The sequence below is a fragment of the Magnolia sinica genome, chromosome 14 (genome assembly GCF_029962835.1).
Source record: "Magnolia sinica isolate HGM2019 chromosome 14, MsV1, whole genome shotgun sequence".
In the NCBI taxonomy this organism is placed as follows: Eukaryota; Viridiplantae; Streptophyta; class Magnoliopsida; order Magnoliales; family Magnoliaceae; genus Magnolia; species Magnolia sinica.
This window is the reverse complement of record NC_080586.1, coordinates 248,547-320,635: the sequence shown is the minus strand read 5'-3', so window position 1 is coordinate 320,635 and position 72,089 is coordinate 248,547. Positions and strand designations below refer to the sequence as shown.

At 40.0% G+C, this 72,089-nt stretch overlaps 2 protein-coding genes across 2 annotated transcripts; both read right to left on the bottom strand.

Moving 5' to 3' along the window:
• Positions 1–16,463: 16,463 nt before the first annotated feature.
• LOC131225149 (protein RADIALIS-like 6) lies at positions 16,464–17,404 on the bottom strand. The gene is made up of 2 exons (XM_058220606.1): positions 16,968–17,404; positions 16,464–16,805 (listed from the first exon to the last, which is right to left on the bottom strand). The coding sequence occupies exons 1-2, from the start codon at positions 17,282–17,284 to the stop codon at positions 16,778–16,780; spliced, it is 345 nt and encodes a 114-aa protein (XP_058076589.1). The 5' UTR covers positions 17,285–17,404; the 3' UTR covers positions 16,464–16,777.
• Positions 17,405–29,122: 11,718 nt separating this feature from the next.
• On the bottom strand, positions 29,123–56,654 carry LOC131225315 (GEM-like protein 1). Its single transcript, XM_058220837.1, has 4 exons — positions 56,084–56,654; positions 55,460–55,561; positions 43,201–43,475; positions 29,123–29,499 (listed from the first exon to the last, which is right to left on the bottom strand). Exons 1-4 carry the CDS (start codon positions 56,421–56,423, stop codon positions 29,287–29,289), a joined length of 930 nt encoding a protein of 309 aa, XP_058076820.1. The 5' UTR covers positions 56,424–56,654; the 3' UTR covers positions 29,123–29,286.
• Positions 56,655–72,089: the final 15,435 nt, after the last annotated feature.

The window sequence follows — 72,089 nt, the reverse complement described above, 5'->3', positions numbered from 1 at the left end:
CGTATCGTGCACTCATGTAGGGCAACACCCCCTATTCGGGAGCCCCTAAACAATCTACCCGAAGGCATATGCGATGATCAGTCATTTCTCATATCAAGCATACGTATGATGCATATAATCATGAATCATGGAACTAAATATGTTATATGGGATGGATGATGTTCATAACGAAGATGGGCTTAGACGGCCTACACATAACACGTACGAGTCTAACAATGGGCCCTAAGGAAAGTCATAATGCGGTCATTTAACCAACACTATACTTGCAATGCGGACGTCAAACCACCATTGCTCCCAAGGCAGAGCCCGACGTAAACATCATTACATAACCCATGTTGAAATCGTACATTGCAATGGACCTTAGGTACATCCCATTGGGCCTTAAATACATCAAATGGGCCATATCATATGGGCCTTATATTCATCAAGTGGGCCACATCATTGGGCCGCACCAATGGGCCTTATGTGCATTGCAATGGGCCATAACTCGTGGGCCTTAGAATGCATCAAATGGGCTTAATCTTATGGGCCTTATATTCATCAAGTGGGCGACATCATTGGGCCTCACCAACGGCCCTTATGTACATTGCAATGAACCATAGCCCATGGGCCTTAAAATACATCACAATGGGCCTAATCACATGGGCCTTATGTGTATCAAATGGGCCACACCAATTGGGCCCCATATGTACATCAAATGGGCCTCAACCCATAGGCCCCAATACATCTTAATGGGCCTTAACCCATGGGCCCCTAATACATCAAATCGGCCTCGACCCATGGGCCTTACATATATATCAAAGTGGGCCTCAACCATGGGCCACAAGTAAACTGAGATGGGCCTCCCACCACCAGTATATTATATATAATATAATATATAATTTATATATATAGTACATACAATATTATATATAATATAATATTATATATATATATATAAATATATATACACACACGTACACACCCACACACGCACGCACATGAACACACCCACCGTCCCCTGGATGGTCGGGATAAAGCACAAATATCACAGTGGGCTCCACCGTCCGCCTGGACGGTGGCAGCAAAACACATGCCACTGTGGGCTCTATGTGGGGCCCACCTTAATGTTTACACACCATCCGATCCGTTGAAAAGGTCCTACAGACCCAACTGAATAGGGAGAACAAATCTCAACTGGATCCAAAACTTCTGTGGCCCAGAAAAGGAGTTCCAAGGGCAGACATTTATTCCCACTGTTTCATATGGTGTGGGCCACATGAGCTTTAGATCATGCTGATTTTTGGAGTGGAGCCACTTCAGAGAGTGGCCCACCCAATGAACGGCGTGGATGACAGATATACATCATGGTGGGGCCCACGGCAAGGGCCGTGGGTTGTAGTTCCCCCGCCCGCCCGTCGCACACAGCAGCAGGCGCTACCTGTGGTACTGACAACGGCATCAGCAACACTGCTGCTTATGTTATTTTATTTTATTTTTTAAAACATGTTTTCTTATGGTTTTTCGGGTGTGCGGCCCGCATCGTGCAAATCCACCCCAGCCATTGGTCTCTACAAGCTATGACAAGTCCATCGAGCCCAATATTGGACATGTCCTGGCGCGTAAGAAATTTTAAGTAAATTTGAAAGGTGAAAATCACCGTTTTTAATGCTATGGCCCACCAGATACTCGGATCAACCTCATTTCTCGGCTCAACGCCTAAAATAGTCTGAGGAAAAGGTTGGACGGCTTGGATTAACGACATTCATCAAGGTGAGGCCTGAACAAGTGGTCCACCCAAAAAGCTTGTGAATCAAGCTAATATTTTTGTTTCCCTTACACGTCCAGCGTCCCTGGACGCTGGACAATGTTGCATAGCACTTTAAGGTGGGCCCTGTTCAGGTGGGCCACCAAATGATGGATGGTGGTCACAACATATATGAAAAGTGGGCCCCCACCTACAAATGGCTTGGGATCAAATACATGTTAAATAGTGGGGTCCATTCAAGTGGGCCATACAACCATATCATGATCTTAAAAAAGAAATGAAAAAAAGTGGGAGAGAGAGAGATAGAGAGTGAGTGGGACCCGCGTGATGGAGGGACCCCGGCACTATGGGCCCTCCCTTGCACTAAATCATACATCAAGTGGGTCCCATTACATTTGGGCCCATTAAATCAAAATCCAATGGTGGAAATCCCTTCCCCACTAAATTAAACGGTCTAGATGACCCTAAATATGCAAGGAAAATAAACATCATGATGGGGTTCATGGAGAATGGCCCCATCATGGAATGATCATGATGATCCAAGTGGGCCATCGGTCACATCTTAAGGTCTAAAGTGAGATCCAAACCATTGATCGGTTGGCCTCACTTGGCCCATCTTAAAACATTAAGAACTATCCTATTAAAGCACCCACCGCTTGATCTTCTTGCTCCCTTGGCTTCCTTAGCTCCTTGTACTTCTCTTTGATGGAGGAAGATGAGAAATGGATGACTAGGATAGGAGATCTAGGGATGGAAAGGTGGACCTCACATATGCATTTTTATCTCCATGGAATGGCTTGGACGTGAGGAGCTCTTGGGTTGCTTGGGTTGTAATTTGAAAATGAAGGAGAGAGAGAGTTGTAAAGAGAGATGGGTGATGTGTGATGGAGTGATGGATGGGAGAGAGAGGGATGGGTATGTAAGAGACTTTTTGACTTTTGTGGCTAATGGTGTAAGAGAAGGTATGGGCTTGTAAGATCTTTTTGACTTTTGGGGCTTGCTTGGGAATGGGTGAAAGGTGATGTGTACTTGACATGATGGGATTGATGGGTTGATTGATTGATGTGACATCTTGTAGAGATTCTCTCAGAATTCGCACTCGCGGCGTTTTCCTCGCACCGAACGCTGGCCCACATCTCCTAACCACAATATCACCTTGGCGCGCGAGTCGCGGCATCAGAACCGCGGCGACGGCGCGGTCGCTATGGTAAAGGTCTTGGGTTGAGTCGATTCAGGTTGACGGCATGTGAATCAAGATCGCACGCAAATACCGGTTAAGGGTCGAAGGTTGCCGAAATTCGACCGGAAAGACCGCGGAAGTTTATGGAATGGTACGATCTACGATACGGTGCTTACACTCCACGCCGTCCAGCTGTTGAAAGACCCACCACGATATGTGTTTTGTATTCCACGTCGTCCATTCGTTTAATGCAGCTTTGTGGGTCCCGTATGATGTATGTGATCCACCTATCAAGCGGTATGATGTATGTGATCCACCTATCAAGTGGACCACACTGCCTACCATTGGAATCCTTTAAGGATCATAGGAGTTCTAGATCAATATGATATTTTTTTTCCTCTTGATTCAGGTCTTTGTGACCATATGAACAGATTGGATGGAAAATAAACGTTATGGTGGCCCTGTGTGGATTAAATAGCGGAAATCATTATCTTCACTGTTATTTGTTGTATGGTCCAGATGATCTTCCAATCATCATCTCCGCCGCTATTTGGAGTGTGGTCTAGATGATCTGTCGATATGATTCATTTTTTGGGAAATGCTCTTAAATGATCTTTAAAATATAGATGAATGGTGTAGATGGTGCGGCCCGTTTATGTGGCCCATTTAATGTATATTAAGCCCGTGTGAGCGGCCTATTGCGATATATATGAGGCCCATGGGTTGTGGCCCATTGTGATGTATATTAGACCCGTAAGAGAGGCCCATTGTGATGTATTCGGGGCCCATGGGTTGTGGCCCATTGTGATGTATTCGGGGCCCATGGGTTGTGGCCCATTGTGACGCATTCGAGGCCCAGGTGGTGTGGCCCATCGTGGCGTATTTGAGGCCCATGGGTTGTGGCCTATTGTGTTGTGTTGAGGCCCATGGGTTATGGCCATTATGACGCATTCGAGGATCAGGTGGTGCGGTCCATTGTGATGTATTCAAGGACCGTGGGACGTGGCCCATTGTGATATATACCCAGCCCATATGATGAGGCCCGACTTGATGTATACAAGGCCCGTTGTGATTGTATGAGGCCCATAGAGATTGTATGTGGCCCACCGTGATGCGGCCCATTGTGATTGTATGAGGCCCAATGTGTTTTGTATGAGGCCCATATGATGAGGCCCTATGTGTTGTATAAGGCCCATGTGATGCGGCCCACTTGATGTATGAGACCCTTGTGTAAGGCCCATGTCATGCGGCCCATTGTGATATATATTAGGCCCATATCATGTGGCCCATTGTGATGTGTATTAGGCTCAAGTATGTGGCCCATTATGTTATGTATGAGGCCATTGTGTGAGGCCATGGGCCCATTACATGTTTGGCTCTATGTGGACCATTCCTTGGGAGCAATGTTGGTTAAATGTCCACATTAATGGGCAATGATGGTTGAATGTCCACATCGTGACCTTTCCTTAGGCCTTGTTAGACCCATTCTCATCGAGGCTGATCATCGATGCCGATTATCGGTGCCGGTTGTCGATACCGATTATGAGTATGTGACAAAATAACATCATGATACATGCCCATACGCATCACCTGTATGTTTATTCTGAGATGTGATTGACCATTGCATATGTCATAGGACAGGTTATTTATGAGCCTCCATGATAGGCAGAGATTGTCTCACATGAGCGCACGGTATATGAAGGATTAATGTATGATTAGATTGTATGACTCGTGCATTTTGCATTGTATATTGTGATTACTGTACGCCCTAACGACATCAGGGTTGTGGCCTCCACAGGCATATCGTGGATGACCACATGGGACACCGAAAATATTTGGTTCTACCATCTAGGCACTTTGGATGTCCGTTGGTGAAATTTCCTAAACCTCAGAGGCCAGGAAACGCCCTAACGTCTAGACCAAGTGATTACATGAGCGCCCGAGTACTGAATACCAGTAGGTTGCGTCTTCCACTATGTCGTGGTCGGTTGGGAGGGGGTGTGGCCTTATCCGCCCGAGTGAGGGGGTTATAAGCTAGGCTGAGTTTGACCAGCTCCCAAATGGATCCGCTATCAACGAGCTGGATAGATATTGGTAGACTACTGGTCAGGCAGATAATGTGGTCACTTCCACTTGCTGGGCTATGCGGGTAGGGAGGCGGCAGTCAGTGTGAAGTGTACTAGACCTCGGTGATATCCCAGAGAGAAACTATATTGATATAATGTACTTGATGAGGACTAACATGCTTGCATTACATCTCGCATATGTCATTCGGCTACGTAAGCCTCGCATCGCATGGCCTTGGTATGGCCGATAGCATTCATGTCTTGCATCGCATAGCCTTGGTACGGAGTTTACCACATTGAGTCTGACTATCCAAATTTTGGTATGAGACTGGTTTGGATAGAAGTCCCTTATGGTGGACCCCGTAGCCTGCGATATTACGTACTATTATCCTGACTTTACACTCCAGCTTGGTCATTTCATTCGCATCGCATATTGCATTGCATCTTTAGCACATAACATTTGGTTTACTGTGCTTCTGTATTGCATAACCTGATTAAGGTTGACAGTATTCGTGGACTCGGTATCTGATATTTGGCTTACTATCGCTCCGCATTGCATAGCTAATCTATATTACTTCCTCAGCATATGATATTCGCCTATTATGTTTTTACATCGCATAGCCTGGATAAGGCTAATGATATTTATGGACTTACTAGTATGTTTCCGCATTACTCTGATATTGTACGATTTATGGATTGCCAGTATTTCCACTTACTCTGATATTTATATGCTTGGCACGTGCATCACATACACTTTCACCACCCTCTAAGCTTTCTATAAGCTTATGCACGATAGATGCGTGCAAGTGGCGTTAGGTCGCAACAGCGTTGAGCCTGAAGTGTGCAACGGATTTCTAGAGCATATGATTATTAATATATATATTTTCCTTTCAGCACTGTATTCAACTGTTTATATTAGTAGATATGTGATGATGATGTTGTCTTTGTTATTTAAGTAAACTTGTGGTTATACTTGTTATGAAACAAATGTACGTTGAAAATCCTCCTTGTAGGATCCCAAGATCAGAATCTAATGTATGGGCGCTAGGAGCCGAGAATGGGGTACTACGGAGGCTGTCAGTACCGGATTCGATGATCGAAAATTTTGTGAGCCCAGTTTCCGAGTTTATAGCGTGACATTACCACTCATTTACACCTGAATAAACCCACAACACCTATTTAACACTGATAGATACCCACTAACAATCAATCGCACTCACGCATAGCCACAAACATCCACTTGCACTTATAAATCAAAGAACATAGAAATTATTTAATGGATTTCTTCTTCGATTGAAGAGAATCTTTTGATTAATATGAATATATGGTTGTATGTTACATTGAATGTGGACATTAATTTCTTCAATAAGGGAATGAGTTGTACAGGATCAAAATATACAACTATAGTTGTACACAAGCCGAACCAAGTTGAGCTTGGCCTAGCTCGGCTCGGCCCACAAGCTACCCCAACTCAAACTTGGCTCGGCTCGATCCTCAAGCCTGATTGGCCAACTCGACTCGGCTCGGCTAGGTCAGCAGCTCAGGCTAGTTCGAGCCGAGTTCGAGCTTACGAGCTAAGTTTGAGTTTAGGTTTTAGGGGTTTTAATATATATATATGTATAATTTATTTAAATATATAAATATTTACAAAATATTTATCTTACGTGAACTCGATCCGAGTCGAATCAATTCAAACCGAATCAACTTCCAAGTTGAGTTGAGTCGAGCTCAGTCTAGCTCAGACTTGGCTTGAAATTTTTTCGAGCTAAAAAATCAGCTCGACTTGGCTCAAAATTTTTTCGAGCCCAATTGAGTCGAGCTTTTCTAAGTTGAGTCAAGTGAGTTAACCAAGCTAGCTTAGTTCGTGTGCAACTCTATATGCAACCAAAATACTCACAACACTTGCACTCATAAACACCTTTAACACCCACTTAACCAACTAACCTAATTAACATTAAATAAAATCTGACTATGAAAAGTGAAATTAGTGGGATACTTTTCTAAAAATTCAATTAAAATTGGTACTAGAATGCAGAGCCCGATTAGCACAATACTTATATATATATATAATCCCATGGTTAAAGTATAATGAGACAATTTCAAGAATCCATCTAAAAAGTAATTAAATTTAAAGAAATCATTGGACCAAAAATATGATCAGAACTTTTCCTCACCAATCTAACACTCGTACAGGATGAATTTTATGGTCTTCCACCTGGTTTCATGGTTGTATTGGTACAAGTCCCATCATGCATCCATAGCAATAAGAAACATGATACATATGAGTACCAATAGGCTTAAGGGAAAAAAAAATTCCAGTCATTAACATGTATGTGGATAATTATGCTATAGACATAATAGATATTCATAACTAGGGCTCAACCCATGGTTCAACGGTATACAAATTGCATTTCAACACTGAGGTCATGAGTTCAAGTGCCCTTGTCAGATGTGTGTGTGTGTGTGTGTGTGTGTGTGTGTGTGTGTGTGTGTTAATATGTGTATGAATGTGTGTGTGTGTTAATATGTGTATGCATGTGTGTGTGGAAAATATGTTGTCTAGATGTCTTCAATCTATACATAAAACAGGGGTATCGATTGATCGATCAGACGAATCAATCAATTGAATAAACCCTAAAGTATACAAATTGGTCTCTGGACAAGTTTGGTTGATTGACCTGGGAGAGCGATCAACTATTTTTGAATAACACTTATAAACACTCTAGACTCTTTTGAGCATGTTCGAGCGATCGAACATGTGGCTATCGATCGATTGAGGGTTGTTTGATCGATGCTTAGATCAATGGTGTGCGCAATTTTGCGTAATTGCATGAATTGTTTTCATATTCCAATTATTAAATTATAAATATACATAATACGGGATTAGGGTATGATTAAGAGAACGTAAATGTTTCTAAGAGGTTTTTGAAAGGAGACTAGAGCTTTCTAAAGGTTTTTGTATCAGTAAGTAACTTTATCTCTTGTAATTCGTTATTCATATTAAATTTTGTTGTTGCTTTGTGCCGTAGTTTTTTTCCCTCAAAAATTTTTCACATAAAATCATATATTCTCATACATGTTTTGTTGCATTTATCTTTTACTTGATTAATTCAAATTTGGAGTTTGCTTCCACGATCCCCCAACAAAAGATACTATAAGATCAACCTTCCCATGAGGTCAAGATGTGTGGGGCCAACTATATATGATCTATGTTGAACATCTGCACCACCAAATGAACAGTATGAATGTCTGACACACATCACGGTGGGCCCCACAAAGCTCGACCTCATAGGAAGCTCTCACAATTGAGGCAAATCCAAAATCAAGTGACAACGGAAAAAAGTGGGTAGGGAAATGACCATTAAAACCTTCCTAGAGTCCACGTTGATGTGCCTATATGACATCCATACCATTGATAAGGTCATTGCTGCTGGGATGAGCTGAAAACACAAAAAGCTTAGCCCGCTTGACACACAAGGATTTACATAGCTAGTCACCAACACACGTTAATCTAATTGGATTTGTTGGCACTTTAAAGCTGTGCCGATAAGTTTTGGGACTTGCACCAACATAGATAACAAATCCAAGGACAGCTAAAAATTTTAAGCATTAGTAAAATCCTAAAAAAGGTTTTAATTATATATATCCTGGCATTCTTGGAGTTGTCCCCAATACACTGACCAGGATTTGGAACTCAACTCCAATAGTCATGCCTTAAGATTGGATTTGAAAAGACATGAATCCACAAACTCAGAACATGTACAGCACCGCACCCTTTCGCAGTGACTCCTGTTCTATGGTCTGGTGATCCCAACCACTCTTATTCAACAAGTTTTAAAGTGTGAATGTGAACCATTATATGTTTATATATATTTTAACCCTCTACGTTATTAATCACCGCCAGTTGGATTATTAGGTTAATCAGTCCGCATGACTTTTGTACAGTGGGCCATTTTGGTGGGTCCCATCATATTGTATGTTAGGACCACCACCCAACATGCATCCATATGGGTCTTTTCGATAGAGACAAATCCTGGAAATGCGATAAGTGCAGATGCGTACTACAAGGGAAGATTGTGATCGAAGAAAGAGCCAGGATCCGGCCCAACAGCAAACAGGAATTTCAGTTTATGTGTCAAAGGTCCAAACCGTTCATCACCAGTAAACTCATCTGGTGGGCCGCGGTCGGAAGAATAATTTAGACCGTCGGATCCGGAGCTTTTATTCCAATTCTTGCACTAGTTTATGACCAGATGCCTAACCAATGGGCCGGTCCATGCATGAAATGTTCAGTGTACCATGCCTAATCAATGGACTAGTCATCTGACACGTTTGCTGTCCCCCTAAATCCCCGACATGCTGTGGCCCCCACACTTGAATCATGGGTAAATACAAATTGAGAAATCTACGACTGTGGACCCCACCTTTTATCCATCGGATATTCTTGAAACAATTCAAACTTAACATACTCACTTAGACCTCCTCGTACGGACGACAAATTCCAGGACGAAAATACCCCTCCTTTTCACAGAAACCGATCGGCTACTCCGCCTGCCAACCAGCAATGGCAGATCTTCGTGGTCTGTGGGCCCCACCATAATTTATACTTTTTATCCATGCCGTCCATATATTTTTCCGGATCATTTTATGGTATGAGACAAAAAACGAGGTATATCCAAATCTTAAGTGTACCACATTACAGGAAACAGTGTTGAATCAGCGTCAACCATTAGAAATCCTCCCCGTCTAAGTTGGGGCCCACTGTGATGTTTGTGAGAAATCCTCCCCGTATAAGTTCATTCATAGGGTCACAAAGACCTGGATGAAGATGAAAAACAAATTTCATAATGATCCAAAACTTCATTAACCCCTGAAAGGGTTTCAATGGTAGACGTTCAATTCCCCACTGCCTTTTACAGTGTGGTCCACTTGATAGTTAGATCTATCTTTTTTTTTCTCCTCAAGAGTTAATATGAGCTCACCAAATAGATGGACGGTTTGGATATAACACAGACATCATGATGGGACCCACGAAAACAACCTAACAAAAAAAAATGGCACATATGGCCGCGGTTCGGCGGCGGTGCTGCGGCTGTCTGGTAGTTTTTTTTTTTTTTTTTTAACAAAGAGAACTTTTTCTCTCCTACATTTTTCTCTAATACATAATTATGTAAATATGTATATATAAGTATATAAAAATATTTTTCTATCTTTTAATTCATTTCTTTGTCTATTTATTAAACAAGCATATCTCTTAAATTAAAATGTTTTTTTCTCTTCTTTTTTTTTAACATGCACACACACCCCCATGCACTCACACTAGTGGAATTTCACCACGTATGGATACTCTAACACTTGACCGGGTGTTGAAACTCCGAAGAGTCTACCACCCGAGTAAGAGTAAGAATTCTAAACTAGCGGGGGAAGCATGAAAATGTGTGGGGCAAGCATGTAAATGAGTGGGGCAAGCATGATAATCAGCGGGGCAAGCATGAAAATGTGTGGGGGAAACTAGAAAATCAGTGGGGCAAATTGAAATATGAGCGAGGCAAATTAAAAAACAGCGGGGTAAACTGAAATATGAGCGGGGCAAACTAGAAAAACAGCGGGGGAACATGAAAATTAGCGGGGGAAGCATGAAAAGCAGCGGGGCAAACTAGAAAATCAACGGGGCAAACTGAAATATGAGCGGGGCAAACTAAAAAAACAGCGGGGCAAACTAGAAATCAGTGGGGGAAATAAGAAAAGCAGCGGGGTAAACTAGAAAAACAGTGGGGCAAACTGAAATATGAGCGGGGCAAACTAGAAAAGCAGCGGGGGAAACATGAAAAGCAGCGGGGCAAACTAGAAAATCAGCGTCCCTTTTTCTATATTTAGAGTGGTTTATAACAGTTCCATCTATTTTGAGAGATCATTTTAGGACATGAGACCAAACATGAGGTGGATCCAAAACTCAAAGTGGGCTACACAAGAGATGAGAAATTCACATCGTCCGTTTTTCTATACTTAGAATGGTTTATAAAAGTTCTAAATTTGGAACAGCTTAAAACCAGCTCAATATATTAGTTACTTATAAATTATAACTGAGTGTGGATTATTTGTGTAGAAGGTACAGTAGTGATGTCGGGTCTCATTTGTTCACGTCATTTCCAAGGACTCAAGCTAACAAGATATGTCGGATTTCTCTCTCCCAAATAGATTGCGTGCTATGCTACATGAGTTTTTAAAGGAGTAGTCCTATATTTTAGCTTGGTTTTTTAAAGAAAAAAATGAAGTTCTTTATGATGAATAATCACGTATATAATTAATAAAATCATAGATACAAAAAATAAGTCCTATATTGAAATATAATAAACTAATGTAATAACGAAAATATTAGCCCGTATACACCCGACCAACCCAATTAACCCGTCAAGCCCTCTTGGGTTGGGCTTGGGTTGAGAATTCCCAACCCAAGATTGGGTTGGGTTGGGTCAAGGTTTAGGTATAAGAACCTTGGGTTGGGTTAGGGTTGAGCACCAACCCGAACTAACCGACCCGACTTTCAGCCCTAATTTCATGTTTGCCCTACTCAATTTCATGTTTTATCCGTTAAATTTTTAGTTTTCCCCACTCAATTTCATGTTTGTCTAGCTCAATTTCATGTTTGCTTCGCTGAATTTTCAGTTTGACCGCGAAGTGATTGAAATTGACCACGAACTGAATGAAATGGATTTTCGACCATCCACCCTATGGAATCTTAAAAAATAACTAGGTTGATTTTCTAGTTTGCCCCGCTCATATTTCAGTTTGTCTTGCTGTTTTTCTAGTTTGCCCCGCTGCTTTTCATGTTTCTCCCGCTGATTTTCTAGTTTGCCCCGCTGCTTTTCATGTTCCCCCCGCTAATTTTCATGTTTCCCCCGCTGATTTTCTAGTTTGCCCCGCTGTTTTTCTAGTTTGTCCCACTTCTTTTTATGTTTTCCCCGCTGATTTTCTAGTTTGCCCCGCTGCTTTTCATGTTTACCCCGCTGATTTTCTAGTTTGCCCCGCTGTTTTTCTAGTTTGCCCCGCTCATATTTCAGTTTGCCCCGCTGCTTTTCATGTTCCCCCCGCTGATTTTCTAGTTTGCCCCGCTGCTTTTCATATTTTCTCCGCTGATTTTCATGTTTCCCTCGCTGATTTTCTAGTTTGCCCCGCTCATATTTCAGTTTGCCCCGCTATTTTTCTACTTTGCCCCGCTGCTTTTCATATTTCCCCTGCTAATTTTCTAGTTTACCCCACTCTTTTTTATGCTTGCCTCGCTCATTTTCATGTTTGGTCCGCTCATTTTCATGTTTACCTCCTAATTTTCATGCTTGCCCTCTCATTTTCATGTTTGCCCCGTTGAATTTCATGTTTGCCCCGCTTATTTTCATGTTTGTATGAAAATCATATATGGTACGTTAAGCAAATCATTCTAGTTTAGATCCTTACTCTTGCTCGGGTGGTAGACTCTTACGAGTTTCAACACCCGATCAAGCGTTCGAGTATCCATAGGTGGTGAAATTCCACTAGTGTGAGTGTGTGGGGGTGTGTGTGCGTGTGTAAAAGAAAAACAAATCATTCTAATTTAGGAGATATGCTTGTTGAATACATGGACAAAGAAATGAATTAAAAGATAAAAAAATATTTTTATATACTTATATATACATATTTATATAATTATGTATTAGAGAAAAATACAGAAAAATATTGTTGTTCAATGCCATTAACAGTTGTTTAATGCCATCGGAAAAATACGGAAATTTCAATCAGTTCGTGGTCAAATTGGAAATTCAGCGGGGCAAACATGAAATTGAGCGAGGCAAACATGAAGTTGAGCAAGGCAAACATAGGTCTATGTTTAAAAGGACATATATCGGTAATCCCATGGATCTTAAAACATGCCAAGCTGTCCCTCAATGGGCATAAACACTACCAGGAAGACACCACCTCACTCACCAACAATACGAAGGCAAATCCGATTCATCCACTCTTTGACCTTCTTAAAATCCCACGAGCGGAAGCGACCACTCTCCCTACATACAATATTCCACTTATACAAACCAACCAGCTGCCACACCTTCCCATCTAGCCCTCCCAACTTCCGACCATAGACCATAGTCTACTGCTATGATCTCACATCCAAGACCCTAAACTAACCTTAGCGACAACACCTCCAAGGGAAGGCCCACCACAACAACACATAGGCAGCATCCACTAAAAGAAGTAGAAAAGATAGACTGAAGCATAGAATCATGAAATTGAGCAGGGGAAACTAGAAAATCAGCGGGGCAAACTAGAAAAATCAGCGGGGCAAACTAGGAAATCAGTGGAGCAAACTAGAAAATCAACGGGGCAAACTAGGAAATCAGCGGGGTAAATTAGAAAATCAGCGGGGTAAACTAGAAAATCAGCGGGGCAAACTAGGAAATCAGCAGAGGAAACATGAAAATCACATTGAATGTATGTAGTATATCCACACCGTCCATCCGTTTTTCTATCTAATTTTAGCGGTTTAGCCCCAAATTAAAGCATATCAAAAGATCAAGTGGATCACACCACGGGAAACAATGGGCATAATGATTTCCACTGTTGAAACCATAATGGGCCCAACAGTGATATTTGTTTGTTATCAAACCTATTCATAAGATCATACAGACATGGATTAATAGAAAAAACAATTACAAGCTTGATCCAAAACTTCTGTAGCCCCTAAGAAATGATCAACAATAAAAGTTCAATTCAAAATTTCATTTGGTGTGGTCCATTTGAATATTGGATAAGTTTAGATTTACCGGCTCAAGCCATGAAAATATCTGTTAAGTTCGCCCCGCTGATTGTCTAGTTTGCCCCGTTGAATTTTATGTTTGCCCTGCTCAATTTCATGTTTGCCCCACTGATTTTCTAGTTTGCCCCACTGATTTTCTAGTTTCCCCCATTGATTTTCTAGTTTGCCCCGCTGATTTTCTAATTTGTCTCGCTGATTTCATAGTTTGCCCCGCTGATTTTCTAGTTTGCCCCGCTAATTTTCATGTTTGCCTCGCTGATTTTCTAGTTCGCCCCGCTGATTTCATAGTTTGCCCTGCTGATTTCATAGTTTGCCTTGCTGATTTTCTAGTTTGCCCCGCTGATTTTTTTGTTTGCCCGCTGATTTTCTAATTTGCCTTGCTGATTTTCTAGCTTGCCTCACTGATTTTATAGTTTCCTCCCCTCAATTTCATGTTTGCCCCTCTGAATTTCTAGTTTACCCCCCTTAATTTCATGTACGACTGAAAGTTGGGCGGGTACAACCCTACCGACCTGTGACCGACCCGACATTAGGTTAGGCTCGGGCAGGATATATCAGGTCCGATCTCAAGCTTAGGTTATATAAACACCAACCCGATAAAACTTAGGTTGGGTTTGGGTTAAGGTCTCAGGTTGCCTGACCCAACCCGAACCCAATCAATATATTAGTTACTTATAAATTATAATTGAGTGTGGATTGTATGTGTAGAAGGTACACTAGTGATGTCAGGTCCCATTTGTCCACGTCATTTCCAAGGACTTAAGCTAACAAGATATGTCGAATTTCTCTCTCCCAAATAGACATGTATACACTTGACCAACCTAATCAACCCGTCGAGCCCTCTTGGGTTGGGCTTGGGTTGAGAATTCTCAACCCAAGATTGGGTTGGGTTAGGTCAAGGTTTAGGTATAGGAACCTTGGGTTGGGTTAGGGTTGAGCACCAACCCGAACCAACTGGCCCGACTTTCAGCCCTAATTTCATGTTTGCTCTGCTCAATTTCATGTTTTACCTGCTAAATTTCTAGTTTTCCCCACTCAATTTCATGTTTTCTTCGCTCAATTTCATGTTTGCCCCTCTGAATTTCCAGTTTAACCGCGAAGTGATTAAAATTGACCACGAACTGAATGAAATGGATTTTCGACCATCGACCCGATGGAATCTTGGAAAATAACTACATTGGTTGGCTTAATTAGCTTCTCCTACCCCAAAATCATATGTGGTACGTTAAGTAAATCATTCTAGTTTAGGAGATATGCTTGTTAAATAAATTTAAAGATAGAAAAATATTTTTATATACTTATATATACATATTTACTTAATTATGTATTAGAGAAAAATGTAAGGGAGAAAAAGTTCTCCATGTAAAAAAAAAAAAAGTCGGACTGCCACGGCACTACCACCGGACTTGCCGCCAAACCGGCGGTAGTGCCACCGCCTTCCGTGGCTTTTTCTTTTTTTTTTTTTATCATGTTACTTTTGTAGGTCCCATCATGAGGTCTGTGTTATATCCAAACCGTCCATCTATTTGGCGAGCTTATATTAAAGCTTGAGACGAAAAATAAGATAGATATAACTATCAAGTGGACCACACCGTAAAAGGCAGTGGGGAATTGAACGTCTACCATTGAAACCCTGTTAGGGGTTACAGAATTTTGGATCATTATGAAATTTGTTTTTACTCTTCATCCAGGCCTTTGTCACCTTATGAATAGGTTGGATGGAAAATAAATGTCATGGTGGGCCCTACAAAATTAACGGTGAAAATCAATTTCCCCGCTGCTGTTTGTGGTGTGGTCCAGTTGATCTTTGGATACGATTTCTTTTTTTTTTTTGGGATAATGCTTCGAAATGATCTCGAAATATGGATGAACGTTGTGGATATAATAAATACATAGCTGTAGGGCCATGAAACTTTGATGTCTTTTGAGCCGTTCGTACAACTCTCGGTTGGAAGAGCGTCAGCGCTCGTCTTCGAAAGGCAGGTGAGGGTATTTTCGTACTGAAATTCCGACTCCGTGCGAGGAGGTCCAGGTGCGTATTCTAAGTTTGTATTGCTTCAAAAAAAACCACTGGATAAAAGGTGGGGTCCACAGTCGTAAATTTCCCATACAAATTTCCAACAGATGAATCCCTGCCTAAATGGACGGAAGTTATGTAGTAATCAAATCACATCTTTTAAACATGTGTCTCCATTTAAAAGAGATTTAAAAAAAAAAAAAAAAAAACCCCACATCGGTGCAGACGCGGATTGCAGAGCAACAATGACATTGCTACGGGCCAGAGCAGTGTGGCCCACCATAATGTTGCATGAGCCAAAAAAATGAGATAGATCCAAATCAAAGTACGCCTTATCACAGGAATCAGTCGTGATTAAACGCCCACCATTAAAAACTTGTTGGAGCCGAAAACTTTTGAAACCAGGTTAGATGAAAAATAAACATTACAGTAGGGCCGTAGGAAGTTTTTAAAGTGGCGTTCAATCACCACTGTTTTCGTGTGGTGTGGTTGTGCCTCCATATTGGGCTCAAATGCATGGATAATTTAAAATATGCATCATCGTGGGGGCCCACAGAGCTGGCAGTGTCAGTTTGCAATCCCTGTTTCGATGAACAGGAAATTGGTGAATGTGAAAGCACTTGTGCGGTGGACGAGTGAGTAGGGAAATTTAAAAGCGCAGTGAATAATGACAAAAACGTCTACTTGTAAAATGATAAATAATTACAAACTCTTATTCAGACACATTAGCTGTAGACAGTAAAAAGGCAAGAAGAGAAACCACCCCAACCCACGTTACTCCTCCCTCCTTCCCCCTCTCCTCCCCCACATCACATATTAATAGAGATAGATGGACAGACAGAGAGACAGAGAGACAGACAGATAGACAGATAGACAGAGATAGAGAGATGTTTCTGCTCCCAGCAGCATTCTTGATTTAAGTAGGTAACAAACCCATTCCTCATACTCCAGAGAAAAAAGGTTTGTTGAAGGACTTTATTCACTGCAACTTGAGATACATCATGAGCCTGAATCATATGAATAAGAAAGATAGGAAGTCAAACCGAAATATTCAACCATTCTAACAAACAAGTAATACAAAACATATAAAACCCAGAAAAGCAGAGAGTGAGTGAGTGAGAGAGAGAGAGAGAGAGAGAGAGAGAGAGAGAGAGTTGTTCTGAAAGTACCGGTGATCGTCGTCGGTGATGAGAGAGGATGAATTTGAGTTGAACCTGGAGGAAGAGTCATTAATCTTAGGAGTGGGGTGTTTGTAATTAGGGATGGGGATCTGACCCGACTCGATGCACTTCAAGTCTTCAACCAACGCATCATAGTGCCTCTTCACTTCATCCACCGTTTTTCCACCAACCATGGAAGCTATATTCTCCCAACGGTCAGGAGTTTCCTTGTCGAATATGGCTAACCCCCTTTCAAACGCTTTGTTCTGCTTTTGGGTCCATGTTGAAGATGATGATGATGAAGAACTCAAAGAAAGAGAGGCCATTGGGTCGATACTGTCACTAATCAAACGACAAAGAGAGAGGAGAGATGATATGCTTTCATGCAAGAATGCTGGCAGTCGAGCATTTATATAGAGGGAATGTGAAAGTATCAGAGAGGGAGGTGGTGGGTCTGATTGGAATCCAGGTGCTTTTTTGCATGAGAGATAGATAACAGATGTTAAGAGAGAAAGAGAAAGAGGACAAAAGGCGAAGAAAAGGAGAAGGGCCTGAGCTTTATTTGTGATGGATTTATACTGAGAAAGGATTTTATGTCCCTATCTCTCTCAGCCGTTACTAATGCTTTTTTTACAATACGTTGTGAATAACGTTTCCATCTCAAAAATACGAAGCGATCCCGTGGGCTGTGTTTGCCCCCTGTTTCAAGCAACCTACATACATACATACATACATGACTATTACATTTTAATTCATTTTTTTATATATTTTATTTTTCCTACTGACTATTGACCTATCATGCAAACAAACAGGTTCTCTCATCTCAATAACAAGGCCATTCTTTTTATTAGCTGCAAGTCACACTGGCATCATCCATCCATCCATCCACCCTCAAACCCCACTCCGCAGATCCATGCATGATCATATCACATAACATCGTTTCAAACCTTGTTTTACAAAATTACCTATATGCCTCTCACTTTTCGTTCCCGGTCACGGAAGAGTGGATTAGGTGCGGCCCTTAATGTGGGGCCACCTTCATGTATGTATTCTATATTCTACACCGTCCATCCATTTTGGTAGGGCATTTTACTGTACGAGACCGGAAATGAAACAGATCTTAATACCAGGTGAACGAAAAATTCTGTGGGCCACAAAAGTTTTGGATCAAGCTGATATTTATTTGTTACCTTTATCCAGGTTTGTGTGACCTATGGCAAATAAAGATTACAGTAGGCCTGGGAAGTTTTTAATGGTAACGTGTTTAATCACCGTTATTTTATATAGTATAGTCCACATGAGATTTGGATCTGGTTCATTTTTAGACTCATATCATTAACAAAAAATATATATAAAATAGATAGACCGCATGGATATAGAATGCATACATCAAGGTGGGCCGCACGGTAAGGGCCACACCTTCTTGGGTGAGGCTCCCCTGCCTACAAGGAATTAGTCCAGGGAGGTGCCGTGGGCCCACTCTGATGTATGGATTTTATCCAGGCTATTCATCCGTTGTTTAGATTAGCATGAGCCAAGGAAAAAAAAAAAAAAAAAGAAGAGGTGGATCTAAAGTTCATCCATGGAAGTTTCGGATGAAGCTGAAATCTGCATTTTCTTTTCATTGATGTTTATGTGACCTTATCAATCTTATAAACAGTTTAGATGGCAAATAACTATTACGTTAAGCCCTAGGAAGGTTTCAACGGTAAGCATCATTATTATACGTGGTGTGGCCCACTTAAGCCTTGGATATACCTCATTTGTTAGCTCATACTCTAAAATGATCTGGAAAAATAATGTGGATAAAACCTATACATGACCATATATTGGCCCCCACAGAACCCTGCCTGGACCCATTTATGTGCTGGCAGACAGGAAGGAAACCGCTTCCCACATGTACCCCAGCCTTCCTTCCGTCCCATAAAAGCAGTTTATTTTAGGTCGTCAACTAATCTCCCTTTAGATAAAAGTACTCTTCTTTCTACATTTTCAATTTTATTTATTTATTTTTTTGTTAAAAAGGCAATGCAATCCAGCAAGCATATGGGCACACGTGGCACAAGGGTTGAGACTGTTGACCACATGATAAGCATGGCTTTCCTCTATGAACGACAGTAAATCTTATATATATATAATTTGCATGCAAAATGCTCCCTTCATCTAATTAACTCAAAGTGATACCATAAGAGATCATCACACATTCGAGGTGGGGGCCGACCGTTCAATGGCTTGGATCTTGCATAAACTTCTTTCTATATACGTATGTACACCCACCCACTAATTTGGACTTTGGCCATGGTTAAGCATTCCTTACGGGGGTTAACGTCTTTTTCTTTTTCATTTTCCTTTTTTTTTTAATTTTTTACCTTGAATCATGTACATGTGTGTGTCATCCTTTCGACTTTTAGAAATGAGCGGTGGCTTTTCAGTAAATATGTAAGGAAGGGTCACGAGGAATCAAAAGTCGGTTGATGTTCTCTCTTCGGGAGTGCGGACGCGGTTTGCCTACTCACCCAAACACCGGCTAGCTAGCTTGTGCCAAAGCTCCGTGGGACCCACCATGGTGTGTGGATTCCTTCTATTCATTTTTAACTCATTTTATTAAATAGTCTTAAAAATGAGGCAAATCTAAATCTTAGGTGGACCACACCACACGGAGTAGTGGGGATTGAATACTTATCACTGAAAACCTTTTGAAGGCCACAAAAGTTTTGGATCAAGCTAATATTTATGTTTCCTCTTTTTCCTAATATATGTAATCTTATTAATAAATTGGATGACAAATAAACGTTATAGTGGGCCTTATGAAGTTTTTAATGGTTGACATTTAATCAACACCATTTTCCTATGGTGTGGTCCATCTTAGATTTGGATTTAAGAAGTTAAAAAATGGATAAACAGCGGGAATGAAATACATGTATCATGGTGGGGCCAATACTAATTAGCTGGAGGGAGTTGGGTCACCAGCCAAACCATGTTCATTAGGTGCAGCCCCCGGTCTCACCCAAGACAGTACGGCCCTTACCATGGAGCCCATCTTGATGCATGTATTTTATATTCATGTTGTCTTTCTATTTTTCCAAATCATTTTAGAGTATGAGCCCAAAAATGAAGGAGATCCAAAATTCTCAAGTTGACCACACCATAGGAAATAGCTGTGATTGACCATTAGTGGGTACAAAAGTTTTGGATCAAGATGATAATTGTTTTTCCCCTTCATCCAGGTTTATGTAACCTTATCAACAGGTTGGATGGAAAATAAACATTATGGTGGGCCTTGGGAAGCTTTTAATGATAGGGTGTTCAATCACAATTGTTTCTTGTAGTATGGTCCACCCGAGAATTGGATCTGATTTAGCTTTGGGCTCTTTTGCAAAAATACATTTGACAAAATGAATGGACGGAGTGGATATAGATTACATGAATCAAGGTGGACCCCACGTTAAGGGACGAACCATCTTGGGTAAAGCTGGCTCCGCACCTGATCCCCTCCCCTTTCCATTCCGCGTAAGAGAGAGAGAGAGAGAGAGAGAGAGAGAGAGAGAGAGAGAGAGAGAGAGCTTCCAAAACCAGAAGAGGTGTCCTTCCTCAAGTCCAAGGCTACACCTGGATCTTGTCTCTTGTTACATGCTTTTTGTTTTGGGATATCGATGTATGTGGCTTTAGCGGCCTTGGTTTAGAAACGTGGAGGGCTAGCAGCAGTCCTGTCCTGACTTCACTCAGCCTAACCCTCCTTATATAGTAACATGTTTCACTGCATTTTTCTCTAGCTTTCCCTTAGTTTAAGAATCCTAGGCAACCTTGTAATTAAACTATACTACATTGCTAGATTGCGTTTGGATTCACATACATAAATTGCTAAATAATAAATTACTTTGGAATTGGAGGTATAAAGAATGGAAAATGGAGAGATGGGGACAATGAGATATACTAAATAATAATAATAATAACACCATGTTATTATATAATATATAAGTAGCCTTGTCTCCTAATGCACCAGATCCACACCCAAAAATAGGATTTGGTCGCTCAGTCAAAGCAGTTTTTATTTCAAGTGGGTTCAAATCAATGTCATTTTAAAGAATCCGAATCCAAAAGTTCAAGGGGCAGATTGAAAGCGATGCTGAAATTTGTAATGCTAGTCTACTACCACCACTAGCCCCTTTCATTGTCACACACCCTCAAGCATCACGTTATATAATCTAAACAATAATACAAGTTACCCACATCTAATGACCTTATCTACTCTACAAAAGTAATATTGAAGAGAGAGAGATTTGTTGGGAGAAGAGACCACTTCTCAACTACACAATAATATCAAACTCTAAAAAAACTATATAGAAAAAATACAAATTATAAAACAGATTTAAGTGGTTTCCTTTCGGTAGTACATCTATGGATTCACATCGATCCACTATGCTCAAAGGCAAAAGGTGAAGAAGCAGCTCTCAAACAATAATCTCTCCTTTTGTATTCTCTCTCTCTCATGACAAGTTACATATTACTTCAAAGTGAATTAGAGTTTACATAAATCACCGTCTGAAATTACAGTGCTTTTTATTATTATTTATGCACACACCACAATGGGTACTTGAACCCATGATCTTAGTGCTGAAACTCTTGTGAATCTACCACTAAGCCATGAGTAAGGACCCTCTGCGGCAGTGCTAGCTGTATGAACATTATATCCCTAACGATCAAGGTCTAGGAATCCTAGAGAGAGAGAGAGGTGCAAGTTGGTATGAGAACCAAACCAAAGGATCACATAAAACATGAATATAGCAAGGGCTCGGAATAAAGGGACCCCTATCCCTCAAGAATCATCTATTTGTCCAACCCCAAGTTGGACAGGTCAGCCTCCTAAAAGAAGAATTTCTTTTTTCTTTTCTTTTTTTTAAGAAAAAGAAAATCTATGTCCCAACTCATTGATGATAGATCCCGGATCCAGCATATAAGTAAAAGGGAAAGAGCTTTCAAAGAATGAGAGAGCAAAATTCAGAAAGTGGGTGTAAGGCTATGATCCTCCCTATCCTCAGCTCGAATATCACCAGGTTTTCAAAAGGGAACGTGACATTAAAAAGTGGCATATATGTTGTTTGCTCACCAATCATAAGGGAATCCAACAGCCCTCCCTAAAGTTGGAGATAGATAAATTCACCCACACCATTGCAGATTCTTGGTTCCAGTTCGGATAGGATTGTTCCCATCCAGTCATCATCTTTCAACTTCATAAAATTAAAGCTTTGAGAATGGGATCATGGATGAGAATTCAATGAGCTTTGAGACCCTAAGAGACTATTTGGATACAGCAAAATTTCTAGACCTAGTTTCAGAAAAATAAAGATATATGAGACCAGTTTTATTATCTCCAAAACTTCAACTTTGTTTGATAATAATAATAAAATTTAAAAATTAAATTTAAAAAAAAAAAAAAAAACTATGTTTCACCGACCGTCTTTTATTCTCAAATTGAAATTAAATATAAAAAACACTATCTATATGTCCAGAGTCTTGACATTTAAGATACTCGGGCGACAATCCATGGCCACGCATAAACATGAGGTCAGAATTTTTAGTAGCTAAATTCTTAGCCACCCATTCTACAATCTTACCTTTTCTAATATTGATTAATATGAGCCTTTTAATGACCATTGACCCGATGGCTATAATCGCTCATGATTCTTATGAGTTATTGTTAATCAAAGGTGAGAATTATATGTTAAAACATGTTAAGGAAGCGTTTGGATCGTAAGTTACTTAAGATAAGTTACTTATGCCTTAAGTAGCTAATTATCTTGATTTCTAGTTATTAAACTAAAGTGATTAAATAACTTTAAATAAAAAAGCTACTTATAATTAATCATACACCAAAACTTACTTATCTCAATAAGTTACTGATCTACTACTGTAAATAGAAAAAGTAACTTATTTGGTGATATTTGAACCGGCCATAAATCATCTAGGTCAATTATTAAAACTATTTGTATGATCAGTTCCAACCAACAATTTGTTTAGTCAATAATCGAAAGGTTATAATCACACTATCAAAGTGTTTCTTAGGAGTGGTGGTTAATCAGAGGGCCTATATGATTGACGGTATAGATCAATGACCAGACCTTTTCCTTTACAATCATTCTAGACCGGTCATTTTCCTAGCCACTGATCGGATAATTAGAAGCTCTTGATCAAAGTGATTCCTGAAAGCCATAGTCAATAAAAGTTTGCATGATAGACTTGATCGAGGTTATTCTTAACAGTCATGGTGGCTTTAATTTTACATGATAGACTGTCCAGACCAATGACCAAACTTTTTCCCACAAGTCCATTTTCCTAACCATTAATCAGAAGGTTAGAAACATCCGATCAAAATGATTCTTGAGAACTATGCTTAGTCAAGGTGGGGCCCACTTGATAGACAATTCAGATCATAATTTGATCTATTCTAGGATATTTTGATCGTCCATTTTCTTGACCATTGATCAAATGGTCATGATCACTTGATCAAAGCAGTTTTTGAAATTATGGTCAATCAAATGCAACATATACATGATAGACAGTTCAGATCAATTATTGGACATTTTGTGTAATCAATCTAGACCATCCATCTTCTTGGCTATGAATTGCATGGTAAAAAAAAACCTTATTTTAAGGTTGTACTCATATCAAAGGTGGGCCTCCATGATAAATATTCAAGACCCTTTTTTTAGTATAATTAACTTGGACCATCCTTTATCTTGGCCATTGGTTGAATGGTTAGAATCATTCAATCAAATGGTTCTTAAGACTTATATCAATCAAAGGGCAATCTAACACCTAGATCCATAGCTCAATTGGCAGACTGAGTGAAGATACCTCGTTTCAACACTTGAGGTCTTGGTATCAATCCCTAGCAGGGGTGGCTAACATGGAGTGTGAGTACTGACATGGGTGTGTACTAACAAGCTAACCCAAAAAAATAAAAATAAAAAATCAAAGGGCAATCTACTTATAAACAAATGATCTGCATCTATTATTTGATTTATTATTTTCATCAATTTGGACCATCAGTTTTCTTGGTCATTGATCGAATGCTAGCATCACTTGCTTAAAGTGGTTCTTGAGAGTTATTGTCAATCAAGGGTGGGGCCTACATAATGGGTGGTCCGGATCAGATTTTCTAGTATAATAATTTTAGACCATCCACTATCCCCTACATTGATTAGATGATTAGAATCACCTTTATCAAAGTGATTCTTGCTGGTTATAATCAACTAAAGGTGGAACATACATGATAGATTGTCTAGACAAATGATCAAACTTTCTTAGCATAATTAATTTGAACCATCCATTTTTTTCTGGCTATAGACCAGATGGTTAGAATCACCCAATCAAAGTTATTCTTAAATCTATTTCACGGCCAGATCAGATGGTAGAGGAGAATATTGCGATCTTATATATCACGTCCATCGGATGCTACTCCAACTCTATTTTAAAAAATGACAAACCAAATTTCATTTTGTATTCTACCGCCAAACAGACATGAAGACCAAATTACAATTTGATGATGTTCTAGCCAAATAGACAAAGTGTAGTTTGCAATTAATTTTCATTTGCCAAGTTGCTGAATTACATTCGAAACTCAAATAACATTTAGGGGGCATTTGGATCATAAGTTGCTTAAGATAAGTTACTTATGCCATAAGTAGCTTATCTTAGTTTCTACTTATTAACAAGATAAGTATGTTTGGTAAACAACATATTAAGCAACTTGTTCTCTCTTTCCTCTCTTATGCCTCTCTTCAGCAACTTATGAAAAGTGAAAAGACAAATAATAATAATAATAATTATTATTATTATTATTATTATTGAAATGATTAAGTACTTTTAAGTTAAAAAGTAACTTAAAACTAATAATAAACCAAACTTATTTCTCTGAAATGAGTTATTTCTCTACTATTCTAAGTAGAAAAAGTAACTTATTTGGTGGTATCCAAATAGGCCCTTGGTAAAATTATGCATCCAAATGTACCTTAGATTTACTCACCATGATGAAGGGAAGATCGGAAATCAGCCTCATCCAAAACTTAAAGCAGGCCACAATGCATGAACTTAGGGCCTGTTTGTTAACGCTGAATTTTTGTACTTAATGGTTTTGTGGTGTTTGTTAACGCAGAAAAAGAAAGCACTCTACCATTTTATGTTGAAAATTTTCCATGATGGGAATCCTTTATATTGAAATTTTTCCCGTGATGGGAGTCAAGCTTAATGGGGAATGAAGAATGCGCTCTGTAATAATCCAAAATTGTCCTTTGCGGGAGATATTTTCACCCTTGCAATTATATACCTCCCAACTTTTAACATAGAGCACTTATCTAAACCCACCATGATGTATGTGTTTCATCCCTTCCATTCATCCATTTTTAAAGATCATTTTAGTACTTAATACAAAAAATGAGAGGAATATAAATCTCAGGTGGACCACACCACAGGAAAACAATAGTGATTGGATATCCACCATTAAAATTCTCCGAAGGCCCAATGTACTATTTATTTGACATCCAATCTCTTGATTAGGTCATATAGACCCAAATGAATGGAAAAAACAAAGATCAGCTTGATCCAAAACTTTTAAGCCCCCAAAAAGTTTTTAATGGTCGACGTTCATTCAACATTGTTTTCCTGTAATGTGGTCCACTTGGGATTGGGATATATCTCATTTTTGGTCTCATCCCATAAAATGATTTAGAAACATAGATGGACGGCATGGATGAAACACATACATCATGGTGGGCCTACGTAGCACCGACTGCCACTGGGGGCAGGGGAGTAGCCAGTCCGTTTCCGCGGACGCGGACTGGATACCTACGGATCGAGTAGCTAGACTCCCTACCAAAGTGACGTCACCAAGTTCTGTGGTCCCATAATGATGTATGTTTTGTATCCATGCTGTCCATTCATTTGGAAAGATAATTTTAAGTAAAGGTCCAAAGAATGAGTCAAATCCAAAGCTACAGTGGACCTCACCACAGAAAACAATGGGGAGAGTGAAGCCCACTATTAAATACTTAAATAGGCTACAAAAGTTTTTGATCAAGCTTATATTTTTTTTTTCCCTTCTCTCATGTCTGTGTTAACTTGTGAACAGGTTGGATTTCAAATAAAAACATGAAGAGCCTTAGGAAGGTTTCAAAGGTAGGCATCAATATCCCCACTGTTTTTTGTGGTGGGTCAACTACACACTTGGATCTGCCTAATTTTTTAACTCATGCCCTAAAATTATATCTCCAAATAGATGGACGGTGTAGATAAACACATACATCATAATGGGCCCACATATATCATAGTGGGCCCATAGCGAATCTCGCTACTCGTCCTGTCAGTAGCGAAGCGGAGTAACTCACTACGCTTAGCTTACTGAGTAAACTCTGTGGGATCCACCATGATTTATGTATTTTATCCGTTCCGTCCATCCATTTTCCCAGATAATTTTAGTGTTTGAGCCCAAAAATGAAGGATATAAAATTTTCAAATGGACCACACCATAGGAAACAGTTGACTTGAACTTCTACCTTCTTGGGGCCACAGAAGTTTTGTATCAATCTTATATTTTTGTTTTCCATTCATCCATGTCTTTATGATCTTATGAATAGGTTGTATGACAAATAAACATCACTGTGGGGCTTAGCAAAGTTTCAACAGTGGAAATCATTATCCCCACTGTTTCCTTTGGTATGATCCACTAGATCTTTGGATATGCTTCAATTTTGGGCTCAACCCCTTAAATTAGATGGAAAAACCGATGAACGGTGTGGATAGACCACATACATTCAAATGGGCCCAACTGAGTTTTCTCAGTACGATAATAGCGTCCTGAGTAACTCATGCGCAATCCGATTTCGCATAAGCTAATCGGCGTCCGAGTAGTACCGCTAAAGCCTTTTGCAGGAACTTCCTGAGAAATGATGTTGGGTGGGGTATACCGAGATGTTTTTGAGAAATCCACCCCATCCATCCGTTTTGCGAGGTCATTTAAGGACGTGTGACTAAAATTGAAGTTTATCAAATACTTAAGTGTGCCATACAAGAGGAAACAGTGAGCACCGTTGAAGCATTTTTATGGCCATAAAAGTTTTGTATCGAGCTATATTTTAGGTGTTTTCACTTCATCCAATTGGAAATGACCTTGTAAACGGTTTGGATAGCATATAAACATCCGGGTGGAGCCTAAGAAGGTTTCATCTGTATGAACTTCTTTTCCTAATTTTCCCTCAACGTGATCCATTTGAGTTTTGTATCCACCTCATTTTTGGTTGAACGTCCTAAAATGAGCTCGAAAAATGAATGGACAGAATGGATTTCTCACATAGATTCTAGTGGACCCCACCCAAACATTCTTGGGCAGGAACTTCTTGAGAAAGGCCTTCACAGTAAATCCGCGACGGTAGTACCTAATCCGACGCGGATTTCAGGATTTTGCAGGAAGTTCCTGCATTAGGAACCATTGTGGGGCTCATCACGATGTTTTTGATAAATCCACAACATCAATCCACAACATCCATACGTTTTTTGAGCTCGTTTTAGGATAAAAGTCCAAAAAAGAGCTGGATCCAAGACTCAAGTGAGCCGCAGTAAAGGAAAAGGTGGTAGGGAAATTCCTAACATTGAAACCTCCGTAGAGTCGACAATGATGCTTACATTCCATCCATACTGTTTATAATGGGATGAGCTGAAAACAAAGGCCCTAGGAATATTTCAAACGTTCAATTCTTGCATGTTCAATTCTTGCATTTTTGGCCCAGTTGAGTATCGGATCCGGCTCATTTTTTGCCTATTCTCCTAAAATTAACTCAAAAAATGGATGGATTTATCAAAAACATCATGGTGGGCCCCACATAGGTTCCCATCACAAGAGCTTCCTGTGAAAGCCTTTCCCATAAAATCTGCGTCCTACCCAATCAGCATGCGTCCGGATGCACCCGAGGTGGGCACCATTGTCTCGTCAGTTCTGTAGGCCTTATTTGAAGGTTTTGTTGGTACTGGTGCTCAAGCCTAAACGACACATAGTGACAGTATTCCTGCTAAGAGGAATTGAGGGCATTATGAATAATAATATTTTAATTTTCTATTAAGTATTTTAGTTTATTTGAATTAAATATAATGATTTTTATTTTCCTTTAATAAAAAATAATTTCTTTATAATGTAAAACATTTTCCAACGTGAGATAGGGGCAAATGTGTCAAATTAACATATTTCAGACCTATTTCATATGTTTGTTAACAAACAGGTTGTTTCAAATTCAGTACTTAATTTTTAGACTTTGGCTATAATTATCAAACAAGTTTTTTGACTTCAGATTTCAGATTCTGGCTTCAGATTTCAGATTCAGGCTTTAGACTTCGGATTTAACAAAGGGAGCCTTAGAGATTTTAATCCCATTTTTACATTGTTGCCATTGGTGTGGCCCATCTATTTTTTTCTTTTTCTTTTTTCTGTCAGATTGGATCTTCGGAGTCTTATGCACTACATAAAATAGGTGTTGTAGACTATTCCAGTCCTTTCCGAGGTGGATAACAGATTTGCTCAAGCACAAACAAATCTCATCTCAACATCTCCGGATTGATGATGGCTTTGTGGTTAGACCTTTTCACAATAAAGAAAATCAAAGAAGTTGTTACTGCTTGCCATGTTCTTGAGCTGTTACGGAATTCAGAATGTTGAGTTTGGGTGCTTTATAGATTTTCTTGTTCCCACCTTTCGGAGAGTTATATCTTACCATGGAAACCATTGTTGCATGATGGTGCGCTGTGATGCATTACAGGTCACGCAGACTGCTTTCATGTGACTGCCCTAAAGGCTCTTTTTTGCTTGTTCACTACATTTCCACTCGTGCACTTGTTGTGAGCATGTCCTTGGGGTATTTTGAACCATTGGATTGACCCTTGGTGCGGCAATGGATTGTTAGATGGCTGACTGTGGTCTGGAAGCTTCAACTTTGGAGCCTATAAATAGAGGATGTCCTAAATGAATGCTTCATCAATTACTTGGTAAGATATTCATTTTGACGCCTTATTCTTCAGCATGCATGCCAGTCCTGTAAAACTTCCAATATTGTTTTCATCATCCCAACTAACATTCACGGGAATCATTTATCAGCAAATAAATCATCAATGACAGTTGCATCTTTAGGAAAGATTTGTATCACATACAAATATATGTTATGTTCAGTGCTCTCTGTTGTTCAGGCATTCATTCCCATCCCAAGAAAACTCTAAGCAGTTTAAACAGAAGCTCATGTGTAATACACAAACACAGAAAATCCACTAAAAACAAAGTTCCACAGTTTTTTTATGTATGGGGCATTGGCGTTCCAGAAGAATGGGCACTGGTGTTGTGTTGTAAAGCCTCGGTCAGGTTCTTGAGCGCTTTGTCATATGATACGAACCCCATGAACCAGAATTCATGACCATCTGCAGTGACAATCTGAATGTATTTCTCCGCAGGATTCGACCTATTTGTAGAAGGATTTACTGACCTCAACTGTTCAAGCTCTATCACTACCTGCCAATATATGTATTTTGTAGGTCAAAACTAAAATTCAAATAAGCAGTTTCTTTTCTTTTATTCTTGGAGGCAAAATTCAGTAGAAGATAATATTGTTGATACGTGAAATTGGAAATTGAAAAAAAAGAAAAACTGCAGCCAAGAGACAATAGTAGATATTTTGAATACTGGCATGTTTCGAATCGCATAAGGAAAACAAAAAACAAAATTTAAAATAAAAATAAAATAAAATAAAATAAAATAAAATAAAAAACCACCCTAGATTGCATGAGTAAATAAGACAAGGAACAGCAAAATAAGCACCACTCCATCCTAATGCCTTGCACGTTATGCTTTGCTACAGAAAAAATCATGTTACTCCAGCAAGAAGACTTGCAAATGGATCTTTATCAGTCAACACTGGAACTTCAATTTCACCTGCAACGTACAGACTTGCAGAAAGAAATGAGTGAACACCCTTGTACACAAATAAGTCAGCTGAGGTTCGCCTGTTGTGAGTTATACTTCTAAACACTCTTAAAAGTTCTCATTACTCTTTAGTTTCATAGGTCGTCCTCATCTTTGTCTTGACCGAGTGATGCTGCCAACTCATTAATTCCTATAATATTGGTTAGGCAATAAACTGTTTTGGTTGAAACAAGGCTAATCGGCCAGCTCTACAGACTGATCAGGATACATTGTTGAGTCCGAAGAATATAGGCTGGCCAACTTTTCAGTACGTTTTCATCATTAAAAATGAAAATTGTGAATCCCATCATTGAAGGCTTCTTATGGGTGATGAGATAAATTTTCAAGGGAAGGATCTTGGTTAGCCCCATACATACTTTAAACAGCCCTAGACTGTTATGCAACATGTCACTCAAACTTTCAACTCACTCAAAAAACTTTCAACAGAAAAATCCAGCAATCAGCCCCAGCAGTCCAACCATTAGTTTGCCTCCATCAACATACACCCATCCCAACTGATTCAAATTGTTTGTGCCCACAAGAAGCAGGATTTATTTTAGTACCAAGATGGCAGGGGAAACTCAAAAGTGATGTTATGAGAGCAATGAAACAATTGATGGAACAATTTGGACAATTTGTTAAGCAGATGAGTGAGATGAATTATAGGTTGTCTGCCTGGAAGGGAACAATGGGAGAACTAAATCTAACCCTCGAAAAACAGTCAGAAATATTGATATACATACATATCTATCATCCTCCAAAAACAAAAACATACATACATATCTATCGCAAAGCAGCTTAGAAATTAGGGATCAATTAATGTTAATAAATATATCATAGAAAAGAGTTATTTCACATCACTTTCAAAAAGGGGTCAACAGCTCCAGTGGGCCCTGGTGGTTTTAATGTGAAATCCACACCAACTATCAGGTATGCCACCCTATGTTAGGCCCAGGGCTCAAAAATCAGCCCCATCTGTGATTTAGGTGGAGCATACAATTGGAAACAGTGTACAAGGCAAAGCTCACCCTCCAACTGTTTCCCTTGGGGTGGCCCACCTGAATCACAGATGAGCCTAATTTTTAGGTCCCAGGCCTAAGTTTTAGTGGCATCTAATGGTTGGAGTGTATTTCATTTAATCTCTCTCCCAACTGTTTCCATTGGTGTTGCTCTCCCCCCGCGTGTGCGTCCATCTCCCACGTGTTCCTAGAAAACATTGATATACCCCAAAACGCATTTGTAAGTTCACCCGGTTGAACCACAAGCTATAGTCCACCAATATGATAACTTCCAAAGTATAAAGTCTATGTGACATCCAGTCCCTTTGATAGGTGAGCCCCACCATGAGGATTGCTTAGTGCATTGGGTCCTATCTATACATCAAGTGGGCTGCACCATATAAAACAAAGTCCAAACATTGGTAAATAGTAAACACAAGTGTGGTCCGCTTAATGAGTGGATGTTACGGAGTTTTCTAAAAGGTGATGCTCATGATCAGGCCATCCATTAGACAGGTAACAGGTTGGATGTCATACACACATGACAAGTTGGAAGTTATCTTCTGGTTGGACCTTAACCTATAGTCCAGCCTGACCCACTGTGATGTGTATGTGAGATCTACTTCGACCATTAGATGTGTAATTCCATGGTAGGCTCAGAACCAAAAATCAAGCTGACCTGTGATCCAAGTGGGCCACACCAAGGGATACAGTTGGGAGAGAGACATCCACCCTTGATTTTTATGAGGCCCATCATGGTGACGCACCAGATGGTTGGGGTGGATTTCACATAAACACCACGGTTTTATATATATATATATATCCGTTTTTCAAGCGTATTTTAATGGTTGAGACAAAAATTGAATCATTTCCAATGCTCAAGTGGACCATAGAACAGGAAACATTGGGAATAATAATTTCCACCGTTGAAACCTTTTTAGGGTCTATAGTGACGTTTATTTGTCATCCGACCTGTTTGTGAGATCACACAGATATGGTTGAAAGGAAAACACAAATATCAGATTGATCCAAAACTTGTGGACCCCAAGAAAATTTTCAACGGTTGACATTCAATTCACACTGTTTCCTGTGGTGTGGCCCACTCGAGCTTTGGATATACTTCATTTTTGGGCTTAAGACTTAAAATTATCTGTTAAAATGGATGCAAGGAGTGGATGGAATATATAAATCACAGAGGGCCCCAAAGAGTTTACTCAGTATGCAGTCTGCTTCCTCGCAAAGAGACCTGGGCGCGGATGGGCTATTGACAGGTTGAGAAGTGACGTCACCAAATTTTGTGTCCCCACCATGATATATGTTTTGTATCCACGTCGTCCATCCATCTGAAGGGATCATTTTAAGGTAATATGCAAAGAATAAGTCACATCCAAAGCTCCAGTGGACCCTACCACAAAAAACAGTGGCGAGAGTGACGCCATTGTTAAAAAATTCTAAAGGCCACAAAAGTTTTCGATCAAGCTTATATTTGTATTTTCCCTTCTTTAATGTCTTTATTAACTTTTGAACGGGTTGGATTTCGAAAAAACATCATTGTTGGCCGTAGAAAGGTTTCAACGGTGGGCATCAATCGTCCTGCTGTTTTCTGTGGTGGGGTCCACTAAAGCTTTGGATCTGCCTCATTTTCTGGCTAATGGCTTAAAATAATATCTCCAAAAGGATGGACGTTGTAGATACAACACATACATCATAGTGGGGTCTACAAAACTTGGTAGCCTGCAGTGGGAATTGGACCGCACCAAGGTAACCTGCGGGATGGTTATATATATATATATATATATGGGAAATGGTACTGTGAGGTCGACCTCATGGGAACTTCCCATGAGGTCGAGCTGTGTGGGGCTCACTGTGATGTGTATCAAACATCAACATCATGCATTTGGTGGGTCCCCTTTAGGTTATGGGATATCCCAAAAATCAGCCATATATGAAACTCAGGTGGGCCATACCATCTAAAACCATGTGAAGACATGCTTAAAACATATAAAAACACTTTGTGGGGCCCACCTGAGTTTTGGATGCGGCTGAAACTTGGTCTAACCCCTCATCCAAGTGGGAGTCACACACAATGGATGGGCTGGATTTGTGAACAAACTTGGTCTAACCCCACCATGACAATGGATGAGCTCATGTGAACAAATGCACAGTGTTGATGTTCGACACACATCTTGGTGGGGCCCACACAGCTCGACCTCATGGGAAGTTCCCATGAGCTCGACCGCATAGAACCATTTCCACACACACACACACACACACACCCGTGAAGATTCTGAATTGCACGCACACACACACACACACACCCGTGCAGATTCTGAATTGCATGCCTGGGCATTCCAAGTTGTGCCAAATGTTCAAAGACTTTAAATTGATGTTTGTAAAATTGAAACTAAAAGGGCTGGCAGAAAATTGGTGGCATTCTGTAGTAAGAGACTCGGAATTGACTGTCCTGCCATGCATCTTGACATGGGACGAGATGAAGATGGGAACGAATTGAAGGTTCTTACTGTTAGATCATGAAGCCAAGGCATCCTGAATCTTATAAGCCTGCAACAGGAGAATCTGACCATCAAAGGGTATACTCAAAAGTGATACGATTTGAAAGTGAGGTTTGATTTTATGGACACGATGGTACACCAGGTTGCCTGGTATTGCAATGGGCTAAGGGAGAACATTTAGCAGGAAGTGGTGGAAGTCAGCTCAGAGAGTATCAATGAAACCTATCATCACGTTGTGAGCACAATGGCAATAAAAAAGGATGGCAGCCAGGTGCAACACTTCAAAGCAGAGGGTATCAGCCATCTTGTACTACTTCAAGCAGAGATCTGCCTTGTAGGTTCAGAATCGCTTGCGCATCCCTATGATCACCAATGGTGAGAGTCAAAAGACCAATATAACTCCTGGCACTAACGCAATTCAAGAACTGGAGGCATCAAAAAGAGGCCGCATCCCTGTTACTTGTCTTAAATGTAGAGAAAGGAACATGTTTCAGCCATACATCTGTCTAAATTCCTTAGTTCTTTTTAAGGCTTCCTCAGCGACTGTGATGAGACTCATGAAGAAGACGAGGCAGAGAATGAGGATGCAGCCTATGATGATGGCAACAACAAAGTACTAGAAGGATTGAATGAAAAGCTATGATTCTTGAAGTCAGACAAATTGTAACAGCAACTATAGAGGAGACCAATGAAGATGGGCTATGCGCAAGTGTTTTTCATGCACAGGTGTTCTGTGCAGGAAGAATTATCCTAGTCATAATCAATCATTTTAGCATTGTGAATACAGAGTTGCAGATGATGGTTGCAAATCCATGCAGATTATGCACCGATATTTGGTCACTTACTCACTGGACCCGCGTTACAGTCTTTGGTGTGATGTTGGTCCAATGCAGATTTGCCACATGTTGATTGGATACCCATTGCATGGGTACATGTTCACAACCCCAAGTGCAGGGTCGCGATGTAGTAATAATCTCGGTGAGACCGAGGTCGAATCCACAGGGACTAATCTCGTGTGTATTTTGAATTTAACTAGAACTAGAACTAGATGAAGAACTAAAACTAAATCTGAATAATTGAAAGAGTAATTGTGATTAAAGTGATTAAAAACTAACAAATTCAAAGGTGGTAACTAGGGTTTCCAAGGATCCACTTGTAGAGATCAGGGAGCCCTCTTACTTGATTCAAATCACACAATTGGAATTGGAGTCTTATCCTATCCAATTAGAAGATATACAATTAAGATCAATCTAAACTTTCCTTGACCTAATTCTCGATGGAGGAGAATTGTGATAATTAGAAGAGATTCCATCACCAAACCATGCCCAGGAGACGATGGCTAACAACGGGATTTATCAATCCCACAATCTCAAAATTAGGAAAAGAAGATACTCAAAGTTATTGCAAATCTACTATAATTTGAGTCACAATAAACCATTAAGAACTGAAAGTATTCCTTTAAAATCAAACTAGAATCAAAGAAGGTTCAACATAAACATGAATCAAAGTAAAAGAAACATTTCATCACGCTACAAGCTTCACCTCTTAGCCCTAGCTAAGAGGTTTAGCCAACCATAGACATGATTGAACTAAAATCTCATAAGAAAAGCATAAAAACAACCAAGGAAGAAAAACTCTTGGCGACGGCTTCTCCATGCTTTTGCTCCACTCCTCAAACCCTAGAAGATGCCTAGGAACATCCTAGGGACTCCTATTTATAGTATTGCAACTCCAACTTTCGCACGAAGTTGGAAAAATCCGGAAACTGCCTCAAATTTACGCAATCCGTGTGTTGTCTGCATAACTTTAGACGAGTCGAGGAAAACCTTCGACTAGTCGAGGGCACCTTCGACTGGTCGAGGATCGCGTGAATTTAAAAGTTCATGTTGCTGGAGTTCGAGTCGAGGAATCTTCGACTAGTCAAGCAGGAGCCTTAGACTGGTCGAAGGAGGGCTTAAACTAGTCAAAGCAGACAGATTTTTAGGGTTTCTTTTCGTCACTTCAAGTATTCAATTCTCTTCATTCCTCACTTGGTTTTCTTGGATCTTTAGCATGTAAATTCTTCATTTTTAGTCTCGTAAGATCCATCCATGCTTTGGTGATTCTTGAGCATTAAATCCATACTTTTAGCATCATTTTCAATCCAAACTCTTAAATTCACCTTGCAACACAAACATGATTAAAATAGAACATTAAGCATTATCATGTTCATAAAACCAAGTAATAAATGAGGGATAATATGCAATATTTGACCCTCAACAATACACTTACAAATTCCTACATGAGGGAAAAGAGATTTTCCTCAAACCATTGAAAAGCAATCCACCACAAGACAACAATTAATGCAAGGGCATTTTCACACCGGGCCCGAGTGGGGTCGCCTATGAGATGCAGGGGCACACTCGGGGTGGGTGACCCATGTGATTTGGAGCCCACGGGGGAGGTCTCGTGTTCGAGACTCCTCACCGGGGGTGATTAATGTGCATTTCACACCGGGCTTGAGTGTGGTAGCCCGTGAGATGCAGGGACACACTCGGGGTGGGCGGCCCCTGTGATTTGGGGCCCACGAAGGGGGTTCAGCCGAGGTCCTAACCCATGCGATATAGGGCCTGGGCTATGAGATAAAGGGATTAATTCGTCATACTCTAACAATTCGAGCTTTTAGAGCAGGTGGTTAATTGTCCTACATCAACAATGGGACAAAGGTAATTTTTGAGAGATATGGGACAAAGGTAATTGTTGTAATACTAGAAAACAAGGAAGATACTGACACGACAATACCAATTACTATAGCAGCAAGCATGCTAGGTAGAAGCAGTGTTCAAATTATCGGCGATATTATCGAAATATCGCCGATATTATCGGTGTCGCCAGTGCAGCGACACCGAAACCCCATTATTTCGTTTCGCTTCCAAATATCGCCGAAATCTCGCCGATATTGTCGGTATTTTCAAAAGGGCGCCGATATTTCGTTGTTCCCACCAACCACGGGTGGGAACTGTAGCTAACAACCCCCTTTTATCGATAAAAGGGGTCGTTGTCGGCGAGAAAATCATAAAAAACATAAGAAATACCCGTTTTTTCGCCCGGATTTGGAGGAAGACGCGAATTCAACTGCTGTTGAGTGCAGATCGGCATTTCCGATAAGATTCGACCCCAAAATTTCCTCTTTTTTTTTGTCCAAAAATCCTCTGCAACGTCTTGATTCCGCCAGCGGGCCGAGATCTTGGTCGAAATTAGAGGTTTTTTTTTATTTGGGATAAGGGAGAGGGATTTTCGGGTTGAAAATCCAGAGAAATCGGTGGGAAAAGAGATAAAATTTCGAAAATTTTGAAAGGGGAGAGGGATTTTGGGGGGTTTTATCACAATTTGGGGATCGGGCGCCGTAAATGGCATTGCGTACGTGGTTAGTCAGTACGCTCTTATCGTACGAGTACACTCTGTTGGCCCACAGAGAATGTATCTCGTCTATCCATGCAGTCCATCCGTTTTTTCATATTATTTTAGTAGTTGAGACCAAAATTTAAGCGTACTAAACGATCAAGTGGACCACACCATTGGAAACAGTTTGAATAATGACTTCCACCGTTAAAACTATTCTAGGGCCCACAATGATGTTTATTTCTCATCCAACCTATTTATAAGATCACACAGACATGGATGAAGGGAAAAAACAAATAGAAGTTTGATCCAAAACTTTTGTGGCCCCCAAGATATTTTCAACGGTAAATGTCCAATTCATACTGTTTCCTATGGTGTGGTCTACTTGAGGTTTCGAGATGCTTCGTTTTTAGGCTCAAGACCTAAAATTATCTATTAAAATGGATGGACGGAGTGGATAAAATACATAAATCACGGTGGACCCCACAAGTGAGCTTTGACGGTGTAGCTCACTTTCACTCTGACGCTGTTCAAAAGACCCACGACGGGTGCAGGTCGGTGCTACGTGGGCCCCACCTTGATGCATTTGTTGTATCCATGCTATCCATTAATTTTGAAATATTATTTTAAATGTTTATCCAAAAAATGAGTTAGATCTAAAACTCAGGTGGACCACACCACGGGAAAACAGTAGTGATTGGATATCCACCATTTAAATCCTCCTAAGGCCCACTGTACTGTTTATTTGACATCCAACCTGTTAATTAGCTTATAAAGACTCAGATGAAGGGAAAAAAACAAAGATCAGCTTGATCCAAAACTTTTATCGTCCCCAAATAGCTTTTAGTGGTCTACATTCATTCAACACTATTTCTTGTAATGTGGTCCAATTGAGATTGGGATATACCTCTTTTTCTTTTTTTCATATCATAAAATTATCTATAAAAATAGATGAACGGCATGGATGAAACACATACCTCGTGGTGGGGCCCACAGAGCACGGCAGGGGAGTAGCGAAAGCCCTTTCCGCCGCAGGAAGCGGATTGCTTACTGAGTAACTCAGTACGGTAAGCGTACTGAGTAAACTACGTGGGCCCCTGTGTCATTCATGCATTATATCCACTCCGTCCATCTCTTTTAACACATAATTTTAGGGCTTTATCCCAAAAATGGAGTATACCCAACCCTCAAATGTATCACACCACCAGAAACTGTGTAAATTGAACATTTACCATTGAAAAAATTGTAAACATCACTGGGGGCTTTAGAAAATTTTCAACGGTTGAAATCAATAGTTCCACTTTTTCCAGTGGTATAGCCCACTTGAGCTTTGTATATGCATCAATTTTGGGTTGAACCCATAAAATGATCTAGAAAAACGAATGGACGGTGTGGATAAACCACATGCATTCGCGGTGGGTCCAACTGAGTTTACTCAGAACCATAAGAGCGTACTGAGTAACTCAGTACACAATCCGATTTCCTTTCCACATGGACCAGGGACGCGGATTTACTGCGGAAACCTTTCCCACTCTTCCTACGCTGCAAGCTCGGGTGGGGCCCACTGTGATGGCTGTGAGAAATCCTCTCCGTCCATCCATTTTGTGATTTCATTTTAGTACTTGTTTTAAAAAATGAACGGTATCCAAAGCTCAAGTGAGCTGTACTAAAGGAAAATGTGGTTTGGGAAATTCCTACCGTTGAAACCTTCCTGGGTTCAACAGTGATGTTTAGATGCCATCCATACCGTTGAAACCTTCCTGGGTTCACTTGAGCTTTAGATACGGTTCATCACAGTGGGCCCCAGAAATGGGGACAGTGATCCACCATTCAAAACTTCTTAGGGGCCACGGAAGTTTCCGATCAAGTTTATATTTTTGTTTTCACGTCATCTATCTCTATGTTAACTTATGATGAGGTTGGATCTAAAAAATACAAAATGGTGGGCCTTATAAATGTTACAACGGTGGGTGTGACTGATCCCACAGTTTTTTCAAATCAGTGTATCAAATCGCAGATTACATCCTGCCCTTGCAAGGCTCTATGGGTCCCACCTTAATGTATGAGTTTTATTTATGCCATCAATCCATTTTTCCATGTCATTTTAGGATATGAACCTAACAATAAGGTAGATCAAAGGCTCAAGTGAACCAAATAGTGGGGATTGAACTGCCACCATTAAAAATTTCTTGTGAGCGGCAGAAGTTTTGGATTAATCTGATATTTGTGTTTTCCCTTCATCCATGTTTATACGACCATATGAAAAAGTTGGATGGAAAATAAATATCATGGTAGTCCCTACAAAGGCTTCAACAGTGAGTTTTATTAATGCAACTGATTAGTGTGGGGCGGTCCACTTGAACAATGGAATTGCCTGACTGCCTAATTTTTAGAATCATGTCCTAAAATGATCTGAAAAAAATGATGGACGGCGTGGATTAAAATCCATGCATCACGGTGGGCCCCACAGAGCGCATCCCTACACGCATTAAATGTGGTTTGCTATACACGGATGCATGCTTTCACGTGCACATGCATAGATGATTCCATTGGCCGCGACGGAGGATGGGTCAATTTTACTCCATGTTGTATGTATAAATCACAATAGGCCCCATAGAGTTTACTCAGTATGCAATCTGTAGACTCTTTCCTCAATTGTAACTTATAAGAAATTTTGATTTGATCTAACATCTTAGCCCTTGAAACTCATTTTGATTACTATTTGAGTGATTTCTTACGACAATGCATGCCTTTTGGCCCCCATTAAATGGTAACTTATTATTTAATACATTTTTGTTACAATTTTTTCATTCCTGAATATGTAAATATGTGTATTTAGGCATGTCCTGAAGTTTCACTAAAAAATTCCACCATTTTCTCCATGTTTCCCCCTTTTTCCCTGCATTTCCGGTTATCGGCGATATTATCGGCGATAATGATATTATATCGTTATCTCCGGCCAGCGAAACTTGTAGCGACAACGACAACTCGAACACTGGGTAGAAGACAATGAACTGAACACATGACACATCCATCTCTGAGGAAAAGAGAGACATTCCAGTACACAACATTTGCGGAGGATGCAAGAAGAGAGGGCATGACCTGGTCAATATGGCATGGCACCTACAAGTTTTGGAGGCAGTCATCATCAAAGTCCTCAGAGGTAGTTGAAGCCGTGCAACACCTATCAAATACAAAGACCCGTGCCAATTTCAAACTCACAGACTAATTCTCTGAAGCAGGGGGAATTGAGGCGGCCAATCCAAAGCTTAGACATTTGGGGTGAACCAAAGTGGGACAGATCTGGTCACACAAGTCGCCAATATTATCAAGATTAAGTTTGGATGCTAAGAAGATATCTTTTTTCTTCTTCTTCTTCTTTTGAAGCGATAATTATAAAATTATTCAATGAAGGCCGAAGCCAAAAAAAATACAGAAATGGAAAATAAAAATACAACCACAGACCCCTTGTAGATCAAACCAGCTAACAAGAAATTGACCCATAACTAATACATTAGATACTTGCACCCATTCCACTACATTCAGTTTTGCCCTATTGAAAACTTCCGATATCTAGCCTCTTCAATTTTTAAAGCAATGACTGTTTCTCTCCAACCAAATACTCCATAGGCCTGCTAATAAGCACAAATGCCAAATCCGCTTCTTGAATTTGCCCTTGCCCCCTCCATGCCAAGCTACGAAAAACTTATCTATCGAACTTAGAGCAACACATGCAACTCCAAACAATTCTAAGATCTCAATCCAAATCTTTAATGCAAAAGGATCCTTGGCATGATAGCATAATAAACATGCATTTGGGATAATCATATTGCGCCTTCACAAATTGTCGACTGTGAGAAACTTATTCCTTCCCACCAACCATGCAAATGCCGCAACTTTAGATGGACCACCATAATGCTAAACATGAGCTGTATGACACTCTAACCTGCTCAAGATGGCCCCCATCAATCCTCTTATAAAAGGATTTTACCGAGAACTTTCCAGATTTTTCGATTAACCACACCAATGCTCCCTCCTCCAAACTTGACGGAAGTCGATTTGAAAGCAATTCCAACAATCTAACCAATTTTTGCACCTCTTCATCATTCAGATTTCTTCTACAAGGAGGTGCCCAAATAACTTCCTCACCAAAAAATAGAAAAATACCTATCAACCAAAATATTTGGCTCCATGGCAATACCTGCTAATCGAGGAAAGGCAATACTCAACTTTTGATCCCTAATCCACAAATCTTCCCAAAATCAAATATTCTTACCCTTTCCTAATGAGAAACCAACACACTCCCAAGCCCTATTTCTAAACAAGTCACTGACTTCCATAATGATGAGGCCCTATATAAAGAAGAAGCTTTTGCCCATCTACCCCCTTCCTCAACTCCATACTTTCTACCTAGGGATGTACACCGAGTCGAGCTGGCCTCAGCTCGACTCGGCTCAGCCACTAGCTAACCCCAGCTCGAACTCGGCTCGGCTCGGTCCTCAAGCCTGACTGGCCAACTTGGCTCGGCTTGGCTTGGGCCAGTTCAAGCCAAAATCGAGCCTCTGCGGCATTTTCACAAACACATGCAATGCACTTTCAATTTCTCACTGTGTGTAAAACAACAGTAGCTGTTTACAAATATTTCATCAAACACCTTATAGGCAACATCAAAATCAAGGAAAAATGATATTTGTTTCATATACATACCTTCCTTGCCACTAGCTGACACTTCATTGAGTCATTTCATTAAACACTTGGTGAGCAGCATCAATATCAAAGTAACCGAGTCAACGAACTAGTTTGATCCGAGTTCAATTCGAGTTGGGGTTCGATTCGAGTCGAGTCGAGCTCGGGCAAGCCCGAACTCGGTTCAAAATTTTTTCGAGCTCAAAAAATCAGCTCAACTCGGCTCGAACTCAGCTTCGAACTGAGTCGAATTGAGCTTTTTCGAGTCAAGTCAAGAGAGCTAACTGAGCTAACTCGGTTCGTGTACACCCCTAGTTCTAGCCATCTCTCCACAAACTTCCTTCCTCAACCCCAAACCTCCAAACCCATTTTCCCAACAATGCCTCATTCACTCTCCAAACTTCGCAAACCTGCACCTCCTTAATCCACTAGTTTACATCTTCTCACTATAGTAAAAGAAACTTATGATTTCCTTCCAACCCTTGCATTAGAAAATCCCGCCCAATCTTTTCTAACTTGCCTACAACTGGTTTTTGGACATTGGATTGTAGACATAAAATATATTTTATAAAAGATATCATGCATAAGAAATATACAAGATTTGTATATATGGCAGCATATGAAATTGTAAGTGTATGAGTTGTGTATACGTCCGTTATACCCCATGTGCATGGTATTTCTCAGTATTAATTTAATGGTTAGTCTCCTTTAGGAAGTTGTTTCCTTGTTTTTAGTGGTATAGCAATACAAAGAGTTACTTTTTTAGTGAGTGTTTATTATTTTTAGGAAGCAGAGTCCTCCCTTTTGGTACGCAGAAACACTATGAAATGAAATTTTGAATCAAACAGATACAATGCTGTTCTTATTTTCTGTAGAAGTTTTGAGGGGGAAGAGTTGGGGGATAGGAGGAAGCTGGGTGGTTTGTTCGATAGCAGGAAGATGGGGGAGGGGAGAGGGACAAAAAAAACATCCTTTTGAAGATTAAAGAGGAAGAAAACTTATATTGTGCCATAATGCTGTGTGTGAATAAAGTTATTTTGGTGAGCTCTGCTGAAAATATCGTACATATAGATTTGAGTTTCTGCAACTAGTTTCTTCTTTGATTCCAGTTTTGCATTACAGAGCACAAATGTGCACACACACTTGGTCCTATGGGTGTGTTGTGTGCCCAACTTCCATGCCCATTATTATAATGTATCCAAGCTTCGCAGGGAATACCAGAAAACTAGATATATTGTACATAGGGAATGCTAAGCTCACGCAAAATGTATGAAAAAGGTTGCCAGCACACATTTTGATTAGTTCAAATGGCAGTAGAACCCATATATTCCAAGTATAGCAAAAAATTTCTACTCACTTGACTATCCTTCAAAATGAAACAATCAAAGCGCAAGTGGGCACATTTTTCCCACACGTGCATGGGATTAGCATTCCTCTGGTAAGTAAAAGAATATACCACCAGAAACTATCTTGTGCCACTTAAATTCTCTTAGTGCTAGTATACTGCTTTTCGCATTTTGTATCATAAAATCAAATTTTCAAACCCTCAAGTGCTAGTTCTAAATGATCTTATGTTAACCATCCATGTGAGGATATTAAAATATTTTTACACCCTGAGTTTAGGTTAAAAAAGCTCTAAGATGCATACTTTGACTATGAAAAAGGAGCGGTACCTTGTAATAAATCCATTCCTGTTGTCCTGGGGAAGAACTACGGCAGAGAGGGTTGTCACTGCAAAAAGCTAGCTTTGCTGTGGATATATAGAGTGTTCCTATAACAGGTCCTGCTGAAGTTGACAGGTAGCAAGCATATGCCTTTCGTAATTGTTCTCCAGGCAAGATCTCAAAAGTATGCTGAAAAACCTTATCATGCCCCCCTTCGGCAAGCACCTTCGTTCCTTGAGCAAGTCTCGCCATGGCTGCATCCCTGAGACTAGGACCAGTTTTAACTGCCAGATAAAGATATGATTGCAAATTAGGAATTAGATTTAACATTATAAGGTACACCTAAAGCTCTAACCAACCTATGGAACACACACACACACACACACACACACACACACACACACACTCACACACACACACACACAAAACATGCTTATTTCTGCAGCAAAGAAATGATAATTAAATGGAAGCCTTACTGTCCAAAACTGCTCACAATATTAGATTCTTACTAAAATCATAGGCTTAGGAAAATAAATGTTGGTGCAAATTGTGAGCAATATCATATTGGGTCTGCTGAGGAACCTACCCTGTCATATATCAATTATCTCGAATCTCATGGCTGATTTCATGCAGACAAGTACAAATACCATTTACTTCTCAACCAATAAATTTATTTATAAAAATATAAATTTAAAAAAAAAAAAAAAAAAAACAGAGTGAGGGAGTGTGTTTGCATGTATGAGAGAGAGAGAGAGAGAGAGAGAGAGAGAGAGAGAGAGATCACTTCAATATTCACAAATCAAACATATCCTCCATAAACAACAATATCCTCCAAGAAAGTTGAAAAAACAAAGGATACTTTTTTAAAACTAATTAACAGAAATTCATTAAAGAAGAAACCAAGCCAAAAGGCCAAAAACAACACCGAATAAACGGCAATATGCTTCCCCCACTACTCCAGATTAAACGAACTGTTTAATTGGGAGACATTGGAGCAAATTTTAACTTCTAGAATAAGTACATGGGGCCACAATTTTCAACTATAGTGTGGGTTCTCTGCCGGATTTAATTTACAGCTGGAAGAGATGAAGGCCCATTCAACTGTCCTGGCATTGATGTTATCAAACAGCCTTGCTACCTGGCTCTGGTCATCTCAGAATATGCAACTATTTCTTTCTTTCCATAACTCCCAACATATTGCTGAAGGGAGGAGATGCCACACAAGCCTCTCAATAGATGTAAAAGGCCCACTATCCCAGCTAAGAAATGTCTCCAAAGGCTCTCATGTCCCATTCAATGCCAAACAATTGAAAGAAACTGCTCCATAATGCTGCAGCACCTACGCAGTGCAGGAACAGTTAGTTTACAGACTCCCCGTTTCTTTTACATATAATGCATCCGTTCGGATAATGGAATCATCTGTTCTGAAGATGATACACTGAGGATTTTATCTTTAACAGCTGTCCACATAAATGCTGCCACTCTTGGGGGGGGGGGGGGTGATTTCTGGTTGCCAGATAAGAGGGAAAGAATCATCCGAAGTTATTGCTTTGTCAAAAAAAAAAAAAAAAAAGACCTGATGGTGAACTTGCCTTAAGGGTTCCATTTCCAACTTCTCACATCTTCTGATGTCTTCAGGATCACCAGATTGAGATTCCAGAGCAAATGCTGATAGTCCTCGAACTGTCTTACAGGTTCCAGCAAAAAGTTACATTCCACACCTGACATCTCCCCAAGACCTCAGCAAATTTGCTAAATACTGCTTCTATCTTTACTGCAATGTGATGCAATCTCAGATATTCACCAGCAAGACTTCTATTACCCAACCATATATCCTCCCAAAAAAGCATTTTATATCCCTTGCTAACTACCACAGAAAATCCTTCTCAGAGCACCTTCCCCATGGCACAGAGACATCCCACTGCAACTATATTCTCCGTACTTTAGAAGAAGGTAACCTGATGGAAATATCTGGGTCCCAGACTCCCAGCCATGATTAGCCGTTCCATGTCTTCCAGTGATGACTCTTCTCAATAGTGATTCCTTCTCTATCCAAAGCCTCCACCACCACTATCTGAGAAGACTGATTTATTTCCTTAATTCTGCCTATCCCAAGAATAATAAAAATAAAATCCCATTGGATTTTTCTTAATTTTAGCTGCTCCCAAAACTGGAATCTGAAACATTGAGAGACGGTCAATGTTTCTATTATCAGCAATATTATCAATAATATCGCCGATGATATCAGTATCATGGAGTGAGAGATACTGAAACTCTTTTTAATACCTAGGGATCGATGATATGTTGCCAATATATTGCCTTTGTGTCGACACGTATCAGCATTGCTACATTATCAGATGCATTTCCTTTATAAAGTTCCATGTATCAACAATATTATTGCCGATATCATTGATATAGGGATTCTAGGTGGGGAGAGTTGCATATCGGGAGAGAGAGAGAGAGAGAGAGAGTGAGAAGAAGATGATGATGATGATGGGGATTTTTGTGGTAATTCTGTGGAATTATGTCCTTCACTTGATTATGACCACTCCTTTAAAAGTATTGCAAATCAAAACACATGATTAGGGGAGAAATCAAAGATTGAAAGAAGAATAGACCAAAGCTCCAAGGTATGAAATTTTGTATAACAATTTATTTTTTGGTTTTGCACGGATTTCATTACAAATCCACGTCTATGCATGATTCTCATGGATTTGGGTACAAAATCAAGAGATCGTATGATTGAAATGGGGAAATTTTGGGAAAAAATTTCCCCATTTTCTTACAAAAATAAGTAGCAGTGCCCCAATTTTTAGCATGAGGAGGGGCTGATCTATCAATTCATGTTGATCTCTCAATTTTTTGAAATGTTTTTTAAATTATTTATATTTATAAATGAATTATTTTTTTTTGTTTAATTAGGAAAAAAAAAATCTTTCAACCTTTTTTATTTCTGTTTTGTTTTGATGTTTCTTATTTATGCTCCATGTTTATGATTAATGGATTGCATTTGTTGGTGGAAAATCCGTTTTTTAAAACAATATTTAAACAATATATTTATTTAAAAAAATCCATTTCAATTTTTTGTAATGATGTACAGATGCACATGTAAACATAGTATCTATTTACATATGCTCGAATGACCCCTTCTCATAATAAGAATGTACATAACCCTATTCCGGTCTGGTCCGGTATAAAATGAACTTATAATTTGATGATTGAGTCAATTCCATGATTATAAGTTCATAACCCCAGCCCATTCCCATTTTAGGCAATACAGATCTACTAATTCTTTTATTCTAGTTAGTAAAAGGGATCTTGAACTAAGAAATAGACCCTAGAAGCTAAAAGGGGGTATCTTGAGCAATTGCAATAGTTGGGTTCATTGATATTCATGGTTTAGTAAGATGCTATCACATATATATATATAAGAAATTCCATTCCTTTTTTTTATTTTTTTATGGATGCATGGTTGTATTATAAAATGGATGTATGTATTAATGTGTGTGTATATGTATGGATGATTGGATGGTTAGACATGTATGTTCGTACGTGTGCATGCATGGATGGGTAGATCATGCATGTGTGTATATACATATGTGTCACTGTGTGTATGTCTGTATGCATGCATGCATCAGTGGATGGATAGATCACGCATGAGTGTATGTATGGGCATACTCATATAGTTCATGGAGGATGAGTACCAGAGATACATGGGAGAGTACCTCCACCAGTCAGTATTGAGTAGGGATGGAGGTGACGAATTTAAGCCACCTCATAACTCTATGTGGATATGAGGGGTGGCTGGATAGGTATGTTTTTAGTTCTTTTAGTTTTTAGATGTCTCACTTATTGTTTAGTACCTGCATTTGTATTATATATTATATGAACTTTACTATTAAACTGATTCTCTACAACAACACATGCTTTTGGGCCCCCATTAAATTGAAACTTATTATGCATGCGTCGATTTTGCAATGTTTTATTTCTAAATATGCAAATATGTGTATCTTACCATCTCTTGAAGTTTCATTGGAAAATTCCCCTGTTTTCCCCATGTTTACCTCGATCAGTGATACATTTTTGGGTATCGGTGATAATATCAGTGATATCAAGACATGTTTCCATATCCCTACCATGCAGCACATGTAATGATACCGACACTATGAACACCAGAGACAATACACCAGCAAGTTAGCAAGAGAAGCTTTGATCAACATAATGCGACCTCCAAAAGACAAATAATTTCTTTTCTATGTTGCCAACTGTTTCTCCATCTTCTCTATTATCAGTTCCCACATAGATGCTGCAATCAATTCATACAAATGATGCATGTGGGTCACAACGATGTAAGTGTGCTACCTGTAGAATGTATTCCTCTGTCTTAAGGAGGGTTAAGGTTTAGGAACATAGACAGGTGTTCTAAGGAGAAGAAAAATCCTCTAGTGGGAGCCCAGTACTTTGGGATGGCCCACAAACTAAGAGAGTCAAAATCCTAAGGAGGAACGGTCCTAGCTAGGCCCAAGGTGGGCCTTCAACCACCTATAAGGACCTCTATGGGCCTACCTTAGGGCCACCAAGGAGGACATCCAACCTCAATTGGGTCCCAAAAGGTAGCCTGCTACGTATGCAAAGAAAGGTCCAAGGCACAATCAATCCATGGCCTAGTGAGCCATCCACTAAGCCCAAAACAAAGGCAACCTGGTGGGCCCTTAAGCAAGGTTAGGGCCCAACCATAAGGGTCATGGTTTCACTCATTGTGGTGGGCCTAATGGGTAGCCCATTAGCCCAACATATGGGAAATCCTTCTATGTTTAACACAAGTAAGTTGGGCCTCACATCTCGGCCCAAGTATGGATTTATTATAGTGGGCAAACAAGGGCCCAACTACTTGAGTATTTGGCCCATAAGACCCATCACAATGGCATGGTTAATATAGGACCAAAGGGTTCAATGGGCCTATCAAAAGTTCCAGCCCAACCAAGATCATGGAATTAGAACTTTTACCTCGATTCACTCTCATTCCCGACACTGCCTCGAAACACCCATGGATGCATTTTATATTTGAGATCTGACTTGGCTCAGCCTCACAAATCACAAAAGTATCATTGGCAAACTGAATATGGGTGGTCATGGGAGAGGAACTGTTCACCTAAAAGCCCTTGATTAAGCCTCTTTCTTCCGCTCTTGGAAAAAGCTTGTTGAGCACTTCTGCCACTATTAGAAATAGAAAAGGGGGGAAGATCACCTTGTCTACGGCCCTTTGGAACTGTCTAAGAAGTCAATCGGGGACCCATTCAAAAGAATAGAAAACGACACGACCGAAATGCATGCCATTATCTACTCTCTCTTTGTTCTTTTCTTTTTTTTGAGCGATGAACATGCCATTATCTACTTGCACCATTTTTCCTTAAAACAAATTCTTCGAAGCATATATAACAAGAAAACCCATTCAACATGGTCTTATTCCTTTTCCTATTAGTTTGCATATTACACCTCGGATTTTTCATTGTTTTCCTCACATGAATGCATTCGTTGCTTATTAGAATTCCATCTAGGTGGGATAAGACAAGGCGCCAGCTATATGTCACATAAATATCTGCTTTGATGAGGCTGCTTACTCACCACACGATCTCACCACCTGGCTCTTTCCAGACCCCCCGTCTGACAAAAACAACCTTTGTTAACCTGACAAAACATGACAACATGCCCAAAAGACCCAAATGAGGCAGAAGAATAAATTCAAGCATACATGATGGGTTTAGAAACGAATGGGGCCACCTTTGTAACTCCTATTTTAGAAGATACAGCAAAAAAGAGGACGGGAAAGGAGAATAGGAACATGCAAACCACGCTTGAAAATAGATATAAAAGGTAGACTGAGAGTGAGCTTGATGGTTTAACAAAGCTATAGGGCAAATGTGTACTAGGGATGAAAGCTCCAACTTATCATAAGCTACATACACTTCTCTTTTTCTTTTGTGTGTGTGCGTGCGTACCAGGGGGGGGTTGTTTTGGGTTCTAGACTATAGTAATGCATCATCATATATTAAGACTGCTGGAAAAAGAGAGAGAGAGAGAGAGAGAGAGAGAGAGAGAGAGAGAGAGAGATTGAAATATCATATTAACTAAAAAGTTGTTGATGGCAATGCGTCCCAATTTATTTTGGACTGCAGGTGTCACTCACTACATTGGCCCAATTTTAGAAGATATTGGAAATATCCCTCCAGTGAAATGGACCATCGATAATGTAATTGGGTCCGATGTCTTATTTACCATCATTCAAGTGTTCTGAACTTTTTTTTTGAAAGGCTCTAGCGTTCTGAACATGATGAGACATTTAACAAAGGGAGTTAGGAGACTAGCCATCATAAGGGTTGCCACTTCTTCCTTCACATTAAAAAGCATGCGTGACCAGAAAAGAAATTTGCATGCAATGTTTACTTCAAAGAATGGGCATTCGATAAATGGGGAAAGAATGTAAAAGGCAAGAGAGCAAGTGATATAGTTCTCCAAATTTATATACTTTAAGAATCACTGAACCCATTGCTCGTGTACTCCATTTGATTGGAAGTGATGAGAAGCCTGCACATTGGAAGTGATGAGAAGCCTGCATTAGGCTTCATCTTTGAGGCCATGAACAGCGAAGAAAGCAATTAAGAATGCAATGAATGGAAATGTGCAGAGGTACCTTCTGAAATATACAGCTCCATCAGCCACTAAACACAGCAGGCAACTTTCTTAATCTAGCATTTTTATTATGAAATCTAACATCAAATTTAGCTCACCCCAATTCATTGGGATAAGGTTTAGATGATGATGATGATGATTGAATCTAACATCAAATTTGACAAGAGGTGGAGCACATTTGAACAAGTGAGTACATGATGCTACCTTTATGAGTTGCAAAGAAGGCGGGGATTGAGTACATGATGAAGATTATTTGACTTGGAATCATCTGGAAGATATTAATCGACTCCCTAATTCAGTTCTGAGTACTAGATTATAACTACAAAGGCATCAAAGGATGGAATCAGAAGAAGAGATTGATTCCAGGGGAACGGAAGAAGCAAAACAGTATCTCAAGGAGAGAGAGACTGATGATGGTGGAAACGCATAGATGACAGAATTTGATGACAAGCTCCGAGGCCAAATGGTTTCCCTATGGCATTCTTCAAAGTTTTTTGGAACGTTATAAAACAAGATGTGATGATTTTCATTAATGAATTCTTTATTACTGGCCACCTTCATCCGGCTTATGGTGCGTCTTTTGTTGCTATTATTCCTAAAGTTGAGGGAGCTGAGAATATAAAAGATTTCTGCCCATTGGCCTCATAGGCAGCCCATACAGAATCATAGAAAAAATCTTGGCCTCGTGATTCCGTGAAGTTATTGATGATATCATTTCTGAAAATAGGTCATCAAATCACAGACTGTGTGTTGATAGCAAATTAACGCTCGGATGCCAGATATAAAGAAAAAAAAGGCAGGTATAGTTTGCAAGCTAGATATTGAGAAGGCGTATGGTCACGTGGAATGGGATTTCATTGATTATTTATTGGCAAGGATGGGGTGTGGTAAAAAAAAAATGGAGAAATTGGGTCCAGGTTTCTGTTAGATCTAGGGCGTTTTAGTTCCTTATAAATGGAAGCTCGAAAGTGTTTTTTAAATCCTCCAGGGGTATTTGCCAAGGCAATCCACTTTCTCCTTTCCTTTTTCTGGTGGTGGCAAAAGCTTTTAGCCATATGTTAACAAGAGGCCAAGAATCCGATCTCATTCGCAGGTTTTGTGTGTCTAAATTTGGGAAGCCTATTTCTCATCTTCGGTATGCGGTTGAAACTATCATATTTTGTTAAGCCAAACCATTCATGATGGATAACTTGCATAAGATAATCGGGTGTTTTAAGGCAGTTTCTGGTTTGAAAGTGAACATGGGAAAGAGTTGAGTGGGCATCCATTTATCCCATAATGAGGTGAGGTCTCTTCGTTGGCTTCAATTATTGGGTGCAAGGTGGGATCTCTTCCCTACTCTTATTTGGGGCTCCCTTTATGCATCGGTAAACCCCCTTTACACCTTTGGGATACGGTGGTGGAGAGGATAGAAAGAAAATTGGCTTCATGGAAGAGTCACTACCTTTCATGGGAGGGAGATTAACTCTCATTAAAGCAGCCTTTTCCAACATGCCGCTTTACTACATGTCTCTATTCAAATGCCCATCCTCAGTAAGAGTTAAATTGAAGAATCTCAGGAGGGATTTCTTTTGGAAAGTTTGCAATGAAGGCTTTAAATTTCATCTTTTTGAAATGGGAAGATGTTTGTAAACCCATTAAAGAAGGTGGGGTTGGGCTATGAGACCTATTCAATATGAATCATACTTCGCTTGCGAAGTGGTTATGGAGATTTGCCAGGGAAGAAGGTTCTCTTTGGAGGGAAATCATCGCTTCCAAAAATGGGCTTCAGCCGGGAGGATGGGAAGCTAAGGAGTCTTCGCTTTATAGGCCTTCAAATACTTGGAAGTCAATTATGGCTTTATCAGCGAAGTTCAGAAAAGGCATCTCCTTTTCTATAGGCAATGGAACTAGAGTCAGATTTTGGGATGATCAGTGGTGCAGCGACCTTCCCTTCTCTCAAATCTACCCTAACCTGGCTTCGCTAGCACCTTCAGCGGATGTTAAGGTGGTGGAGTGCTTCTCGAGTTCGGGTAGTAATGTATGTTGGTCTCCCCCTTGAATAAGAGGCATAACTGACTTGTAAATTGAAGAGCTCTTGTCCCTATTGAAGAGGCTTCGTTTTGTGACTCCTCCCAGTGAAAAAGATGAAATGGCTTGAAAATATCATAGTTCAGGGAAGTTCTTGGCTAGCTCATTCTTCATGATGATCCGGTCTTCCGCTTCGGGTGTTGGAGAGAATTACGCCTACCACTTCTGGCATTATAATATTCCTCCCAAAGTTGCAGTTTTCTCTTGGTTGGTAGGCAAAAAGAAAGTTTTGACTATCGATAACTTGCAAAAGCAGTCTATGGTGATTCCAAACAGATGCTACCTTTATGAGCAAGCAGCAGAGACAGTTGATCATTTGTTGATTTTCTGCTCTTTCACGTCCAAGGTGTGGTCCCACTTTTTATCCTCCTTCAACTTGTCTTGGATTATGCTTACCAATGTTAAAGATCTCCTTTGGGTGTGGCATGGAGGAGGTTTGGGCATCAAGAAAGAACCCTTTGGCATGCGGTTCTTCCGCTTATTTGGTGGGAGACGTGGAATGAGAGGAATAGGCACTGTTTCGACAACGTAGTTGAGGCTGTGATTTTGTAAGTGAAAACCTTTATTTGTGATTGGGCCTCTATTCTCAAATGCCTTGACTAATAGTTGTTTTTTTCCTCTTGTTATATCTCTTTTGGGCTTTTGCCTTTTCTTGTATTCTTTTCTCGTTGGTTGTTGCTAGCGGGCCTTTAATAAAATTCCATAACTCTTCCAAAAAAAAATTTGATGATGGTGATGAGTGATTAATATTTTGTTTAAGTAAACATGATTTGTTTTTATTAAGGGGATTGAGACTTGAGACTTAGGACGACCTTTTCAATCTCTAATGTCTATCGAGCAGCTTTAGCTTTTGATTAGCTTTTGATTAATGGTTACGAATTTACCCGCACGGATGGTTTGATTAATGATTAGTTCATTAGTAGTTTCATAAAATAGATGGTTTGATGCATAACTTGCTTTTGCTTAATTGCCTCTTACTTTGAATTTCCTTTTAAATTCGAATGGTCTCAGCTTTAGTCAATTTAAAACAGGGAATACTTTCTATTTTGTGGATTCATGAGACTTATCTAAAAGACATAATAACTTTACACTTAGTTTTATTTCATTTTGTTAAAATTAGTTTGAGAGATAGAACTATTAAAAAATATCAATATGTGCATGTATATGTACGTAATTCACTATTGACATTTATGATTTTGTTGAAAGGTGAATATTAACATTTGTGATATAGAACTAAAAAATGAAAAGTTTGTGCCTAGAATCTCTAGGCGTATGTCTAGGCAGCCTGGGTACCTGTAGCATTCTAGGCACTCTACAAACAGTTGCACTTGGGGTGCACCTAGTACCTTTATCTACAATGAACATAAATCAAGGGACATCATTCTACACACTGGTGGTTAATTCATCTATAACAAATTCAGAAAGGTGAGAGATTAATGCCGACCCTTTAAAAAGACACATTGCCACTAGGGATGCAACTCAGGGGGGGTCAGCTTCGGTTGAGGGTCAACCCAAGCCCCAACCCAGCCCCAAGAGTCGACCTGAGGATCGACCCAACCCAAGCCACCCAACCTGAAGTATTGAATACTTAACAACTAACAAAATTCGGGTTGGGGAAGAATCATGTTTCAAATTTTCTGTTATGATAAAGCCACATCAGTCGTAAACGTATAGTAATCGCATTGGTCACGGAAGCAACCCAGTACGGGAGTGAACCGGTTGAATGACAAAACAAGCCATAACGGCCCCATATGTGCCGTATCAACCAATACGGGGCATACTGGTATTGTTTCGCCTGCCCCGTCTCTGTGTTTCGGCGACACAGCTATAAGAGGAGGGTTTTGCATATTTTTTCCACTTTTTCACTTCCTTTTTCTCCCCAAAAAAAAATGGCAAGAGATCATTTTTTTTTACCACATTGGTGCCTCAAAACAAGATCGAAGGGAAGGATTTGAGTGCAAATCGAAGGCTCAAAGCATGTTTTGGGAAAAAGGGAAATAAGTTTCAAAAAGAAAGAAGACAAAAACTATGGATTCCCTAGGAAAGCACTAGCTCCGATACTAAAATAATGCAAACAAAGTCAAAGAACAGAAACTGCGTGCAAGTTTCAGATCTACATACCAAGTTTAGCTAAAAATAATCAGAAAAGTTGCAGAAAAATACTACGTACAGCAGCAGATGAAGATAAAGAAAACTGAGCATAAGCACAACAGTCCTGTGGCCTTTAAGGTAGAGATCAGCCAAAAAAAACCCTCGCTGATACTTCCACCCTATACGAGAGAAAAGTGATGTAGGCCCACGGTCCACCGCAAGGTCCAACAAGTGCTGCTTTTGGGTTGTTTGTTGCAAAATTTGAGGCTTAAATGTCAGAGATCATACTTACCTTTTGTAGAAGACAGAGGGCTAATGTGGAAGATTTGATTGATAATTTTGGGGGCATTTAATAGATTTGCTTTTGCTATTTTTACCAAATCTTTGTTAATGGGGTTTTTATTATCTTAAATAAGTTATAGATTGATTTGAAATAAATTAAGATTGAATTGAAATCCATCTAATAGTTGGGCACTTACGTTAAGGATTCATAGGGATTGTCTTTAGAGTTTATAAAAGGGGAGTAAGTGTGGGAGGTAGCATTTCACATTTTTCTGAGTTTGTGAATTTTCTAGAGTATTGTAAGAGAAGAAGTTTGATATCAATAACGTTATTTCTCCCTCTCTATTCAAATGTTTCTTGTGAGTATTCACTTGTTCATGCGATTCGGGTGTTGAGATCTCATTGATTCGATGACCAGGTTGCACTGAAAAGGCTCAAAGCAAGTGTCTCACATAAACATAAAAAGTGTATTCATGTTTATGGCAATGAGCCATAATTATAGAAGACTAGGTTAGGTGGTGTGGAACGTGCCATGGAGAGGATGGAGGAGAGAATCAGGGAGTGGGAGGATCAAGCCTAGAATTTTGAAAGAGAAATAAGGAGTTATATGATACTTGGTTTGAGTATGACGCTTGATACACATGCAGTTGAAATGGGGCACGTGAAATATATTAACTCAAATTAAACTGAGTAAATTGTGGAACACATTGCTGCTTAGTAAGAGTCTGAAAATCATTTTGTTTTGTTTCATGTACTTTGAACTTTCAATTGTTGGCGCCCTCCAAAAACTAATTATGGTGGCAAAAACGTCCAAACGCTACTGGCATCATTTATAGTAAAGATTTGTACATAGTTTCCTTTCCTTGTTCTTCTCCTACCAATTCTAAACTTTCCAAAATATAAAAACCGAATAATAGAAGACTTGTAATGCAGCTAGACTTTCTAGGATACTAGAGAAAGCTAATGAGGAAAGACTCCTAATAGCATAGAACTTTTAAACAACACCACGAGAGTGGGGCTCAATTTGGGCCTCTTCTCGTGCAAATGTGGGGAACAAGCAAATGCCAGTTGGGGTGCGATTCTGTTAGAGCCAGAGGCAAATGGAAGTCAAAAAATAAAAAATAAATAAACTCACGGTGGTGCCAGACGTTGCCAGCAAAGCCCTCAGCCTTTCTGGTGGATTCTTCAACCTTCTTCCCCCATCGACCCAACACGTCAAGGACCGTCTCCATGGTACCTGAGACGATGAGATACCAAGAAATCAACCAAAAATTAGCCTTCTTTTGGATGCAGTACGCAATGAATGGAAATTATCACAGTCTTTTTTATTAATTTAATCAAGTGGAATATGTTTATCGGGGTCATTTGGATGCCTGTAAATGATTTACAGGTAAATGGTTTACAGTCTATGTTTGGATGCTGAAAAATGCCTGCAAATCATTTGATTTACAGATTTCAGCCTCACTTGATTTACAGGCAAAAATGTGTGATTTCATTTACAGCCTAATGGCCATATTTTCAAAGATTGGCTCTCCATTTACAGGACTCAAACAATTTACAGGCTATCCAAACACAGACAATCATTGGCAGCATACAGCAAAACAGGACAGGCTGTAAATGATTTAGACCATTAAAACCATTTACAGGCATCCAAACGACCCCGTAGTGTTTAGAATGTCTATAGAAGTAGTGGTGGAATACGATCATAAATCTTCAAGAGGAAAGGAATAAATAAATTTAAAAAGTTACGAATACCTACGTTTTCCAGAGGTGGCGGGAACGGGAGACGTATGGATGTAGGGGTTGGTGGGCTGAGGAGGAGGAGGGTACTGGTAGGCAGAAGTGGGAGGAGGAACAGAGTAGTTCATGTAACTGGCGTTGTTGGGAGGAGGATGGGAGGATGGGAGGGATTGATCAGCGACCCATGTGGCTGCCTGTTGGTTGGCAGGATGGGCTTGGGGCGTGGCCGGATTGCCCATGACCCAAGTGCCCCAACGTCCTTCCGAGCTGTTATCCCCGTACCCCTTTCCGTTATTGTTGTTGTTGTAGTCGTTGTTGTTCTTGTTGTTGTTGTTGTTGCTGGGATGATGATGATCCATCGTCCACTTGCCTTCTTTTCTCTCTATTGGGAATGAAGAAAATAAGAATCAAGAAAGAAGAAGAATCTGGAATATGTCGATTGGAATGATGAGAATGTAATTCTTTTTGATTGCTCGCGACTATTCCTCTTCTTCCCTTCGGGACTGGAAAAGTTTCGCCTTCTATGGGAGACAGGCTTGCTGCACGTGCGGACGGAGCAAACGCCTCTGACGCCCATTTCGCAACGAAAACACGTGGGTTAGCTTCCCCCATTCGATTTTAAATGGGTCAACCTGTTCATGAATTGAAGTCGGGTTCAGTCGGGTCGAGACAGTCCAGCTCGGGTCTGCTTAGTTTTTAATAGGACCGATGTATATTTTATTATTTTACGAGGTTTCTGGGCCCGTTTTGTACTTGGGCTTGAAAGAGATTAAGTGGGATGGAATTGCTTTTAGTTCCGTGCAAAATTCATTGGACATTTGGAGACAAGGAATGGGATTATATCATTGAATGAAACTGCATTTGATCCCATGCGGATGGCCACACGTTAATGCATGCGTTTTATCACATGGTTTATCCATACTCATCCTTTAAAAGTGAGATTCTAATCCCAAACACAGCCACTGGATGGTCAAAATATATTGGTACTTCCAACATGCAATCATTGCGCAATAATAACGTTAATCCCATTTAATGTAATTTCTGTTGCAAAAAATATTGATTTTAATAAAAAAATATTTTAATAATAAAATAATATATAATATAAAAAGTTGTTTTAAAAAACCATTTTTCTAGGGGTTTTTTGGGAATAGTCCCACGTGGAAAAGAGAAGAGAAAAATATGTGGTTTATATAAAGGATGTGGATTATTATAATATTTACCTATCTAGTCCGTGGACTATGAACCTTGCGTGTTACAGTACGTAACACTGGAACACCCGCGCATGCGCTCACGCTCGGGCTCGAGCACGGGCACGGGCACTGGCACGGGCTCGGGCTCGGTCTCGGTCTCGGTCTCGGTCACGGGCTCGGGCTAGGGCTTGGTGCGAGGGTGTGGGCATGTGAGGCAGTGTGGCTGTAAGGCAGTGTGGCTGTAGAGGCGCTAGTGGCGCACTTCGCACGTCTGCATCGTGTTGCAGAGGGTCGCTCCTTCGCGACTTTGAGCGAACCGGAGCGAGACGTATGCAATTCGCGGTGCGACTAAGTGGCTATGGCGGGTGGCTGGTTAGCAGAGAGACTAAAGGACTGAGAGAGAAATCTCTCAGTATAAATAGAGTGACTGAAAAGAGCTGTTGCAACAGAAACTGTAACAGCTGAGTCATTAGTGCAGGGTCCAGCTGTAACTGCTGCATGGCTAGCCCAACAACTAGAAAACGGCTAGTTGTTGTCTCACAACAGTCAGCATGCAGCAGCTTAATGGTCCATGCACAACAGTTAGAAAATGGCCATAAAACGGCTAGTTTTCCAACAGCCAGAAATGACTTGATGAAATTTAAGTCTCTGAACCATAACCCCCTAGCCACCATAGCCTATAAAAGGAGGACCTGGATGGGTTTTCAAACCATCTCAACTTACTCCAGCAAACTCATACAAACGAGACAGTCATCCCCTCTCCACTCATATATTCTAGTGTTTCCAGCAACATACCAAGACTTAAACCTTAGCTTGAAGAACAGACCAGCGGTGTGGTCTAAAACGGTTCAACTGAACCAGTGGCTGAAGATTTGAACTGACCTGACAAGAAGTCAAAACTCTTTTTCTCTTCTTTTCTTCTTTTTTTGGGATTTTTTCCTTTATACTGTAATACTGACAGAAAGTGTGTAATTGAGTTCCATTTGGTGGGCCTTCGTGTTTGCTGAACGCAAACCCACACCAGGCTCGTCGTATCCTATAAGCTATTTGCTTGTAACCTACCAGCATACTCAATTCACTTGAGTAGGAGCAAATAACGCTTTAAGGACAGCGTTTCAGACGTGCTTCAGCCTGTCCTGATTTCTGATTATTTTGCACTTTTCGGTTTCCACATTAAACAGAAATACATTAATCTGTATATTTCTAACAATCTTAAAGCGTTATTTTTCTGATAGAAGCCGACAGTGTTTCATCCATCAAGTTGATGAATCAGGACTTGATACGTCTTGATCGGATCGATGGAACCAATTTTACAAGATGGCAAGACAAGCTGAAATTTCTCCTAACGGCGTTGAAAATCTATTACATATTAGATCCAAATTTGTAAGCACTACCTGAAGCATCTGACAATGACACACCTGAACAAGTAGCTGCCCGCACCAAAAGAGCCTAAGACGAACTCTCGTGTCGAGGACACATTCTGAACTCTCTCTCCGACCGCCTGTACGATCTGTACCAACAGACGTCATCAGCAAAGGAGATCTGGGCCGCTCTGGAATTCAAATACAAGGCTGAAGAAGAAGGTACCAACAAGTTTCTCATCGCCAGGTATTTTGACTTCAGCATGGTAGATAATAAACCGCTGCTACCCCAAATCCAAGAACTGCAGCTAATAGTAAATAAAATCAAAGCGATAAAAATCAATCTTCCTGAATCATTCCAAGTCGGGGCTATAATCGCCAAATTGCCACCGATGTGGAAAGACCATAGAAAGAAGTTGCTGCATAAAATCGAGGATTACACACTAGAACAAATCCAGAAACACTTTAGGATTGAGGAAGAATCCCGTAACCGCGGTAGAAAAAATGATAATGAGAATACCTCGTCCAAGGTACATACTGTAGAAAACACTAATAACAAACATCTCGAGAAGGACGATTCCCTGAAACCTAATAAAGAAAAATTCAAGAAGAACACCCAAAAGAAGAACGGAAAGTTCAAGGGCCCATGCCATGTCTGTAAAAAAATCGGGCACTATGCTCAAGTATGCCGCTATCGCAAATCTAAAAAAAAGGCAAGTGCAGTAGAAGAAGGCGATATCGTGGCTATGATCACTGAGGTGAATACCATCCAAAGCAAAGTTCCAGGTTGGTGGTATGATACTGCTGCTACTGTACATGTGTGCTACGACAAATCAGCCTTCAAAACCTATGAAGAATTGACCGATGGTCAAGAAGTCCAAATGGGTAATGAAGTCCGATCGAAGGTCGTCGACAAAGGGACTGTCGAACTGATATTCACCTGTGGAAAGAAAGTGATTTTAACTAATGTACTGCACGTCCCAGACATGAGGCGAAACTTTGTTTCTGGAGATCTTATGGGAAAACCAAGCATACGGGTGGTGTATGAGTCAGGTAAACTGATTCTGTCTAAAAATGAAAATTTTGTCAGAAAGGGATATGCTTGTAATGGAATGGTTAAGTTTTCTCTGAATAAAAGTAGCATTTCTACTTATATGGTTGAATCCGCTGGACTGTGGCATGATAGACTAACCCATATAGGGTATAGTACCTTGAAGTTCATGGCTAATAATGGTTTAATCTCATACACAGATAATGAAACCGAAAATATGAAGTGTGCATAAGATCCAAAATGACAAAGAAACCTTTTCCAAGTGTTGAAAGATCGTCTCAAGTATTGGATATTGTACACAGTGATATCTGTGAGTTAAACAGCATTCTTACTCGTTGAGGTAAACGGTACTTCATAACCTTTATAGATGATTGCTCTAGGAATCTGTATGTCTACCTATTAAAGAGCAAAGATGAAGCATTAAACATGTTTAAAACATATAAAGCAAAAGTAGAGAATCAACTGAATAAGAAAATAAAAATTCTCCGTAGCGATAGTGAAGGAGAATACTTCTCCAATGGATTCGATAACTTTTGTGAAGAACATGGACTGATACATCTGTACAGCGCCATACACACCTCAACAAAATAGTATAGCTGAAAGGAATAATAGAACATTAGTAGAAATGGTCAACTCAATGCTGATAAGAGCAAAGTTACCACTAAGTCTATGGGGAGAGGCACTGCTTGCAGCATGCCATATAATAAACAGAATTTCATCTAAAAAATATAAAATATCTCCATATGAAACATGGAGAGGTAGAAAATCTAACCTAAGATATCTAAAAGTGTGGGGGTGTCTTGCATATTGCAGAACCCCTGATCCAAAAAGAACTAAATTAGGACTAAGAGCTATTAAATGTGCCTTCGTAGGATATGCACAAAATAGTAAAGCTTATAGATTTCTAGACATAAAGGCTAATACAATAATAGAATCAAGAGATGTTGAGTTCTTTGAAAACTCACTATCCTTGGAGTCAAAGGATAATGAAATCCAAACTCCTAATAGAGAACCAGATAGCACAGCTCCACAGATAGTGGAAGCTCCTATTGAGCCTCGTAGAAGTCAAACGACAAGAATAGAGAAGATTCTAGGAGATGACTATATAGAGTCATAACGTGTCATTTTCCATCTTCTAGAAGGAGATAGAGAAAATGTTATAAGAAAAATAGCTATAGTAATAACTATAGAAGATGATCCTAAAACATATAAAGAGGTCATATCCTCTAGAGACTCAGCTTTCTGGAAAGAAGCTATAAACGATGAAATGGAATCTATACTATCAAATCAAACATGGGAACTAGTTAACTTACCTCCAGGTTCTAGACCCATAGGTTGTAAGTGAGTATTTAGGAAGAAATATCATACTGATAGGACTATCCAAACCCTTAAAGCTCGACTAGTAGCTAAGGGTTTTAGACAAAAAGAAGGGATAGATTACTTTGACACATACTCTCCTGTAACTAGGATAACATCCATTAAGATATTATTCGCGCTAGCTTCCATACATCATCTTCGCATCCACCAAATGGATGTAAAGACTGCATTCCTGAATGGTGACCTCAATGAGGAGGTATATATGGAACAACCTGAAGGATTCGTTCTACCAGGAAATGAAAACAAAGTATGTAGATTAATCAAATCATTGTATGGATTAAAACAAGCACCAAAACAGTGGCATGAGAAGTTTGATTCTAAAATACTTTCTCATGGTTTCATGCATAATATAGCTGACAAATGCATATATTCTAAAATATATGGTAATTACATCATTATTATTTATCTATATATTGATGACATGTTAATAATAAGTAATAAAATAGAAGGTGTAACTGAAATAAAAAAGTTTCTATATTCCGTATTTAAAATGAAGGATCTTAGACAAGTTAATATCATTCTTGGTATCAAAGTAAAAAAATATTATGGGGGTTATGCTTTGTGTTAATCTCATTATATTGAGAAGATACTAAACAAGTTTAACCATATAAATATAAAAGAAATAAAGACTCAATTTGATCCAAGTATCAAGCTAAAAGAAAATACTGGAAGAATAGTTGCACAATTAGAATATGCGACTCTTATAGGGAATCTTATGTATGCTATGCAATGCACTAGACCTGATATCGCATATGCTGTGAGTAAATTTAGTAGGTTTACTAGTAACCCTAGTACTGAACACTGAAATACAATAAGTAGAGTCCTTGGTTACTTAAAAGCAACCAAAGACTTAGGACTATTTTATTCAGAGTTTTCTGCCGTATTTGAAGGATATACCGTTGCGATCTGGATATCGAGTGCAGGGGACAACAAGTCTACTACAGGGTGGATATTCACCCTAGGATGTGCAGCTGTATCTTGGGGATCCAAGAAACAAACTTGCATAACGCATTCGACTATGGAGTCTAAATTTATAGCCCTGACTGCAACAGGCAAAGAGGGTGAGTGGCTAAGGGATCTTCTATTAGAAATTTCTTTGTGTAAAGCCTATATCGGCTGTGTCACTACATTGTGATAGTGAAGCCACATTAGCTAGAGCCTATAATGACACTTATAATGGTAAGTCTAGACATATTAGTCTTCGACATGATTATGTTAGACAATTGATTCGAGATGGAATCATTGCTATTTCTTATGTGAAATCAAGCAATAACCTAGCAAATCCCTTCACTAAACCTCTACCAAGAGAGGTAGTAAAGGCTACATCTAGAGGGATGGGGTTGAAACTCTTCAATCAAAGTTCCACCAGTGATGATAACCCAACCTAAAGTCAGAAAATCTCTAATTTTGGGTTTAATGGGTAAGAACAAGTCACTATATGTGGAAAGTTTTCAGCACTAAATTATAAAACCTCATCCATAATAGATAAGTGCTGAGCGTTACGATAGAGGCTTGAGTTTTAGAACTCTTAATGAAATCCAGTCTATAAAGACAAGTATCTTATAGTAACGGAGACACTGGAAGGATTTCACCTATATGAACATAGAGATGGGGCCGTCTCTCATGAGAGTTAGGAGTTTTCTCTCGGGATCATTCACGAGTTAGGATAAGCACATGGTCATTAATTGTGCTGAGCAAGATTGTGGGAACTCTAACAAACATATAGCAAATATGTGTGTGGTATTTCCAATTCTGTTATATAGGAATAACTGGTTAAAAGCTGCGGCTGATTATTTTGACAATATTATTTAACCGAGAAAATAATTTTATAAAATCAAGTGGGGGATTGTTGCAAAAAATATTAATTTTAATAAAAAATATTTTAATAATAAAATAATATATAATATAAAAAGTTGTTTTGAAAAAACACTTTTCTACGGGTTTTTTGGGAATAGTCCCACATGGAAAAAAGAAGAGAAAAACCTGTGGTTTATATAAAGGATGTGGAGTATTATAATATTTACCTACCTAGTCCGTGGACTATGGACCTTGCTTGTTCCAGTGCGGAGCACTGGAACACCCGTGCGTGCGCTCGGTCTCGGTCTCGGTCTCGCTCACGGGCACGGGCACGGGCTCTAGCTCAGTGCGAGGGCGTGGGCATGTGAGGCAGTGTGGCTGTAAAGGCGCTAGTGGCGCACTTCGCATGTCCGCATCGTGTCGCAGAGGGTTGGTCCTTCGCCACCTTGAGCGAACCGGAGCGAGACATGTGCGAGTCGCGGAGCGACTAAGTGGCTATGATGGGTGGCTGGTTAGCAAAGAGACTAAAGGACTGAGAGAGAAATCTCTCAGCATAAATAGAGGGACTGAAAAGAGCTGTTGCAGCAGAAACTGTAACAGCTGAGCCATTAGTGCAGGGTCCAGCTGTAACTGCTGCATGGCTAGCCCAACAGCTAGAAAACGGCTAGCTGTTGTCTCACAACAGTCAGCATGCAGCAGCTTAATGGTCCATGCACAACAGTAAAAAAATGGCCATAAAACGGCTAGTTTTCCAACAGCCAGAAATGGCTTAATGGAATTTAAGTCTCTGAACCATAACCCCCTAGCCACCATAGCCTATAAAAGGAGGACCTGGATGGGTTTCCAAACCATCTCAACTCACTCCAGCAAACCCATACGAACTGAGACAGCCAGCCCCTCTCCACTCATATATTCTAGTGTTTCCAGCAACATAGCAAGGCTTAAACCTTAGCTTGAAGAACAAACCAGCGGTGTGGTTTAAAACGGTTCAACTGAACCAGTGGCTGAAGATTTGAACTGACCTGACAAGAAGTCAAAACTCTTTTTCTCTTCTTTTCTTCTTCTTTTGGAATTTTTTCCTTTATACTGTAATACTACCAAAAAGTGTGTAATTGAGTTCCATTTGGTGGGCCTTCGTGTTTGCTGAATGTAGACCCACACCAGGCTCATCGTATCCTATAAGCTATTTGCCTGTAACCTACCAGCATACTCAATTCACTTGAGTAGGGGCAAATAACGCTTTAAGGATAGCGTTTCAGACGTGCTTCAGCCTGTCCTGATTTCTGATTATTTTGCACTTTTCGATTTCCACATTATACAGAAATACATTAATCTATATATTTCCAACAATTTTCATGCCATTTAATCAGCCAACCAAACAAAAACAGTTCTTACTCACGACTTAGCAGTAGACTTGTAAGAGTTTCAACACTAAGTTCAGGGATTCCATTACCCATTGTTGTGCATGAGGGTGTGTTAAAAAAAAAAAAAAAACAAACAACTTTCTAAAGCCGTTTGAATGTAAGAGAGTCCACTCACACACCATGCATGTATCAAAGGAGCACATGTGTTTAATATCTAAATCATTTATTGGGTGGGCCTAATTATGTACATGCTCGATCTCTGGGCCCCTCATATTAGGTCATGGGCGAGAGAACAACTCAAATGAGATATACCAACTACCCACCACTGAAACCCTTTTACGCCCTACAAGTTTTAAATCTATCTGATAGTTGTGTTTTCCTTTCTTCCCCGTGGGAAGTACCTTATGAACTGGTTTGGATGCATTGCAAAAAAAAATAAAAAATTGAAAACTTCAGTGTGAGCCCTTTATGTTTTGGCATTTTAATTTTCTGCATACCTGAGGTTTGCATCCATCTTATACCTTAGAGGTCATTTGCTAATGAGTTCATGAAATTGATGAATGGAGTGGATGCGACATATGAATTGCAGTGGACCATAGATCTTTTGGTTGTACGGATATGAATCATCTAGATGCAGCTGCATTAAAAAAACCCAAGCGGTGGGCCAAAATATTTTATATGTAAATCTAACTTCACAAGGCCGGTGATTTGGACCTCATGTGTCAGATGGATGTCAACAATATAAAACTGCTCCCAAAACTCATCTGATCATCTTGGTTTCACCTGACTAATGGGCCTAGATGGAAGATACAGGTCACGGTAGCCTGCACACAAATGTATGGCTGGCATCACATCCCCATTGTAACCCTCTTGAGTCATGCATATGGCTAATTTTTCTCTTGCTTAGAATCAAGGACGGATGGAGTGAAGTTTACACATAAAGCATGGTGCGCCTCGCCGGCATGGTATTGCATAAGACAGGTGTTGCAGATGGTTGGAGCCACGCCCTTGAAAATGTGGAGAGCAAAATGCTTGCCGTTGAAGCCTTTTTTGGGTCTCCGATGATGTTTACACCCCATTTAAATTGATCATAAGTGTTGTCTAATGTCTTAAATCTATCTGTAATTGGGTTTGTTGATGGCATTGATAGACCACTTGATCCCATTGACCGGCTGTTGATTCCATCAAGCAGCTACTCGAACTCATCGAGAAAATTTCATTTATTAGCCTTTACTCGCTGGACAGTTTTTAAGTCCAAATTGATATAATCGAAGGTGGCTTCGATCTTATCAACAGACGTCGATGACACTCGATATGATCAAAGCTCCCATCAATCGACTTGCACAGTTTGTAAAATTGCAGGATTTGTTTCCTATTTTGATTTTAACTTTTTAAAAGGGTTTATAATTGAGGTTAAGGGATGAAAAATGTGTCTAGGCTTTTGGGGGAGCAAGGGAAAAGAAAAGCCATGGTTTTTCTTGGGTTTTTGATTGGTAAGCTCTTTCCATCTCTTGTAAAATTTGTTATTCATAATGGATTTCTTTGTTGGATTTGCTTTTGCAATTGTGATTACTTTGTTTGATTCCTTTCTATGTGATTCTACGAGTCTAAATAAGTGGTATCAGATATAAAGTTGGGAAGCATATCGAATCTGAAGACAAGATATATATGATATCTGGCATGAAGTTCGATGTAGAGAAGTATTATGGGGAAAACAACTTTGAACTAGGGAAGGTGAAGATGAAGGGCCTTCGACTTTAGCAATGAATGGAAGATGCACTTCTTCGAAAGCGACCGAAAACTACAAAAGAAGAAGAGTGGAACAAGTTATATCAAAAGGTCAATATATCAATCCAGTTGTATTTAATGGATAAGGTTGTCACAATGTTATAAGAGAGAAGACTGTGGTTGATACATGAGTGAAGTTAAAGAACATTTATGTGAATAAGTCTCTTGAGAATCGTTTGTATCTGAAGTTATAATTGTTCAATCTGAATATAGCTGGGAGATGACGTTGAGACCCACATTAGTAACTTTAATAGACTTGTCTGTAAATTGTTGGATGTGGATGAGGTAATGAATGATAAAGATCATGCATGCATCCTACTGAATTCTTTTATAGAATCGTATGAGTCATTTAAAAACTCTTTGTGCATCGATAAGATGACCATTAGTGTTGAGATCGTTATCTCAGCTCTTTATTTAAAATCAATGAAAATGAATAACGATGACATGGGTTCTTCTACATATACATTGGTTACAATAGGGAGAAATTCTGAGTGGAATAGAGAATCTTCACGATCGAGATCTAAATCCAAAAATTATTTTTTTCAATGAGTATAAGATCACTCAAATCAGATATATAACGAGTGAGATATGACTATTTTTGTCAGATCGGTGTTCCACAGTGCGTATTGGCGATCCACAGTGCGTATCAGCGATTCACAGTTGATATCGATGCCCCTTACTAAATATCAGTGATTCACAGTAAATATCGAGATCCATAGTTAATATCGGCAATCTTCACTGAATATCAGCGATCCATAGTAAATATCGACAATCCACAGTTAATATCAACAATCATCACTGAATATTAGCGATCCCACAGTGAATATCAGCAATCTTCACTGAATATCGACAATCCACAATGATTATCAATGATCTACAATAAATATCAGCGATTTACCATACAATATTCTTTTATCTCAATATTCATCCATTACAATATTATCTCATTTCGACATTCATCCATTACAACATTCTTCCACTTCAAAATTCATCAATTAAAATATTATTCTATTACAAAATTCATCTCTTTCATAAACTCACACTATTCATACAAAAAAAATTATAAAGGGAACTGCTATACTCTCCTCCATTTCACAAACTCCCACCATTGATACCTATAAAAAAAACCACTATTATTCAAACCTAAATTACTTTCGGTGATCATTGCTTCTACGTCGAAGAGTGTGACTGAAAATCTTTTTAAAAAAAACACTCAGAAGCTCACCATAATGGAGAGAATGACGTTGGATGCATACCAAAAGTTTGTTGGAGTGGGCGAAACGGAAGTGGCAATGGTCATGACGACTAAAATGGTTCCCTCTCATGAAATGGAAAAAAAAAAAGGAAAAAAAAAAGAAAAGAAAAGACTAAATAACCTTCTATAACGTCTCGAAAAAATCCGTACAAAGACCTGAGTACCATCTCAGGCAGAAATCATTAAAAATCAAATTCTTTAAAAATTAGACGAAATTAATTAAGTACTAAACTGAATTGATCTGCGAATTAGCTTGAATCACTTTCTAGACAAACTGCAAGACCCAAAACCATTAGAATCGCTAATCCAACATTACCTAGAAATCTACGATCAATCTTAAAACCCAGTTACTCTCGGGAGCATCTTGAAACTCCGTATCGGACCTGGACCGCGCGTCGAAAGTCCGATTGACACGAAACTATATGGTTTTGACTGCCTTACTGGGCTTGACAACCATCTCGAAAATCAAGTCCAAATAGTATCCAGAAACACACAACTTTGAGCCCGAAGTGAAGTGTGTGAGAAACCTGAATATTTTCAGGGAATAAACTCAAACTTAAGTGAATTGGGCCGTTCGTTTGCAGACCAAATTTAAGGTTTCAGACCGTCAGATTCTTACCTAACTACACCCTTGGATTAGGAAAATTTCCCTACACATGTCAGTGCACTTGTGGCCCTGATCGAGTGTCGATAGCCATTGAATTGAAACTGGTCCTCCGCGGCTGATATACAAATCCGATCAAATCGAAATCTTAACCTAACGTAGATCCATTTTAGGAAACTTTTTTCAGACCATATGCAGAAAATGGACCTCCAAATGAGCTCCGTTGGCCCGAAACAGACAACTTTTGGCTATAACCTAAGTATACCATGGCCTTGGGGCCAATGACATCAGTTCTGGGCCTATATAAGGGCCTTAACCCACCCCTCTCTCATTCCATACGGATTTCCTAAACCCTAGGAGAGAGAAGAGAGGAAAAAGAAGGAGAAAGTGAGGAGAAGAGAGAGAGTGCGAGATAGTTGCTGGGATTCAATCCCACTGCTCCAGGTGCTGAATCCCCTCTTCCGTGTAGCTATACCGACGATTTCGACTCCACTTTTGGGTAAGAAATCCTAACCCTAATTCGCTTTGGGTATCCAGATAGGTAGATCGGTGAAATAGCTAACCTATTTCATGATTTAGGTAGTCGTTGTGCCGTAGACAAAGGCGTAGTATTCGAACCGAGTTTGATATGAGTTTACCGACGGAAGGTGTGGACTATAAACATTTAGGTTATGGTTTTGAAGACTTTCAATGTCAGTTAATGATTTATGACTGACTTAATTGCTATCACATATGCTTAGATGCGATGTTTTCCACGTATTACATATATATATGAACTACATTGAAATTAATGCATTTCATGTGTTTATTGAAATATTTGTATGAATATGGAATTATGATTTGTGCTTGCCATAATTGTTATTTGGAAATACATGATTGTTGTACGTGTGGCAACTCCCTTGTGAAAGGATTTACTATAATATACGTTATAACTAATTTATTACATGTACGTTGATATGTGTAGTATAAGTGTTTGATAAAATACCTAAATAAGAAAATGCTTGTTGAAATGTATTTAATGAGGGTGTTGAGATAGAATTCTCAATTACCTTATCTATAGCTGCAGTTTCCTTTATGTAACCTCTCTTACTATCATGTGATTTATGGATGAAATGCTTATGTATAATAACATGTGCACTATGTGTTTGTTGAAAGGCTCAAATGAGATTTATATTTAAATTGGTTGTCACATGCTGCTTGGACTATCACATATGAATGCCTATTATGTTTGAATGTGATTGGAACTAATATGTAGTCCAGGCAATCGGTAATGGTCTACGATTAGTGGCCAAACTAGTTTCGCCATGACGGATACGTTCAATGAATCCGAGTCATACGGTGATTATCGACAGTGGTTAGGCCATAAGGAGTACTTGTGCGCTCCATGTCGATTAATTCAACGTACGCTTGTACCAGTCGATCTTGTCAAGCAACCCGATTGACCTAATGTATGTTTACCATGTATGGACGATGCTGCTTAAATCTAAGGTACCACTTACCATTGAAAAACCCATTTAACCTTGGTACCACGATCCGGTAAGACTCATGAGCCAGGCATGGTGGTATGGGACACCGTGGTCGAGCTGTCGGCCTATGCTGGGGTGACGAGCCTCCCCGTAGTGTCCAGTGAGTAAATCAAACTCGTGAGCCGAATACGGTGGTATGTGACACTTTATTCGAGCTGTCGGCCTACACTAAGGTGACGAGCCTTTTCCGTAGTAACCTCGAGTATAAAATAGGCCTAAGACTGAGTGATGAGCCCCTCGTAGTGACCTCGAGTGTGAATTAAGCCTACACTGAGGTGACGAGCCTCCCGTAGCAACCTATAGTGTAAACTTGCGAACTTACCTATCGTATGTGATAAACTAGGATTGACGACCCTAGATAGATCATTGTTTGGGTAAATGATATAAAAGGGAGGTACCTTAGCTTCTCGAATCTGCTGTATGAACGAATCTAATTAAAAACTTAGCTAACACGACCATGCGTCGAATTGCATGTGCCTTTAGCATGGGTGTTAAACACAGTAGGAGTTTAGCATGTGCGACCGTGAGATGATGTCGCAGAGGGAGTGCAAGCGAGTGCATGCATCATTAATACATATCATCCTTGCATTAACCAGAGTACTTAGGAATGCTTGTTGTATTGCTTTATCATTACTACTTGACTGAATTGATAACATGTTAACATTTGCCTTATAACTCCACTGAGTTAATCACTCACTCCCACTTTGGGACAGTGTTTTAAAATACCAACTAGACTCTGTTGTAGTTTTAGATGATGGCGAGATTTACGAGTTGGAGTCGGCCTTCTGCGACAACGAGGAGTTCTCCTACTTGTAACTCTCTGACGGGTCTATGTAGACCTGGAGTTGCATCACCGGGGCTACAGGGATATAGATTAAATGACAGTACACTTTATCATTTTGTACATTTTGGAACTATACATGAATTATTCAACCTGGTGACATGATCATACTCTGGGGTTCATATCCACTTATACACTTTATATATCTATCATAGTCTTCCGCTTGCTTAATTTAATCATATCTGGAGTATGATATGCTGATTTGGTATAATCCCACTCATGTTTAATGTACTAATACGAACAACATTTAATCATCATTATCTATGTTGCATAAGTGATGCGTTGGAACTCGAGAGTTGAGCATTGTAGACACCCCACCCAGGCTACACCTTGAGAAGGTTAAGACTATCCGGGAACCAAGAACATACCTTGAACCAAACCTTAATCGCAGCTCAAACCAAACCCTGACCAAAAAGTCCCCAAACCCCCAATCTGCAACCCAAAACTGTGATCCAAACCATTCAGCACACATGCAGCCCTGCCTCCACCCTATATCCTAACCAGGACCCCCTTTTACCCAAGCCTAAACCCATTTGTCTGAGCCGCAAACCCCAAAAGAAGACCTCCAGGTGAACCCGCACAACGTACAAAACCCACATGTGCAAACCCGGCCCGAACAAAGCCCGGGCGGCAGTCTGACTGCCGCGAGCGGTAGTCTGACTACCGCCTATGGTAGTCTAACTACCACCCGCGGTACTTCGAATGTCGCCCCTCGCGGCCCGTGTGTGGATAGCTATCCCAGCGCCCAAAAGTCAACTTTCCTCCTAATTTACCCCTCCAGCCTTCACTATTTACCTTTTTACCAACCCCAACAACTAATAAGAGCATTCCCTCTTTGTAACCGAGGTCCCTTACCCGGAATCTCGGATCGCAGACCAGGAGTCAATTTAAGGTAGGGAAGTCTTCGAATTTCCCCCTCTTACGAATTTCGTGGTTCTAGCCGACCACGGGATTTTGAGATTTTTCGGCTAGTGGCGACTCCAACATCTATAATCAACCTATCACCCCCCTATTCACATCACAAATATAAAATCAGCATGGGCGCCGATTTTCAATGTCGATAGAATGACGATTTCGCTGGGGATGCATGCTAGCTCGCACTAGCTGAGACCCGACTCGAAAGTGTATGGTACTCTAATCTCGAGGGAAATCATCATTTGCATTCATACAAAAACACAAAAAAAAGTCCTTGGCTTGCACCTGTTTAGGCTTAGGTCTGAACCATGACCACCTGATCCCGCGCAGCCATGACCTCTCAAGCTACCCATGAAGAAAAGTCGGCAGCTCCTCTAGCTCCCGAAACATCAGCACCCGCACCTACACCAGCATCCGCGCTACCATCACCATCGGCTCCGGTAGACCCACAAGCCAACACCACCATGCAAGAAATGGCCCAAAGTCTACAAGCAGTGCAAGAGCTGCTACACCGCCTAGTGTCAAATGCCACACCAAACACACGGGCAACCTAGCCTAGTGTACAAAACAGTTCACTCCCTTAGACTCCATATGCTTTCTCCCCCATTCCTCAAGCAAATCCCGTGCTCTCTCTCCCAGAAGAGTCGGCACAAGATCAATAACAACCAACAAATGGGAGCAACCCTCCCACACATTTCTACTCAACACCCCACAACAATCAGGTTACAACACAGGTTCCCCCTAACGGGAACCACCGACAAGAACTGATGAATGCCCACGAAGGGGGCCAGTTTCGAGTCCAACTCACTCCCCCTAACGGGAGTAACATTCCGAAATTAGCAGATACCCCAGGTGGGAGCCATTTTCGAACATCACACCCTCCTCTGAAAGGGAGTGGTGTTCAATTCCAGCTGCCTCCCGCCACCGGGAGTCCATCTTCTTTCCAACAACACCTC

What these genes read in the sequence shown, in the direction of transcription:
- LOC131225149 (XM_058220606.1), bottom strand. Translation starts at nt 17,284, where the DNA reads ATGGCCTCTCTTTCTTTGAGTTCTTCATCATCATCATCTTCAACATGG. An exon ending in ATCACCGACGACGATCACCG is followed by an intron (nt 16,806 to 16,967) that starts GTACTTTCAGAA and finishes CATATGATTCAG; the next exon opens with GCTCATGATGTATCTCAAGT.
- LOC131225315 (XM_058220837.1), bottom strand. Translation starts at nt 56,423, where the DNA reads ATGGATCATCATCATCCCAGCAACAACAACAACAACAAGAACAACAAC. An exon ending in TGGCAACGTCTGGCACCACC is followed by an intron (nt 43,476 to 55,459) that starts GTGAGTTTATTT and finishes TTTATCTGGCAG; the next exon opens with TTAAAACTGGTCCTAGTCTC. An exon ending in AGGAATGGATTTATTACAAG is followed by an intron (nt 29,500 to 43,200) that starts GTACCGCTCCTT and finishes ATATATTGGCAG; the next exon opens with GTAGTGATAGAGCTTGAACA.